Below are 72,089 nucleotides of genomic sequence, written 5' to 3'. Positions count from 1 at the left end.
CGATGACATCCGAGCCCTGATGGACAACGGAGAAACAGCGGCCCTCATCCTCCTAGACTTCTCCGCGGCATTCGACACTGTCTGCCACCACACCCTTGTGCAGCGCCTCAGCAACGTCGGAATCCAGGAGAAGGCACTGGAATGGATCATCTCCTTCCTCGACGGAAGAACACAGAGAGTCCGCCTACCACCGTACAAGTCAGAGGCCACCGAAGTCATCTGCGGCGTCCCTCAAGGATCCTCGCTGAGCCCCACCCTCTTCAACGTCTACATGAGCCCCCTCGCAGCCATCGCACACCAACACAACCTCAACATCATCTCCTACGCTGACGACACCCAGCTGATCCTCTCCCTGACCAACGACCCCGCCGCCGCCAGAGCCAACCTTCACGAAGGGATGAAAGACGTAGCCGAGTGGATGACGACCAGCCGCCTGAAACTGAACTCGGACAAGACGGAAGTCCTCATCCTGGGCTCCTAGCCCTCCGCCTGGGATGACACCTGGTGGCCCCCCGCCCTGGGCACCGCTCCCAAACCAACAGACCACGCACGCAACCTGGGCTTCATCCTGGACTCCTCCCTCTCCATGACCAGACAAGTCAACGCCGTCTCCTCGTCGTGCTTCAACATCCTGGGCATGCTACGGAAGATCTTCCGGTGGATCCCCACCGAGACCAGGAAGACGGTCACCCAGGCCCTCGTCACCAGCCGACTGGACTACGGCAACGCCCTCTACGCCGGAACCACCGCCAAGCTCCAGAAGAGACTCCAGCGGATCCAGAACACCTCAGCCAGACTCATCCTCGACATCCCACGACACAGCCACATCTCCGGACATCTGAGAGACCTGCATTGGCTCCCCATCAACAAGAGAATCACCTTCCGTCTCCTCACCCATGCACACAAAGCCCTACACGACCAAGGCCCGAGCTACCTCAACAACCGCATCAACTTCTACGCTCCCAAACGCCATCTCCGATCAACCAGTCACGCCCTCGCCGCCGTCCCCCGCATCCGAAGAATGACAACAGGAGGAAGGTCCTTCTCCTACTTGGCCGCCAAGACCTGGAACTCCCTCCCGACCGACCTGCGCCTGACCCAAGACCACCTCTCCTTCAGGAAGAAGCTCAAGACCTGGCTGTTCGAGCAGTAGCAGCACCCCCCCCCCCCCCCAAGCGCCTTGAGACCCTCCGGGTAAGTAGTGCGCTCTATAAATGTCTATGATTGATTGATTGACTATGATACCTGACCCTTTCACACTAATGGCTTAAGAAATGTGCCTTCAAAAACAATAAATGTTCTTCCTGATTGAACAAGATGTTTCATTCCCCCATGCCTGAAATGTCTTTCACAGTGTTAACATGGCAATGTGTGTGTCTTTTGCCCTCCCTGCCTCACAGATGCCCGATCATGTTTGGATGGCAAGTCTGCAGTAAAAAATATATTCACCCCAGAGGTCTGTCAAATAAGTACAATTGTATGCACCAAAGACATATAAACTGCTTTTTTTGTGTGAATTGCATTCAAAGTTAGGTAATGTGATGGCATTTCATCACAGGAATCTAAAGTATTCGGGCAACAGTTTGCCCCGGATGTGTTGGCCAGACTGGCCGTAGCGGGCACTGGGTGTTTCCCCGATGAGCCGGATGGGTGGGGGCCGGTTTTGCAGCTGTGGGCGCTAGTTTTGACACTGGGGGCCGGTTTTGCAGCAGTGCTGCAATATCAGCTTCCTGCAACAAAATAAAAGCGACATCGGCGCTCACACCTAGAGCTTCTCAGTGCCACAACCAACCCCATCACCACAGACATGAACCAATGGCTTAGATTGTCACACATTCCGCTGCTAAATGGCCTTGGCACACAATTGCTAACCTGGTCCATCTCAATTGAAATACCTCACCATTATGTGGTGCTTGTCTACTGATAATTGTTACTTTAATTTTAAGAAAGCAACTGTGATGCAATGTATTTGAAAATACATCTAAAATATTCCAGTGTGTTGAGCATTTGATGAAGGCCTGATTGAGGTTTAAGAGTTGCTGGGGAAAGCCAGCTGCTCGTCAAGCAGTTTGATAGTAGTTAAAGCAGTTATTCATTATGTTTTGGAACTCCATGGATGTATTCTGAACACTCAAAAATAACTGCAAGTATGTTGATTATTGCTCTTAAAGAAAGAGGTAGCATCATTTTCAAATCTTGATTATTTTCAGCTCTGTCATGAGAGCCATGAATACAAATCTTGTCTTTCACTGCTCATATGTGAGGGAGAAGAAACTGCTGCTCCTGTTTTCCAGTCTTTCCAAAGATCTTCCAAGGCCTGGCGGATGCAGTAAAAGGGTGAGCACTGATCTGCTAACTCCACTGTGCCTCCTGACACCTGAAGAGCATGCTAGAATATCAGATAATGAGCCGCCTGCTGGCCTGCCTCACAAGGCCTCCCTTGTGTCTCTGCAAGCCTGACAGATAGGGACATGCAGCCACATGCATCAATGTTTCCGTTTGCGAATTCTTAATTGCGAAAATTAAGGAATCGCAATTAAGAATTCGCAAACGGCTATGCATTAAGAAATCGCAGTTTTTTTGCAATTTCTTAATTTTCCTTAATTGCGATTCACAATTTGCGAATCGCAATTAAGGAATCCCTTTTCATTGATTCCTATGGACCTAGAGGCCCATAGGAATGAATGTGAAGGCATTCTCATTTTGCGATTTGCAATTAAGGAATCGCAAAATGAGAATGCAATTTCAAGGGTGCAGGGGGGGTCCAAAGGACCCCCCCTGCACCCCTGAAATGTACCTTTAAGTACTTTTTACACACACACATGCCCCAAGGGCATGTGTGTGTGTAAAATGAAACTTTCAAAAATGCACTTCATGTTAATTTACCACTTCCTATTTGCGATTTAGCAATTTAAAAAAATCATGCATTGTATTTAGGAAATCGCAAAATTGCGAATTCTTAAATGCATCCCAAAGAAATGAATTGCATTCGCAAACGGCCGAATTTTGCGATTCGCACCGTTTGCGAATGTAATTCAGTTTGATGCATGTGGGCAATGGTGACCACTCCAGCCACTGCCCACTAGGTGCTTTCTCTCTGTTCTCTCTCTCATAGTCATCGAGGCAGGGACGACTGGAATTTGCTGGGAGTCGACGGAAGGTCTCCAGGTGGGATGAGGGGTTTCTTTCTTCTTGTCTATTATGGCACATGAAACCACTCAGAGGATATTAACCATACTATCGATAGCTATCATTCTACAATTCTAAATGTTTTGTCTATATTGAACAGGAAGCCATTAGACAGAGCACAATATATAAACCTGGCTATGCAGGACTTTGATGCAAGAGCAGTAAAAAGAACGGGCTGTTTCTCACTGTTCTTACATTAGAGCTTTCCAAAACTTTCTAATGATTTCTGTTCTGATACACCAGGTTTCTCCAAAGTCAGTTCTTGAGGACCGGATCCATGCCAGATTTTTAGCATATCTCCATTTAGATGAATGTAACTATTTTAACAATCTGGCATGCATCCGGCCCTCTAGGACCGACTTGGGAGATTCCTGTGATACATTACCTAAGACTGACAGAAAATGTCTTTCTTTGATGGCAGTAAAGAGAATGATGACATGTGTGCAAGAACTTTTTTCCCACCATGGACGACACATTTCATTATTTGTATACATTTCTGAGTATCATAGAAAAACTCTGCATAAACGGGGCGGAGAGGGGGTTATGAGGAAAGAGGACTGAACCAGAATGTGAATGTCACTCCCAATACAGCAGTGGCTGAAAGGGCCCAACCCGTGGCCCCACACTGGGTATGCTTGCTGTGGGATGATCCACAATGTGAAGGAAACTTGCAACAAGCAATAGATGAAGTAGACTGACCCAAATCCCCTACTGATATTTTTCATTGTTACATCAGCTTTAGTAAGACAGCTAAACCTGTATTCTCTTCATTCTTCTTTCACCTTTTTCTGCCTTTCTCTCTCTCATGTTCTCGTTCAAAATCTGAACATGAAAATAAGTCCTGGGGCTGTATTATATGAGTGCCCCAGGGTGCAATGGGTGTTTGTGCCCGCTTTGCCTGCCCCTGGAACACTTTGGTATTACAGAAGGGGCCGCAGATGCTTGTGCGTCCCCTTCTGTAATACCCATAGCACTGGCACACCATGGACGACACATTTCGCCAGCGCTATATTCCGAGGGGGTCCCTCATTTGCAAGGGGGCCTGCCTAATGCAAATGAAGCAATCCCTTTGCCTCTGCTCCTGCGCCGTATTACAGACGCGGGCACAGAGGCAAGAAGCTCTCAGGAGGCGCACTGATGGTGTGCCATCTGAAAGGTGGCGCACTGTCAGTGCACCCCTAATGGTAGCCCTCTGCAGGTGGTAAAGGGGGTCCTGTGGACCCTCAGACATCCCCTTACAAGAGGGTGCAGTCACTCACTGCACCTGCCTGCAAGGGGATTTCTAATCCCCCTTCAAACTGCAGGTGGGTTGTTGCCTGCACTATGAAAACACGGAGTGGCTTTAAAGCAGCCGCTCCGTTTTTCACCCGAAGGTACTGCCCTGGGGGCAGCGCGAGTTCGGGCTGCCCTGGTGGCAGTGTATACATTATAATAGAGCAGATTTTCATTATTTGTGCTGGGCGCACCATTGCGCCCGGTGCAAACAATGAAAATGCGCTTTTTGTGTAATACGGCTCCTGGTCCGCAAACTGTGCAGGTATCCCCCAGCTGGTACTACCAGCACAAATTAAGTATTGCTAGTCCCATAGTTCATAGGGGAAATGAACACAAGGAATGGTCATAAAAGTTTGGATACATCTTTTCCACCATGGCGGATGGATGTATGATTTCATATTGAGAATGGGTTATTTTGAATATATATATATGCAGGACCGGCTCTAAGGCGGTGCGACTGGTGACACCGCACCGGTGCTGACTCTTCAAGGGGGCGCCTTGTTTGGAAGTATTTTATAGTTTTAAAAACACCTGTTGCTGCATTGCTGGCCTCCAGCAATTTTCATACAACAATGAAAATGTCAAGATAACTCCAGTAATTAATGTTCTTCCTGGAGAGAGAAGGGGCCCGATTCACAGAACTAACTTAAGACAAAATCCTAAACTTACCATCATTTCGGCATTAACAGAAGGCACTTACTCATTTTGGTATTTACAGAAGGCACTTAATCATTGATGAGTAAGTGGCTTCTGTGAATACCAAAATGAGTAAGTGCACTTAGGCACCTACTCATCAATGAGTAAGTGTCTTCTGTGAATACTAAAATGAGTAAGGGCCATATGTATCAAGCACTAATGCATTCGCAAACGTGTTTTGGAACGCATCAGTGCAAAATGGTATGTATGAAAGAAATCTGTGTGCAAAATAAGGAGTCGCAAAATTAGCGATTCCTTATTTTGCGATTGAATTTAAGGAATCGCAAATTTTGCGATTTCTTAAATGCAATGTAAGAAGCATTAAAAAAAATGCAAATTTGCCTTAAGGAATCACAAATTACCACCAACTTCAAGTTGGGGGTAATTTGTGAATTCCTTGAAAAATTCACTTTTTTGCATTTTTCAAAGTGCAATGTGAAGCACATACATGCCCTCAGGGCATGTATGTGCACCACATGTGCACCCATGCTAATTTATGGGGTGCAACAGGATGTCCTTTGGACACCCCTGCACCCTTGAAATTATTCTCAATTTGCGATTCTCAAATTGTGAATCACAAATTGAGAATAACTTCCCATACATTCCTATGGGCCTCCTGGCCCATAGAAATGAATGAGAAAGTATTCCTTAATTGCGATTCGCAATTTGCTAATCGCAATTAAGGAATACAAAGAAATCGCAAAAAAAATGCGATTTTGTACATACATCCCTATTTGCGATTCTCAAATAGCAAAAAATCGCTATTTGAGAATCGCAAATCAGGTTGTTGATACATATGGCGCTAAGTGCCTTCTGTGAATACCAAAATGAGTAAATGGTAGTAAGTTTAGGATTTTGTCTTAAGTTAGTTCTGTGAATCGGGCACAAGGAGTTTTGTCTAGTGAAATTTTTTACTCATTTTATGGTAGCACAGAGGGTTAGTATGCCTGCTTCAAAGAATGTGTACCATGCAGATCACAAAGTGCATATAGTTTAAATAGGTCAGTGCTTTTGTCAGAGAGATCCTTCTGTTACTTGCAGTGTAGATGTTAAAATCCTAACATGGAACAGTGAGCTAATAACTTTCAGCAAAGAGCTGCATGCAAACTGCAAGGTATACATTAGAGCATCATGATTTTTTCCTCCATCTTTAATTATTCTAATGTTTCAAAAAGTGTTCATTTCGGTAAAAAGAAAATCCTTATTATTAAATGTAATCCTGAACCATGGGGTTATGTTTCAAATTCTGAGTCTGTGCTTCTCCAGACCAATCACTCTTAAACTATACTGTCTATCAGTATGGATGACATGTGACTCACCCTGTAATCTTCTGGCTTATGTAACATTTCCTATACATTGATTTACACACATATGATCGATTGTCTCTGTGTAGTGTGTGTGTGAGGAAAGTGCTCTGACAACCTACACTGGTATAGGTGACGCTATATAACTAATTAAATACATCTGAGAGAGAGTGGCTATGGAGACTTGAGGGGGCACTGTTAAACGGTGGTAGTGAGGGAGTCTATGTGGGGCGCCAACAAACATTGTCGCAAAGTTTGCCACCAGCGCTAAAGCGACCCTGTATATATGTATATAAAGATAACTCTAACCACTAGTATACGCAGTAGACCTTTGTTCTCACTTCCATTCCTATGTGATTCTTAGAGTTTATTCATTTGTATCTCTTCCTTGAGTGACTTTACAACTTGTACATTTGCAATTTTTTCTATTTGTAGCTCTTCCTTGTGTGACTTTACAACTTTTACTTTTGCAAATTTTTTTCCTGTTTGTATCTTTTATGTAACTCAAGTAATCCTAAGTCCTTATGTATCGCAACTGGTTCTTTTGTAAAGCGCTCTGACACCCTCGGGTAATGTTAGCGCTATAGAAAATCGCATTAAAAAAAAAAAATAATACAAATAAAATAAATAAATATATAAAACATATATATTGCAAAGTACTTTGCAATAGAAGCGTTTCTTATCTGCAGTAAAACTTCAGTTTCTCCTAAACACCATGCGCGAATTGTGCTATCCTAACACCCGACGTGTAAAATTTGGCATGGGCCTGCTAAGCGAGAAGCAGGCGCTTCCCGACAGAGAGGGGTTTATGAGGCTGGACGCGGGGTGCCCTGGCTAAGGAGCCCTAACACGTCTGTGCCACTCCTCAGCCTGCTCTGAACGGCTGGCTTTGTGCACCAGCTCATATTTTATTTGAGCTTTTGGAATGCGAGGATGGAAAGAAAGTTTATACAGCAAAAGATTGAAAATGTATTACTCGCTCAACGACAGGACAGACTAAATAGCCCTATCTAGTTTTACTGCTCACCCATGTAAATCTGCCGAAGCAAGTCAGAATTTTATATGCAGGAGCTTAAGGGCCAACCTACAGAAAAAGAATGTGCGAAGCACACTTGCCAGAAGATCTCAGAATCTAGTAAACGTTATTCGTTCCATTCCTGCAGGATTCCACACCAGAGTGGGCAAAATATGAATTTGCGTTGTGTAAATGGAGATTACATTTCTAACAGTAGTGCTACAATGTGGGAACAAAATCACTCGGTGGGTTTTGCAACACATTGGCTTTGAAGTATAAAAATGTTTCACTCAAGTAGGTACAGGATTTGACAAACTTCAAAATATTTGAAAAATTGTACTAGGTCACAACATTTTATCAGGAAATACCAGAGAGCATGCTCTTCGTGTAATGTTTATACTCCACAGTTTTGTCGGCTGGCCTTGTTTGATTAAAAGCATGATCCTGTTTTAAATCTTTGGTGAAGGAATACATCTTTTGCTATGGACATGCCACAGGTGACATTTTAATAACCGTTCATGATAAGATGCTTATAGTTGGTCTTGCCTAAATATGCTAACAGTTATGCACAAAATTCTATCACATTTTCAGCTTTTCTTCTCTTTTCACTTGTGCCTGATTCACCTAATGTAGGAAAGGAAATGCCCCTGCCCTATCTGCATGTTTCATGGTACAGCAAACAGTTATAGTTGGGGAGCAGTGGACCCCTCCGGCCCTTTTGCCTTGGTGCCACTGCACCCACTGCACTATTGATAGCTCTGCCCATGCTGCTTTGCGATCTGTGCCCGGACTGGGAGCAAGGGAGGCTGTCATTTGTTTGTTTTGCATATAAAAAAATCCCCTGAGGAGCAAGTGTTTATAGAGTGAGCGCAAAACTCATGGGTGGAGGTTTCTTAACCTACTTCCAGCAGTCTGTCCTGTGAGCATCAGGCATCAGCAATAAAACTATTATAACAAATTAAAAAATAATAAAAAGAAGTAACAGTGAAGTTGTTTCTTCTATCCACATATAATGTTTCTATCTACAAACTTGGTCTGCTTTTGAAGAGAGATATGCAGTTACTATTTCTGGTCCTGTTAAAAGCATATTTTATGAGTATTTTAGGTTAGGCCACATTACAGGCCTCTCACACATACAGACAACCATGAAATGTATGGCAAATACATTAGAAAAACCATTATCTCAGCCTTTCACTCAACATATTAAGAACCAGCACTGTATAGGCCAGTAGTTCTGGTTTGTAGCTGAAAGTGCCTCTTCAGTGATAAAATGTTAGCCATCTTGGAGCAGTATAACAAGGATGCACTATACAAAATATCCTTATAAAATGTCTTGTCACCAAACATCCATCTGGATGCCATCTTGGAATGCTATTGAGCATAGTGTTTCATTGTTTTACTTATGCAAGATGGGCAATATAATGCTTATAAATGTGGCACTATTTAAAACATTGACACAATATGTCCATTACCATTCCAGGTTGGCTGCAGTTTGTAAGCCATGGCTGCAGTGGCGTAACAAAACTTGAGGGGGCCCCCCTGCAAAGTACATGCAGGGGGCCCCCAACGCTCAAGGATCAGCCAGTGCCGGATTGGTCCTCTGAAGCTTGGGGATTCCCCCACACCATGAAGGCTGCAAGGGCTTTTGTTATGCCACTGGCAGCTCTGGGGAATCAAACCCACTTGCGTTAAACACATTATCTGTCTATCTCAAGGGGATCCAGAGTTCAGCCCACGCACAAGGGCACTGCACTCCAGCATCAACCATGCAGGAGAAGCTGCATTAACAATGCATTGTAGCTCTGGTCACCCTCCTGGGATGAAAGTGGCTGCCGTGGGGACACTCTAATCTCAGCCTTGTTCTAGGACCTCCAACCCAGATCACATGTGATAAGTGGAAGGTTGACAGAGACTTGGGCCCACAATGGTTCCCCTTGCTAGATGATTCTTTTGATGTTTTTTTTACACCATCATCATACAGGTGGAAGCTCGTTGATCCACGCTGGGTTTCTTCAATCAGTAGCTCTTTTGACAGTCCTTCTAGTATGGGATAAATGAGCCTGATGAACGCATCATTGTAAATTTATGGTATGATTGCTAAATTTGTCTCCTCTGGTCCTGGTCACTACCCTCACTCTGCAGCTGGGAGCATGAACATGACTGAGGAGGTACAATATGCTCCCTCACATAATGTCATCCGCCTGCTACTGCATCCACTTCAGCCTGGTGGCTGAAGACCCTCTACCTTCACATCAATAGTGTGACGCATGTACATGCTTCTTGCATCCTACAGGTGTTGCATGAAATAGTGAGAACTTACCTTCATCCCATCAGCACTATGACCCCGAAAGGAACCCAGCTTGTTTACCCATGTACTATCAGAGACCCCCTAGCACTCACTGATGGAAGACCAGTCGATAAGGGTATCCTTGATCCTATAAAGGTTTTACTTATGAATTATGAGATTTTGGGTTCTCACTGCACCTAGTGTGCCATTGCATCTTTCTGAACTTTTGTTCTGGTGATCAGGCGCCATCTGAGGCCGGGTACTGGCTTCTCAATGGAGACAATGTGTGCTTAACATCTTGCCCTTAAACTGCAGAAACCCCCCTTTGGCATCTGTTTACATGGCATTGGGCAAAGGAAATGTCAGTATCCATCCGGAATCACTGTATGGGGATGAAAGGTTTGAATGCAAAAGTAGGGAAAACATAACTCTTCAGTCATTTATTCTGAAATGCCTATTTTGTATTTGGAAACGAAAAAGTTAGAAACAATATATAGACACATAATTTGAAAAATACCATTTCTAACCATACAATTTTTTTTTAGATACATACACAAACAAAGCTTTGAGACAACAAACTTCATCCCTTGGTCAGTTCACCTCTCATTTGCATTTGCTTCCTCCTAACACAACTTATAGCATGGGGAGCTAGGTCAGCTTTTTATCCGATCAATTGTGTATAAAAGGAAATGTGCTTAAGTGTTGGGACTGCCGTTCCAAAATTTTACTTCATCAGTGCTCTTTTCTTTCCATTCTGTATTTTTATCATTCTTGTGTATATAAAGTATGATTTCAAGTTGCAGTAGTTCAAAGCAAATCATACTTTTTTTTTAGCTATTAAGAATACTATTTCCCTGGGATTGCTTTAAAACCAAAAAGGGTTTCTGATCTATTTTAAGTAAACCTGCCTGCTAGGAAGCTCTTGTGTTTTATATGAAAATGATTTTCATTTTAAATGGCACATCGCCTCCACAGTTAAACAGCAGCCTTTCTTCAAAGCCTACCGCAACAGGGGGGAAAACAAGCATTGGCAATGTCAATAGGTCAGGCTTTAAAAGAATGTTGTATGCTATGTGAAACATTATAACTAAATAGCATGGGAGTGGATAAGTATTTGTGTGGAAACAAAGAACTGTAGAATAATACTGGTGTAGGTGGACAGGTCAGGTGACAGTTACACAGTCAAGCAAGGCCTAAACACCTATGTAGGCAAATGACTGTCCTCCTCCCATCTGTGCTGCTGCCCGAGAAAAGCACCATACATTTTCTAGTTCTCTAACAGACTTTAATAGCATTGCCACATCATATGTGTGCCTCTGAATGTTCAATCTCAGATAGCTGGACAATGAACAAAATGATTACAGCTGTGTGGAGGGCAAGCATTTTTTTTGTAGAAGTACACATCTTCTGCCCTATCAAAACATGCACTCTTGGCTCCCAAAATGTGAGCGGAATCCTAGTCCCTCTCTATGATGCTCACATAATTGTCTGGTGACAGCTGCTCTGTCAAGCTTGACCATATAAACCTTTCCGCATCATGCCATACAAGACCTATTGGCTTCTCCAATGTTTTTTAAACAAAGCACCTTACACTGGTCATTAATACAGGCATGCATGGCTAATGAGCTTAATTTTTAAAGGAGGGGTATCTCCGCGCTTGGTTCGCCATATGTGCATGAAGCAGAGCTTTTAGAGATGTACAAGAGATTATGCTGTCAGAAACAGGTGTGTCTTTAGTGTTTTCCTAAAGATAGGGTAGTTGGAGTTTTGTCTCAGGCTGAGGGGAAGTTTGTTCCAGAGGGTGGGGCCCATGTACGAGAGTGCTCGACCACCTTGCCTTGCCCTCCTAATTGGCGGAACTTTTAGCAGTAGTTGGTTGCTGGAGCGCAGGAGGCGTTCTGGGTTATAAATCTTGAGTTTTTCAGCCAGGTATTGAGGGCCTGAGCCAAAGAGGCTTTTATGTATAACGCAACAGATTTTCAACTTAACCCGTTGGCTAATGGACTGCCAGTGGAGTTTTTCCAGAAATGGGCGAGAATGTGTGTACTATAGGTAGATAGGGTGGCCACCATCATCTCTAATTGTCCCATAGTCTTCCAAAGAAATCTCTTTCTTGTAAAACGTGGGATAACATCTGTAGCTCCAATCACCACTCCGCTTGTCACTACACATCATGCTACTAAACACCCTTGCAAAGCAACCTATCAAGTAATGGTTTTTTTTTATGATGGTTTCGCAGTACCCATATTATAATCATAAATTTACCAATATGAAAAGTAGAATACTGTTGGTATTAAGTGGGATGTGCTCTAATCTTCTGCGGTCTTGTACCACATTGCTTCATTGGACAACCTGATGATTACACTGTGTATAGTGTGAAGCCTTAAGAAAGCCACAGACTTGCCAGTGTAGGGGGCAAAACATGACCGCTGGCATCTTAATGTTATTCAAATATGGCTTCTTATAATCTGCACAAATCAGAATATTGATTACTGAATAATCAACTAATACATCAGTCGTTACTCATTTATGGAGCACTTTATTTGAAAAACATTAAACAACATAAGTTGATTGGATGTTTTGACTAAACATTGTTCAAATTTCAGATACTAACTAAAAAGTATGGGCACTATGGGTTCCTAATTTTTATTGTGACCCTATTTAAAGTGTATACTATATCCTGTACAGATAGGGTTGCAACCTAAAGATCATACCAAATCAGTAAGTAATCTGAAAGCTACAGGGTAAGATAAAATGTCTTGAAAAATCCATGCTCTTTTGAGACGTACTTCCTAATGGTTCTGCTGCTATCACTGATGGACAAGCTGAGGAATTTAAATGTCTACTTCAGGAGGAAAAGTCTCAAGTTTATCATTCTCACTGTGCTGGTGGTTTCTGGTTCTCAGTCCCTTACAAGTCATCTAACAAAACAGAATAGCATTTCAGGAAGAAATATCCTTAATCAACACAACAGATCAATCACGGGACTCCCAGAGCAAATCTCCCTTATTCGTCCACTTAGTGGTTCAGATATTTTCTGTATTCTTTTTGTCCCTCATTTTAAATGGCAATTTACCCTTTCTCTCCACGTTTTACTTTTAAGTATTGATTTAGTTTTTACTTGTATGCATTTTTGTTTATATACTAGATTCCACTGCCCACTCTTCAGTTACAGGTGTTCGTGAAACATGTGCTAAATGCAGATGGCTATTTAAAAAAAATGAAAAAAGGACATTCATTTGCATGTTCTGATTTTAGTTGAAGTGGAAAACGGGATTTTATATAGCCTCCCGGCCGTGCTGTGTTTGACAGGTTCTGTGTTTCAGAAACTGGCTGAGTGCGACAATGGATCTGTGTTTTCAGGGAGCCTGGGGTGACTGTATTTTGGAAACAGTTTCCTTGAGACATGAGCGCAGCCAGAGTAAAACATTTATTACTACCTATTATCAAATTGTCTGTGCATTAAAGTAGAACAATAAGTTTCCACTCACTTCTAGTGGTTTCCGAGTCCGACTGGCTCCCTGAGGCCTGCAGCAGTGCAGCTTCGGTTCGGTGGCTGGCAGGGGTGGGCTGCAGAAGGCCACTGGCAACAATTAGTTAATTACGGCCTACATCTCACTGCCAGGGACCCACCGGCCACCTCACGTGCAGGGTGCGCTACACGTGACAATACTGGCCCAGCCTTTCCCCATCCTAGGCCTCACTCTGAGGCTGAAAAACACGCAGCTGCGTGCCATGAAACTTTCATCATGTACGTACGTGATGAAATAAGGCTCGGCGGCAGGAGTTACTTTTAAAAGTACCCTGTGTGATGCTGGAACTGGGGACACACAGGGGGGCTAACGGTAAGGCCTACGGGCATATTAATTGACACGCACACTGTGGTGATTAGTAGGGACCGGAAGCCACGAGCGACTTCGTCCCGTTTATTTAAAGCCTTCTGGCCACGCCTGGCCAGAAGGTGATACAATGTGTAGTTGTGTTTCCGGGTCTCAGCCGAGACCCGCGAAACACTAGACCGCTACATCCCTTACCAAGTTAGTGTTCAATTTTCTGTCCTTTATCACCACCTTGCAAAGTCACTATTCAAAATCAGCCAGCATCCGACTGGGTCTCGGATTCGGTCTCAGGTTGTGGAAGCTCCGTCCTCGGGTGAGGGGATATTCAAGCTCTCCCCTCCGGGACGGTGAGGGCGGGTTGGTGATGTCCTCAGTCTCTTGGGGCTCACACCTGGTATCAGGTGACATGGCAGTTTCGGACACTGGTTCATCACCGGTCTCTGGGCTTTCCCGTCTCGATGAAATCCGTTTGAACCACGAAATGTTTCTGGTTATTTCTTCCCCCGGCTTCTGTGCGGTTACCGCCGTCCCGTGTGTGGCCTTGACTGTCCAGGGTTCAACCTCATACGGGGTCTTGAACTTTCCTCCGGGCCGTCTTGATCTCACCAGCACTGCATCGCCTGGAGCTAGCATTCTGTCCTGCGCCCGCCGCTTGTGGCTGGCTCTTTCATTCGTTTTCCTCCTTCTTTCTTGAGATTCAGCTGGTGAGTAAGGTTCCGGGCTCCAATTCTCAGCTGTTGGTAACAGATCACGTCGCGTTCCTGCGAACATCAGCGACCACGGGGATCGTTGGGTAGTGCTGTGGGGAGTGCTTCTATATTCCCTCAGGAATGCCTGCAGCGCCGCCTCTGGATCTGATCCTTCTACCAGTGCAATTCTCAACGTCTTATTTACTGTCCGCATGAATCGTTCAGCTTCCCCATTGGCTTGGGGCCACTGGGGCGTGATCCTCCGGTGGGTAATTCCTAGTCCTGTAGAAACTCTTTGAACTCATGCCCTTGAAATGGAGGACCATCGTCCGTTTTGACGACTTCTGGGAGGCCGAACATTGCAAATATTTTGCTGAGTATAGGTTGTACATTTGTGAAGCTGGTGGATTGCGCAACTTCTACCACTGGGTACTTCGTGTAACTGTCGACCAGTACTACCGTCACTCTCCCATCCGGGAAGCTCCCAAAGTCAAGACTGACCCCTGACCATGGCGCTGGGGGTGGTTCTTCCGTTATGACGGTAGCTGGCGCTTCTGGAAGGCTGGTAAGTTGGCATGCTCGACAGTTCCTTACTAACACGTCTACTTTTTCATCCATGTTAGGAAACCACACCTTTTCCCTCATTCGGGCCTTCATCCTCTTAGTTCCCTGATGGCCTTCGTGAGCAAGTGATGTTGCTCGATCTTGAAGAGTCCGGGGATCACAACTCTCGTCCCTCGAAGTATCAGTCCATTGTTCGCTCTGCTGATTTCATTGTGTACTTTCCAAAATTGGGACAACCTCGTCCGATCTGCTTCGTCCCAGTCACTCACATTTCGCAGAAAGTTCTCCCACGACCCTGAGTCCATGGCCGCTTTAACTCGGGTGATGACAGCATCTTCTCCATATTGGACCACAATCTCTTCTGTTGCCAGGGCTCGGGGACACGAGAGTTGGGACACCATGTCCACATAGTCTTCAGTTCGTGCTTCTTGATCTAGGGATTCACTTATTCCTGCCTGAGGATGTCGCGACAGGAAATCCGCAGGATTCTTAGCTCCCGGTCTATATACTAGGTCCATTTGGTAGTGTTGAACCTGAATGGCCCATCTTTCAATTCTCGGCGGTGGATGTGGGGCAGTACCTTTGAACAGAGGCACTAGCGGCTGATGGTCCGTAACCATTCTAAAAGGCTTTCCAGTGATGTATAGGTGGAAATGATTACAGGCCCACTTCACAGCCAACGCTTCCCTCTCTATCTGTGAGTATCTGGCTTCCGTTGCTGTGAGCGCCTTACTGGCGAACGCCAAAGGCACCCATATTCCAGGTTCAGCTTCTTGCGTCAACAGCGCCCCTAGCCCCACCGGGCTTGCGTCAACCAGGATTTCCGTTTGGCGTGCCGTATCAAAGTAAGCCATTGTTGTGCTGTCCAGTAGGGCTTCTTTTATCTTGTTGAATGCTTCTTCTTCAGTCGCTGACCACCGCCATGGGTTCTCTTTTTATGTCAGGTTTCTGAGTGGCTCAGCTATTGTTGCCAATTGAGGTATAAATCGGGCACAATATTGAGCCATTCCCATAAAGCTTCTCACCTCTGACGCTGTGGTCGGTGCTGGAGCATTCTTGATGGCACTTGATTTCCTTGGGTCTACTTTGACTCCTTCTGTGCCGAACACGTATCCAAAGAATTCTATTGACTGCCTAAAGAATTGACATTTTTCTTTGTGCAGGGTGACTCCAAACTCCGCCAACCTTTTTAGTGTTGCTTTTAGTCTCTTGTGATGTTCCTCACTAGTTTTGGCATGTATGAGGATGTCATCACTGACGTTTAACACTCCACTCAGTCCTGATAGAATCTCTTTGATTGTGTTTTGAAAAATCTCAGCGGCCGAGGTGATGCCAAAGTTGAGCCTCTTGTACCTCCTTAGGCCTAGATGGGTGGAAAACGTCGTGATGTATCGACTCTCCTCCGCTAGTTTCAATTGATGGTATCCAGCATTTAGATCCAGCTTGGAAAACCATTGCGCCCCATTTAAGTCTGTAAGGATGTCATCCACTGTGGGAGTGAGATGCCGCTCCCTCTTGATCGCTTTATTCGGCATTCTCATGTCTATGCATATGCGGATCTTTCCAGGTTGTCGGGGCTTCTCCGCAATTACCATTGGCGACACCCACGGTGTCGGTCCTGTCACCTTTTCGATAACCCCTTGCTCTTCTAGTTTGACAAGTTCTTGTTCTACCGCTTTCCTCAGATGAAATGGTATTCTCCTATGCCTTAGGGCGATAGGTCGTATTGCTTTGTCTATATGTAGTTTGACCGGTGGTCTCTTGATGGTTCCCAAACCTTGAAACAGTGATGGAAAGAGTTGAAGGATCTCTTCCGTGTGAAACATTTTGACTGCACGTGCAAACGCAATCAGTTTTAAATCTTCCGCCGTGTGGCTACCGATGAGCAGATCGGCTTCTTTATCAATTACATGGAAGGTCGTCGTCAACTCCTGATCTTCGGCTCTCACCTGCACTGTCATCTTCCCCTTCACCGGCAATGGGGACTTACTGCCATAAGTTAGAATACGTGCCTTCGATGGTACCAGATGAGGTCGTGGTCTTAGTGCCTTGTAGTGCTGGATGCCCATGACATTGATCGTGGCACCGGTGTCTATGACTCCCGTCACCGTCGACTCATCAATTTGGATTTGGCACTTGGGTTGTAGCCTGCGCCGTCTCTTGAGTTCATTCACGAATGAGACATAGTAACATTCATCTTCGTCATCTGTTGACGAGTCATCCAGCCGGTTCGGGTGACAGGATGGTGTTCTGTTTCCCCTCGCCGAGGGTCCATCCCGTGTATCTTCTAGAGCCAACTGTCGAACTGCTTTGGTTGGTATTTTCCTTCCCTCTGGTCGTTGCCCTCGCGATGTTCCTCTTGCTCCTCCTCTGCATACGCTGGCAAAGTGATTGTTCCCTCCACATTTGTCACATGTTTTGCCTCGTGCAGGGCAACTGTCACGATTTTGCTCTTCGTATCCGCAGGATCCGCATTGCGGGCGTCTCTGCGTCCTGGTCTGCCATCTTCCTCTACTTCCTCGGTTGGCGCTTCATACCACGTCTATTCTTTCTATCTTGACTGCGACCTCAGAGTTTGCTGATGGATTGATGACTGATTCCATTGCTGCTGCTCGCGCATCTGACAGCTCGTGTGATCGAGCAAGCATTAGTATCTCATCTAGTGTTATCCGGGGTTGGATCAGTATTAATGTTCTTAGATGTTTGTTCTTGCACCCCTGAATCAATTGTGCCGTTACCTCTTTCTCTTGGTCATCATCCGGGCATGTGCTTATTAACTCCCTTAGTCGGGCATGAAACGCATCCATGGTTTCTCCTTCCCTTTGCCGGGATTGTCTGAATTTGAACCTTTCAAAGTGGGGGTTTAGTTGTGGGTCAAAATGCGCGTTCAGCGCTTGGACTGCGCCATCATAATCCGGTGCCGCTCCTGTGTTAGGCAGATGTAGGAACAATTTGTACAGTTCATCGCCTCCAAAGTGTAGCAATAGGGACCTTTTTACTTCATTGTCTTTTTCCCTCGTAGCCGTGAAGGAATTATTCAGGCGACTCAACCACACCCCCCAGCGTGGTGCTGCCGTGCTTGGGTCTGCTAATGCACTGAACGGAGGAATCGGATTGATTTGTGCATGTGGCGATGGTTGGATGACTGCACCTGGCCCTAGCTGTCCTGCTTGTTGGGCTGGGGCTGCTTGTTGTGCCGGGGCTGCGGCTTGTGGAGCCCCACCTACTGCCGCTGCACCTGGTTGCACTGACATGTCTGTGACGTAGCACACTTGACCCCCTTGATTTACGTGTAGTTGCTACCTCCTTTTGGGTGCTGTACTTGGAGCCCTTTCCTCGTTTGTGGCTTGAATGCATTGAGGTTACTGCTCCCACCTTGTAGCGTGGTTATGTATATCTTATCTTCTTATTTCTTTATATCTGCTTTTCTTGCAGTTGCCACTGCCAATGCTTGTTTTACACTGCTGCTCCCACAGCTATACACCTGCCCAGCCTCATCCGCTTCTCCCTGGGCTCTTCGTCCCGCTCAGGGAGCTTCGCCGCTTTTCCCCGCTTAGTGCGTAGCCTCGCTGCACGTCTGCAGAGCTGGGAGGGCCCGAACGTACTGCGCATGCGCGCGCAGCCAATCTCTGCTGATGGGCCTCGGCCAGGCCTCACGATACAACCAGGCCGCGTCTCTCCCCGCTGACTGCTCCTCCACACGAATCCGGTCCAGCACGCAGCACAGCCACGCTGCTTACCGGAAAGGTAGTGTCCTGCACAGCACCTCCAGCGGCACCACGTCGGACCCCACGCGGCGTCCAGATCGCACAGCGGCAGCAGACTGCTCCGCTTCCAGGGCTCATGCGCTTATTCACCACCTTCGTCGCCAGTGTGATGCTGGAACTGGGGACACACAGGGGGGTTAACGGTAAGGCCTACGGGCATATTAATTGACACACACACTGTGGTGGTTAGTAGGGACCGGAAGCCACGAGCGACTTCGTCCCGTTTATTTAAAGCCTTCTGGCCACGCCTGGCCAGAAGGTGATACAATGTGTAGTTGTGTTTCCGGGTCTCAGCCGAGACCCGCGAAACACTAGACCGCTACATCCTGCACTCGGCAAATGTACAGTGTGCCGAAGGGGCCCCTGGAGCTCGGGGCCCCCCGCAATGCATGGGCTGCGGGGCCTGTGTTACGCCCCTGCATGGCTGTGCGGGATGCAGCACACTGCAAATTAAATGAACGGCAAATCAGCAGCTAGGTAGCACTGTCTGTAGAGCTTTAGAAGGCTCTGAAAAGATAATCAGAATGAAAAAAAGAGAGGGAAAGAATTGAAAGGAGACAGTTAAAGAGGAGAAAATGCTAAATTAAGGACTGCCTCACTAATCCTATCACTGAAGCACAAATATGTTCAGGCAGATATGCACATGTGATCAGTCAATGCCAACACTAACCTTACAAGAGAAAATGGCTCAATGGGCAGATTCATTGCTTCATGCTGGTTGCTGTGCTGACTGGAATCAAAATGTGAATTACATTTGAAGATACCTGAGGTTAAAGGGGGCTGATCCAATGCCCCTCTTTTAATACATATGTGTATTTTTTATTACATGAGACTTGAGCAACCGCTAAAGATATTTCTAGCTCAGACCCAAAAAGCTCACTTTATCCCGATGACCTTAGGGATTTCTAGCCCGTTTCCTAGTTGTGCATTGAACTTGGGACTCCATGACTCTTTTCAGCAAAAAATGTAATGTTTACCTTTGATCAATTGATGTACAGATCTTTGTGGAAATGCTAAATACGGGGAAATATCACACATTCTGATTGCGAAAAGATTCTGTATTACCAGTATTACAAATGGATTTAACACTAGACTCCAAAGCTTCGGTTACAAGTGTGTCATTATGTTGTGATACCTATAGGGGTTGAAATTACAAAAGGTGCAAAGTTTAAGAATTTTAATAATTTCACCCCAGTGTGTTCCCTCGTTAAATATTGGCGAATCAGGCGTGGCAAAATTTAAAGATTCAAAAAGGCCTGGTAAGTATCAGGAATCAGGATTGTAAATATGCAGATTTTGGTATGGAAACTCTCTAATTATGGACGTAATTCCCCATTGTTTGGAGTAAATTTGTTATGGGTGGTATTTGTTGCCAACCAATAAATTCCAAAACCTGGTGTATGGGTTTTGTCGGGTGGGATTAATAGTGCGGCTCCTGCTGCGGCTTTCGTAACTGAGACCTGTGGTGTGCGCTCTAGTCTATGTGCGCATACGCGATGACGCGGTGACGCACTAGACTAGAGCGGAGAGGCGGCGCATGCGCAAGGCGGCATTTGAGATAGGCGCGAAAGACAAGAGCGGCAGTTGGTGACCGGAGCTTGGGACAGTTAGACGCTCGGCGCCCTTAGCTCTAGGATATCTATAATTTGTTGTATGAGAATAAACCTGTGATATCTAAATTCTGATTCAGTGTGCTCAGTGGGGAAACCAACATTACAGTGGCGACGAGGCTGGGACCTGGACACCACCCGGTGCAGGGACGACAGCAGACAACCCCACAGCCATCCTCATGAGTCAGTAAGGCTAATCACCGGCAAAGAAGAGCTAAAGGGCGTGGCAGCAGCGCAGCATCAAGGCAATAAGCTGAACACCAACCACACAAGTCAGGTCAGTGTGGCCCAAGACTCCAGGAGCCCCCAGGCAGCATCCTGGCAACCAAGGGAGACTCCCCAGAGCCAGAGGAAAGGGGGGAGAGTGCACAGTCTGCGCACAGTGCGAGAGGTACAACCCCAGGGAGCCCAAGGGGCCAAATTGACGCATCAGAGAGCGCAGGAGTGTCAGGTGAACCCACTCAAAGGAGGGCCCAGGAAGGAAGACCCAGAGTCGAGGAAAGAATGGCGAATCAGGCGTCAGCCCTGATGGCACCAGTTCCGTTCCTACCGAGACCAGGTGAACCCCAACTTAAATGGGAAGACTGGAAAGATTATTTCCTAAATTACATTGAGGCTCTGGGTGATGAAAGTGAAAGTGAATACACGCCGGAAAGAAAAAAGAGACTGTTGCTCCACAACTTAGGCCCAGAAGGGGTGAGGGTGTTTAAGAACCTGGTGCCCAAAGAGAGGGGTGCAGCGGAGACGGATGTGTTTGCAAATGCACTAGATGACCTGGACTGCCATTACCGCCCAGCGGTCTGCGTCTCGATAGACCGCTATAACTTCCAACAGCGGAAACAGGAGGCGGGAGAGTCCATTGATGATTACGTGGCAGCCCTTCGCCGACTAGCAATCACATGTAGGTATGGGAACCTGCAGGATGAGTACATTAAGGACCAAATTGTAATGCACACCACCAGCAGGTCGGTGCAAGACAAGCTATGGGCAATGAATGAGACAACCCTGAAAGAAGTGGTGGCGATGGTCAAAAAGGCCGAAATGTCGAAGAGAGGCGCAGACGCGGCGAAAAGGGAAAGTGGCCCAAGACAGATGGTCAACAAGATTGAGGAGGCACCACAATCCAGTAAACCCAAAAGCAATTACGGAGACCCGAGGAAAGATATGAGAGGAGCTGGAAAACAGGTGACTCGCTCTGGCCAGGGATCAAAATTCACATGCTACAGATGTGGCAGTGCAGCACACGCGGCCCAGGACAGGCGTTGTCCCGCGTTCCGCGCCAGGTGCTCGTTCTGTGGGTTGACTGGTCATTTCGAAAAAGTCTGCCGAAAGAAAGGGGCGAAGTCCACTGTTAAGTGCATCGATGCAGCAGCGGCCAACATAAGTGAGGAAGACGAAGTGGATGATGATGATCTAGTCCTGTGCATAGAGGATCAAGTTTTGGACGTGTCCGGCAAGCGAAGAGACAAGCCCCGCACCGACATGCTCATTGGGGGCGTCAAGGTACACGTGGCCGTGGATTCGGGATCCCCCTGGACCATTGTACAAAGGTCGATATGGGAAGAGGACTTCGTGCCGGCCATAGGTCCTGACTTGATGCCGCCGGACATCAGACCCATCTCGTATACTGAGAATACCATCCCCCTGGTTGGGTGCAGGGACCTGGAGTTCGAATTCCGAGGACGGTCAGCCACGTGCACCCTGTATGTAGCTGAAAAAGGCCCGTCGGTACTGGGATGGAGAGATGCAGGTGATCTCGGTATCATCCTCAACCCTGGGGGGAAAGAACAGATTCTGCTAACAGACGAATGGCCCCTCTCGAAGGAGGAGGATTGGAAGGCAGCATACCCCAAGGTATTTGAGGGCACGGTTGGAAAACTGGACAAATTCGTGCACAAGATGGTCATCAAGGAGGGAGCAGTACCAGTGGTGCATAAAGTACGGAACATACCGATGTCTACGAGTGAGGCGGTGCGCCAAGAACTAATGAGGCTGGAAGAGCAAGACATCATTGAACCAGTGGACAGTGCGGAATGGCTATCGCCCTTGGTGGTAGTCAAGAAGCCGAACGGCAAGGTCAGACTCTGCGTGGACCTAAGGGAGCTCAACAAAAGCCTTGTAGTGGAGAGATTCCCGCTCCCCAGAATAGATGAGATGCTGGCTAGGACTAAAGGGATCAACCACTTCTCCACCATAGACCTGACGTCTGCGTACTACCAGATAGAACTGCATCCATCGAGCAGGAAGTACACAGCCTTCATAACGCCCTTTGGATGCTACCAATTCAAGAGAATGCCGTTCGGTCTGGCATCCGCTGCGGCCGTGTTCCAGAAACTTATGCACAGGTTGTTTAAGGACATTTCGGGAGTGCAATACTTCCAAGATGACATACTAGTGATGGGCTCCGACAAAAGCGAACACGATAGGAAGCTACACCGAGTGCTGGGAGTGCTGCAAAGCAGGGGATTGACGGCGGAATGGAGCAAGTGTAGAATAGGGTCCCGCTCTGTGACCTACCTGGGGCACGAGATAGGGACGCATGGCATATCACCGAAGGAGCAAAATGTGAAAGCAATAAAAGATGCCAAGGCTCCAACTACCAAAGAGGAAGTGCGGTCATTCCTTGGAATGGCCGAGTATTACAGCCGGTTTGTCAGACATTTTGCCACCAGAACGCACCGGATGAGACAACTAATCAGGAACAATGCAAAATTCGAATGGGATGCGGAGGCCCAATCCGAATTCGAGTCCATTAAAGACTGTATCAGCCACGCCATTCCACTGCAAGGGTATGTCCCCACCGGCAAAACTGTGGTGACAACTGACGCAAGTGACAAGGGCCTGGGAGCTGTCTTGGCGCAAGAAAGGGAAGATGGTGCCAAGGAAACGATCTGTTTCGCATCCAGGGCGCTGTCCCCGACGGAACAAAGGTACAGCGTAATCGAAAAAGAGATGCTGGCGGTCACGTGGGCGCTGAGCAAGTTTCGTCAGTTCATATGGGGCACAAGATTCAGGCTTCAAACGGATCACAAGCCACTTATCAAGGTGTTGACGTCATCGGGTCATGACACGGCCACCCCGAGAATAGCGAAGATGACCTTGAAGTTGCTAGACTATACATATGATGTAGAATACCTTCCAGGAACACAGAACAAAGTAGCTGATTACCTCAGCCGGGCGGCGGCAATGGAGGAGGCGCCAGGTGAGGCCCAGGACACAGAGGAGATGGTAGCCAGCATGGAGGACCACGAAACGTCAATCAGTGCACAAGAATGGCAGGCAGCTTATGAGCTCGATGAGGAAAAGATGGAAGTAAGGAAACACCTTACCATGGGCTGGCCGGACAAGAAGAAGCTCAAGGAGGGTGTGCGACGATTTTATGAAATGAGGGAGGAACTATCCCTGAGTGACTCAGGAATATTCTTGTACAGAGGAGAGAAAGTGGTGCCCCCAGTGACACTGATACCAAGACTGCTGAGTTTGCTCCATGAGGGGCATTTGGGCATCGTAAAAACCAAGGCGCTGGTCAAACAGATGTATTGGTGGCCGGGAATGGATAATCACATAGAGAGGCAAGTGAGGGAGTGCGAACAGTGCCAGGGAGCGGATAAGGTGCTTCGGCCACTCAGACCAGCTCTAGGGAAGTTCGACACCCCACGAGGCCCGTGGGAAGAAGTGGCCATTGACATTCTGGGGCCTGTGCTGGACAGCAGAGGAGTGAATAAGTACATTTGTGTGATAATTGACAAGTACTCCAAATGGCCGGAAATAGACTTACAAGAGTCGATGGACACGGAGACGATCCTTAAGTTTCTAACCTCGGTGTTCCTCAGAGAAGGAATACCCAAATCCATTCTTAGTGACAATGGACCGCAATTTGTGTCAGACAAGTGGGGGAGATACATGAAGAGGAATGGGATCGAGGTGAAACACACGGCTGTGTACCATCCGGCTTGCAACGGCCAGGTCGAAAGGTTTAACAGGGTGCTCATGGGCTCCATCCAGGCGGCCATTTCGCAAGGAAAAGACTGGGAGGTGGAAGTGATGAACATGCTGTGGGCCTACCGGATAACGCCCTCGGTGGTGGGGTACAGTCCGTTCCAAGTGCTTAGGGGACGTCATCCCTTCACCCGGGACAATGTAGCATGGAGGGAGAAGACCATCACCAGCAAGTGGTCCCCGGCGGTGGTGCAACACAACCTGGAGAAGGCCCAGAGGATCTACGCAGCCCACTATGACAAGCGACGAAGCACAAAGGACACGGCATTGGAAAAAGGGGAGTGGGTTAGGATCAAACTTCCCACTCTGCAAAAGAAAGGCGAAAGTAAGTTCAGCCAGCCGCTACAGGTCAAGGAAGTGCGTGGTAGGGCGGCTCTCCTCAGCGATGGAAAGGTCTGGTCGCAAGACCGCATGGCCCGAGTCAACAAAATATTAGTATGGCCCAAGGTTGAGGTGGAAGAGAGTAGCATGAATGACCAGGAGGCCAGATCCTTCTCGGAGCAGGGCACGGATAACCATGAAGAAGGTGCAAAGGATGACAGTGAAACGGAAGCCTGGGGAGCCAGGATGTCCGAGGGCCGTGATGCACAGGCGAAAGCAGAACAGAGAGCAGATGCGAGAGAAGCTGGGGTGTCCCGAGGAGAGACAGAAGTATCAGAGAGCATGCCGGTAAGACACACCCGCAGCGGAAGGGCAGTTATTGTGCCCTCTCGTTATAGAGACTTTGATATGGAAGGACAATAGATGGGTGCTGCTCTCCCTGGGTGCCCCACCAAGACTATTCACAGTTGAAGGACATTCTACCTGGTGGGAGGGGGGAACACGTTACCTGTTTTCATTAAAGGAGGGAGATATGTGGTGTGCGCTCTAGTCTATGTGCGCATACGCGATGACGCGGTGACGCACTAGACTAGAGCGGAGAGGCGGCGCATGCGCAAGGCGGCATTTGAGATAGGCGCGAAAGACAAGAGCGGCAGTTGGTGACCGGAGCTTGGGACAGTTAGACGCTCGGCGCCCTTAGCTCTAGGATATCTATAATTTGTTGTATGAGAATAAACCTGTGATATCTAAATTCTGATTCAGTGTGCTCAGTGGGGAAACCAACATTACAAGACCTAAATGAGTTTAGAGGTAGCAGTAATTTAGTCAGTCAAGCAGGCAGAATGTAAACTAGCACATGTGCAGTAAGGTTTAGAGCAGTCAGTAACTGAGAGCAAATAAGAACTAATCATTGTCAAAGCCACTCATTTGGGCTTTTGCATAGTGAAAAGGTTTTCTTCACTTCAGAAACAAGTGGCAGATGGACAGACGCAGTGCAAATTATCTCACATACAGAGCAGATGCAGCAGGCAGGGCAGTGGTTCATTATTCCTTTGGATGCAAAATAGTAAAAAATAAAAATAGCAGGTGCAGAAGTGGAAATGGCATTCACACAGAGAAAAGGTGCAGCACAAGCCACTGCAAGCAAATGTCAATTACACCTTAAAGGTACAGCACACGCAGCAATGCAAACATCTCTAACACATTGAGAATAGGTAATTTGCCAGCAGGAATGCAAGACAACAGAGTATAACAAGCATTGGAAAGCCTATAGGTAATACCTCTAAAAGGAAAGCCTAATCACTATACCAATCCATTTTGCCAATTACATACAAGCGCATATATCAAGATTGATGCAGATGGATAGATGGCAATATTGCAATTTCTTTTTATTTCAGAAAAAACATTCCAAGATGGCCTCCCAGGTGCATGTATTAATTAGAATATAAAAGAAGCCAAAATAAGTGTGGGGGGACGCTGAAAAGGCTGCTGGAAGCCTACCTGGCACTCTATCCTGCCGTGAGGGGAACGGCCGCACCGGAGAGTGTACCGCTAATGCCGTGAGGGGAACGGCTGGACTACAGCTCCCAGGTGCCCCGGCGGCGCACACCTGACGCCGGAAACACCGCACCCGGAGGCGCTTGAAAAGGAAGGAGCGCCGATCGCTCAGTGGGGGACGCTGAAAAGGCTTCTGGAAACCTACCTGGCTCTCTATCCTGCCGTGAAGGGAACGGCCGCACCGGAGAGTGTCCCGCTAACGCCATGAGGGGAACGGCTGGACTACAGCTCCCAGGTGCCCCGGCCGGTGCACACCTGACGCCAGTAACACCGCGCCCGGAGGCGCTTGAAAAGGAAGGAGCGCCGAGCGCTCAGTGGGAGACGCTGAAAAGGCTGCTGAAAACCTACCTGGCACTCTATCCTGCCGTGAGGGGAACGGCCGCACCAGAGAGTGTCCCACTAACTCCGTGAGGGGAACGGCTGGACTACAGCTCCCAGGTGCCCCGGCGGCGCACACCTGACGCCGGTAACACCGCGCCCGGAGGCGCTTGAAAAGGAAGGAACGCCGCCCGCATCCGCGGGACGCGCCGGACGAAGCCCGGACTGAGGGCGGACAGTCTGTGACAGTCCGGGACAGATAGGTGCAGGGCAGGGCCATGGACCTTGGCTCTGGAACAAGCTGAGGTACCCTTAAACTATCCTGTTCTGTTACTGGTACTCGAGCCTGTATTTGTAATTTCCCAGCTGCTTTTTGCCGGTCCGTCCCTTGGACTGTGTTTGTATTGAATCATATTTTAACTGTGTATTGGAACTATATTCTGTTCCTGACTAAGGCTTTCGGAATTGTAATATTCTTTGTGTAGTATTTTAAGAGTGTTAAATATGTCTAAATGTAACAGTGTAAACACTCGTCCCTCCCTAGCTACTCTTGACAATTATCTTGTAAAGGTAGTAGATAAAATTAATAAAGATCGCCGACTTTCATTGGGGCGGGGGAGCCCCTCTGTTACCCTTTCTGACCCACCCCAGTCACCCATATCCTTGTCTACTTCTCTAACCGAAGTAAGCTGCAATCCGGAGTTCCCTGTGGCTACCCCTATGGAACCTGAGCCTAATGTGGCTATGCCCGAGTCTCCTCTTGATATAACAGTTTCTGACTCTCCGGCTCCAAGAGCCCAGAGGGTATTAAGATCTGGGAGGTATATCAGCAGGATAAATACACAAAAACGGGGGGGGAAGCACAGCAAGAAAAGACCAGAGCCATTATCTAACAGCGCCACAAGCGACTTAGAAGCTGTTATTAACAATCCCCAGGTTAAACTGGTCCCAGAACAGTTAGAGCTCTTGATCAGCATTATTGACGCAAAGTTGGATAAAATTATGAAACCGTTAATGGACAAACTTGATGTTATCTCGGGAGAGGTAACAAGGTTTGGAGGTCTTCTGAGTTCACACGCAGGGTCTAATGTTATCTCAGAAACCAGTACTAGGGTTAATGGTCCTGTGATAGAGATATCAGAGACTCCCAATGAGGGACCTTGTCCTGTTAACGTAGCTATACCTAACCCTGTGCCCACGGTGTGTTTAAGGACCCCTATTGCAGCAGTTTCTGCGGATAAGCCAGGGCCAGTAAAAGAGAAGTCAATGCGACATGGCTATCCGCAACCCGACTTACTACCTGACTGTGCCCCTTATGTGGCCCTCTGGGCCGGTCACCCCACGCACCGCGCTCACTCCTCCGTGTGTGAGCCCAGGCTGCCCCCGAGTGCCATCGCTGCCTGCAGCTGTGCTCCTGGCCCCCGACCGCCGCTGCTTGCGCTGCCTTGTATTGTATTGCCCTGTATGGTATTGTAATTTGTTCCTGTTTTCTCGCTCCGCTTTAGTGTGCTGTTTCTGCTCTGTATTTCTGTGATTGTATTCCCTCCCTGTGGTATTTAGTTATACTTAGTTTGTTGCCTTTGTCCCCTGTTGCCCCTCGTGGTGCTCAGCCCCTGCCGCGTTTCCCGCCACCTCCCCGCCGCTGCCCCCCTGCGTCCCACCCCCTTCCCTCGGCCGCCCTTCCCATTCGCCGCCCCGCTCCCGCCTCCCAGCTGCTCCTCCCTCGCTCCGCCCCCCACTCTCCACATATGGCAGAGTGGCAAACACGCAGCGTTGACGCGCAGCGGCCGCGCCAAAGGCAAACCCGTCTGCGCCCGTCCGGCGCGCTTGGGGCGCGCCCAGTGCCCGGACCCCTGGACCCCGCAGACACCAGCCCACCCCCCGGACCTACAACGCCACCGAAATCAACGCACTCAACACCGGCCGGATCCCTGGATGCTACCGAGCCACCCCGAGACGCACCCACGGACCCTTCAGCTGCCACTCCTGCAAGTTCACCTGCACCCGGACCTGCACTGCACCCGCACCCACCGTGTCGACCCCCAGCAGCAACCACCTGAAGTGCATCCTGCTCAACACCCGCTCCGTCCACAGACACGCCGTAGAGCTCTGGAACCTGCTCGACACCACATCCCCAGACGTCGCCTTCCTCACGGAAACCTGGATGAACGCCTCCTCAGCACCCGACATCGCCATCGCCATCCCGGACGGATACAAGATCACCCGGAAGGACCGCGGCAATCAGACCGGAGGAGGCATCGCCATCATCCGCAGGAACACCATCCGCATCACGACCTACACTGACGGCACCCTCACATCCGCCGAACACCTGCACTTCCAGATCCACACCGACCCCAAGACCACCCTCAGAGGCACCCTCATCTACAGACCCCCGGGACCACGCACACAATTCAGCGAAGACATCGCCGACTTCATCAGCCCGCACGCCCTCCCCTCCGCTGACTACATCCTCCTCGGGGACCTCAACTTCCACCTGGAGAACTACAACCACCGCAACACCACCACCCTGCTGGACAACCTCGCCAACCTCGGTCTCAAGCAGCTGGTGACCACCCCCACCCACTACGCCGGACACACACTCGACTGCGTCTTCTCATCCAGCACAGACATCGCCTTCAGCCACGCCACCGGTCTCCACTGGATGGACCACAGCTGCGTCCACTTCAGCTTCAGAAAGAACACGATCCACCACCACCAGCAACAGGCTGCACGCAGAAGCTGGAACAAGATCACAGCCGACCAGCTCGCCGCATCCCTGAGCCGGGACCCCCCCGCCAGCTCAGCGAACCCCAGCCAGGCCGCCATCAACCTCACGAAGTGGATCAGCAACTGCGCAGAAGACCTCGCCCCTCTGAGGACCCCGCCTAGCAGACCCGGCAGTAAGAAAGCACCATGGTTCACCGACGAACTCAAGAGCTCCAAGAAGAACTGCCGAACCCTCGAGAGAGCCTGGCGCAGAGACCCAACACCAGACAACATGACCACCCTCAAGCTCGCCACCCGAAAACACCACCAACTGATCCACACCACCAAGAAAACCGCATTCAAGGAACGACTGGACAACAACGCACACAGCAGCAAGGAACTCTTCAACATCGTCAAAGAGCTCTCCAACCCCAACGCCGGAAACAACGACATCACCCCATCTCAAGACCTCTGCAACTCACTCGCCTCCTACTTCCACAACAAGATCACAGACATACACAACAGCTTCATCACTCAGCCAACGCACCCCACGACCGCACCGCCACCCCCCACCGCCACCCTCCGTGCCTGGACCCCGATCAACACCGAAGAAACCCGACGCACGATGAACTCCATCCACTCCGGATCTCCAACTGACCCCTGCCCTCACCACGTCTTCAACAAGGCCGACGCCGTCATCGCACCCCACCTACGAGACATCATCAATGCCTCCTTCGACATCGCTACCTTCCCGGAGAGCTGGAAGCACGCCGAACTCAGCGCTCTACTGAAGAAACCATCAGCAGACCCCACCGAACTCAAAAACTACCGCCCCATCTCGCTCCTCCCGTTCCCGGCCAAAGTCTTCGAGAAGACCGTCAACAAGCAGCTGGCCGCCTTCCTCGAGACGAACGGATCCCTCGACCTCTCCCAGTCCGGCTTCCAGGCCAACCACAGCACCGAGACCGCCCTCATCGCAGCCACCGATGACATCCGAGCCCTGCTCGACAACGGGGAAACTGCGGCCCTCATCCTCCTGGACCTCTCCGCGGCATTCAACACTGTCTGCCACCGCACCCTAGTGCAGCGCCTCAGCTACGTCGGAATCCAAGAGAAGGCACTGGAATGGATCATCTCCTTCCTCGCCGGAAGAACACAGAGAGTCCGCCTCCCCCGTTCAAATCAGAAGCCACCGAAGTCCTCTGCGGCGTTCCTCAAGGCTCCTCGCTCAGCCCCACCCTCTTCAATGTCTACATGAGCCCCCTTGCGGCCATCGCACGCCAACACAACCTCAACATCATCTCCTACGCCGACGACACCCAGCTGATCCTCTCCCTCACCAACGACCCCGCCACCGCCAGAGCCAACCTGCACGAAGGAATGACAGCCGTAGCCGAGTGGATGATGAACAGCCGCCTGAAACTGAACTCAGACAAGACGGAAGTCCTCATCCTGGGCTCCTCGCCCTCCGCCTGGGACGACTCCTGGTGGCCCCCCGCCCTGGGCAGCGCACCCAAACCAACGGACCACGCACGCAACCTGGGCTTCATCCTGGACTCCCCCCTCTCCATGACCAGACACGTCAACGCCGTCTCCTCGTCGTGCTTCAACATCCTGCGCATGCTACGTAAGATCTTCCGGTGGATCCCCACCGAGACCAGGAAGACGGTCACCAGGCCCTCGTCACCAGCCGACTGGACTACGGCAACACCCTCAACGCCGGAACCACAGCGAAACTCCAGAAGAGACTCCAGCGGATCCAGAATGCCTCAGCAAGACTCATCCTCGACATCCCCCGACACAGCCACATCTCCGGACACCTGAGAGACCTGCACTGGCTCCCGGTCAACAAAAGAATCACCTTCCGGCTCCTCACCCATGCACACAAAGCCCTGCACAACCAAGGTCCAAGATACCTCAACAGCCGCCTCAACTTCACACTCCCACACGCCAGCTTCGATCGACCAGCCACGCCCTCGCCGCCGTCCCCCGCATCCGAAGAGCCACCACAGGAGGAAGGTCCTTCTCCTACCTGGCCGCCAAGACTTGGAACTCCCTCCCGACCCATCTCCGCCTGACCCAAGACCACCTCGCATTCAGGAAGCAGCTCAAGACCTGGCTGTTCGAGCAGTAGCGGACCCCCCCCTCCCAAAGCGCCTTGAGACCCTCCGGGTGAGTAGTGCGCTATCTAAATGTACTGATTGATTGATTGACTAATGTTCCACCAGTCAGGGAGTCAGGATTATTTGGCAATTTGGAAACTCAAGAATCCCTAAAGAACAAAACCGTGGGTTGGCTCAATCGAGAGTGTGGTTTCCCTGTAGCTTTGTCTGACCAGATCTTAACTACTACTAGAACCAACTGGATAGGGAAATCACATAAAAATATTAGTTATATTAGTGGCGATTGTGTAATAGTTAATTCTAAAAATCCCCATCTAGCCACTACTTCTCTGATTAGAGCTACCTCCCACCCACCGAATGATCAGGGGATCTCATTAAGGCCTCTGGGGTTCTTTTATAGACATTTATTTGCTCAGCAAATTAACGATTTTGGGGGAAGAAGAGGTAGTGCCTCTAGTATGTCTAGGGGTTTTGAGTTGGCAACATCTAACCGTTACCAACCTCTGAGTGATTTAAACTCCAATGATTGACTGAACTTTGACCAGCCTCCTTCTCAACCTGTAGTAAAAAGTGTACCCCATGGTGGAGAATTAGTAGTAGTAGGAAATGATTTAGGGTCTACTACTATTGTAAGTAAGCTACATGTTAATCGTATGATTCACAGTGCCTTGGTTGATTCTGATGGGCATATCGAGGGTTTACCTACAGTAGATAGGTTAAGTTCAACTTATATAGATCCCAATGCTGCACAGGACAACCATCAATCCAACTATTATTACTGTAGATACTGTGCATACACCTACCGGGCTTTCGAGCTGCGTTATTGCCAGTTGGAATGTTGCGAGTCTAAAGTCTAAGGAGGATTGTCTGGGAGGGATGGAATTTGTTGACCTCTTTGATATTATTTGCCTCCAGGAAACCTGGTGTAAAAATGTTTCCAGTTATAATGGTTTTGCGTCTTACCATCTGCCCGCTACGGCATCAACCTCTGGTAGAGCTAAGGGCGGGCTTTTGGTTTTGATTTCTGTTAAAATACCTATAATCGTTAAAAAATATGTTATCATGGGGGCTCACTCTCAAATGTTATGGTTGTCACAGGAGGAGGGAAGAAATATTCTTTTAATCAATTTCTACAATAACATTTTCGATGGTACCAGGCATTTGGTGAATAATGCACTAGAGAGTGCTCTGGTTGACATTATAGATGGCTCAAATGTTACTTTTGAATTTTTTTTGGCAGGGGATTTTAATATTGCAGTCTGTCCCCTCTCCCTCCAAGGTATATGTGGGGTTACTAACCATGTTGGGGATGCAGATCTCCATTTTCCCCATAACTTGTACAGTGAATCCTTGAACAATTTGTTGGCACTACTTGATATGGAAATATTGGAGAATATGAGGAATGATTTAGATGAATGTATCCCCACTTTTGATTTTATATGTATGTCTTCTAACCTTGTCCCTTGGAGTTTGGCCCCCATGGTCGTGGATATAATGCTTAGCGACCATAACTGTTTAACCATTGAGGCCACACTCTGGAAAGAAAAACCTGTACCTGATCCAGGTGTTATTGTTAACATTGAACCTCATAGACCTAATGGTACTAGGTTAAGATGGAAGGGGGATAAGGCTGAAATGACGTCAGGTTTTATTATAAGTAGTTGCCTGTCAGAAATCACTGTGATCCTCGAGCAAGTTAATGTCACTGTTGAACTGATCGGATATTTTATTAAAATTAATTCCATCATTGACAATAAGTTTACCAAAAAAGCTGGCCCCAAGCCCAATCAATCAAGGGGATGGTTTGACCATGCTTGGACTATTGCACTAAAAGAGCTTAAAGAGGCTCTGGCAGTCAAACCCAGAGATAGGAATCAGGTGTCCCAGCTTAGAATTAACTATAAGATAATTTTAAAGCGAAGAAAGACAGAGCTTCAGCTTAAGGCATGGGATAAATTGAATGAGGCGGCAGAGTTAAAAAATTGCACACTATTTTGGGCCACTGTTAATTGCCCGTTTCTCAAAGATGAGAAGGTTCCAGAATTAACTTCTATGATTAGTATGGAATCATGGATTGCCAACTTCTCTATTATTTTTGATTCAGACAAAGCCTTGGGTAATTGTATGGATGGGTGGCCCATTGTACCTCTGGACATTACTATTATAGAGGTACTGGACAGCATTAGAGGTAGCAAAAGGGGAAAGGCTCAGGGACCTGATGGGGTCCCCATGGATGTTTATAAAACAGCCCCGGATGTATGGAGCCCACTGCTGGTTAAAGTTTTTAATGCAGCAGTATGTTATGGGATACCTACGACCTGGGAGGAATCAATTATTATCCCCATATTTAAGAAAGGTGACCGGGGGGATGTGAAAAATGATCGTCCAATTTCTTTGTTGGACTCCTCGGTGAAAATTTTGAGCCGGGTACTTCTGGCTAGATTGGAAGAATGGGCTGAAACTAACGGGATCTTAGCTAACTGCCAGTTTGGGTTTAGGAAAGTACCTGGAACAATTGAGCAGTGCTTAAATCTCGAACTTCTGATCGGAAAATATACCCAGGCAAAGAAGGGCTCTATTTATCTCTGTTTCGCAGATTTGAGTAGCGCTTTTGATATGGTGGACCACGCTATTCTCTGGACAAAACTGATCGAAATGGGGGCACCTGAGGGTATCATTTTCTTTTTGACCCGCCTTTATGCCAAACTACGTACCAGCGTTAGATATGGCAGAAACGGGGAGTGTTCCACCAAATTTAATATCGGGAGGGGTATAAGGCAGGGGTGTGTTTTAGCCCCCTTGCTTTTTACACTCTTCATAAATGAAGTAGACTCGGTTTTACAGACATTAGCGGCAGATGTCCCGAGAGTTAATGATTTTAATGTTCCTGTATTACTCTACGCGGACGATGCCGTGCTGCTGGCAAGGACTCCGATTGGCCTTTAACGTTTGATGGACAGGTTTTCGCAATTTATTAAGGATAGAAAACTTGTGATTAATAAAAGCAAAACCTATGTCATGGAGTGTGGGCCTGGCCCGAGTAAGCCTCAGTCTTATTATATAGAAGGTCAAAGGGGTCCAAAAAGTTGATAACTTTTGCTATCTCTGGAGTACTTTCTCTAAGAATTGCAGTTGGGCCAGCAAGCATAAGAATGTTAAGATTAAGATGCTGAGGAGTGCCAACGGGGTGTTCACTTTTGCCACCAAACTAGGGAACAAACGGATTAAAGACATGCTTAAGATCTTTCAGTCCAGATGTCTTGCGGTTGCAATTTATGGGGCTGGGGTTTGGGGTCAGGCCCCTGCTGGAGCCTTCAGGTGGAGGAGAACGCCTTTTTAAAAAGATTATTGTGTCTGCCTAAATCTACTTCTAATGATTTAGTTGATAGAGAACTCGGAATCCAATACTTCAGTGATTTGATTATTTTGAGACCTCTATTGTTGTGGCGCTCCATATGGCGGAAAGAGGAGACACCTCTAACTAGAGATATTATTAATGATTGTCTCACTGTGGATTACCATTTAAAGATTCCCTGGATTAAATATATTATTGACAACTTCCAGGAATTCTATGGTCTTAATATTCTTACTGACCGATATGGCGCTGTAGACTTCTCTAAGTCTGATAAGAAGAATATTTTTTTGAACTGTAAATCAGAGAGGAGGACCTGTAAGGAAGGCAAGTTATCCACCTGTGTCTTCTACAACAGTATGAATGAAATTGGGGGCTATCAACAATATCTGACCCAAGTGACCAGAGTTTCCCATCTGTTTGTTTTAACTAGGTTAAGGATGGGGATTGTGCATAATTTAGTTGCTTTCCCTTCCGTGAACAAGCACCCCGTTGGCCCCTGTCCGTGTGACAATATCTCTGCACAAAGCACTATGCACTTTCTTCTGCTGTGTCAATTGTATGGAAATTATCGTAAAACCTTTTTAAAACTGATTTTCGTCAAGTTTGGTGTAAGGACAGTCCATGATTCTATGAAATTGCTTTTTAACCTGCACCATCCTGACGTCTGTTTTTTTACTGCTACCTTTTTGCTTAAAGCAATTAGCATTAGGAAAAGTATGAGTTTTTAAATATTTATTCTGTCCCCGCCTGTATATTATATTTTGTTTTTAACAACGACTGTTAATTGCTTATGTAAATTGTACTTAACTGTGACCTGTTTTTACTACTATGTGTGCTTTTATGGACATTCTTTTATGTTCCGAATAAAGCCTTATGAAATGAAGTGTGTTGGAAGCACAGAAAAAGCAAACAAGCAGCAGCCCAACAATATTTTGCGGCTGATGAGCTCTCGTAAAAATAAGCACATTAATTTTAAAAACGAAACCTGGGAGAACAATTGGGAATGGGGTGGGGGGCATCGAATAGTAGGGGTATTAAAAAGAGAGCACATGGTTTAGACCGAGGAAAAAGCAGTGAGGAAAAGCAAATAAACAAATGCACTCCTATGGAGGTCTGAACACAAAAACATGTTCCCTCAGTTTATGCAGTGGAAGGATACATTCATCCCATGATATCACTGTGAAATCAAAATCACCCTGAATGGGGCAAACACAAGAATAGGGAGGAATGCCATTGAATCAAGCGCAGATGACTAAGATAGACAGCAAGCCATCCAGTCATGAGAAAGGGGCTGAGCTGACATAAAACCCACTTTAAGTCTTTGTTGTGTATTGGAAACAATAGGGCTGCCTACGGACAGTAAATGTTGCCTGTAGCCGAGACCCAGAAACCACCACCCTCCATGCACACAAATGGAATGTGTACAGCAGAGCCAAGAGCAGAGCAAAATTTCCATTTCCTCACAAGTAGAAAACAAATAAAGAATTTGTAGTAGCAGTGCATTCTTCCCTGAAGGAAAAAAGAGAGTAAAGCAACAGCAATGTAATCATCACTCACAAACAAAACTTTCAGTGCAGACTTGAGCAGTTCTAACTTCACAGATATACAGAGAACAGAACCTATTGCATTGCAAATGCTTGTTGTATTCCTTAGGGCTGAACTAGTATTTATTGTGTGTGCTACACCTATTATTTTTGTTGGTGAAGTATGACTGCTGCCTGGTGGCAGCAGTCATACTTCACCAACAAAAAAAATAGGTGTAGCAAACACAATAAATACTAGTGCAGCCCTAACGAATACAACAAGCATTTGCAATGCAATAGGTCTCGAGAGTTTGAGCTGTTGGCATTGTAAATGACAATGCCTTTTATTTACGTGTTGGTTTTTAAAACATAAATAAAAGGCATTGCCATTTACAATCCCAATAGCTTAAACTCTCGTAAATGCGTGACCTATTGCATTGCAAATGCTTGTTATATCTTGTTGGGTTTTTTGGCTAGATATTAGGAGAAAGCATGTCGACATTGTATGCATTTGTTTGCAAGTAAGGAGCAGAAGCAAAAATGATTAAAACAACTAATCATTTTAAATTCAGGCATATAATAATAAACAACATGAAAAATTCTGCATGCCACTAATTTTTGCCCTAAAATATTCTGTCGGTGGACAAAGTTCTCAGAATTTTTGTTCTGCATCCTATTTTGTGTAGATAGCACATAATGGTGCCCGTGATGTTCAAGTTGAGAATACAAAGTGGTGGATGGTAGATGTGTTGGTCTGGGTTACTGTGTATGCTGACCTATGATGGTGAGTGTGCTGCATATGACAATGGGTTTGTTGGCATGTAAAGTGGATTATGTGAAAGTATAATGGTAGGTGTGATATTGATTGTTGATCGTTGTTTTGACATATGGTAATTGATTTGCCAGCTATGCCAACTGTTGTGTGGAAGTATAATGGTTACTGTATGGCTGAATGCTGTTGTACGATACTAAATGCGTTTTGTATGACACTGTTAGTTATATTGACATCTGATACATTTTGTGTTGCTCTGTGATACTGTGTGTGTGGCCCTATGATGTTCTTTGTGCTGGTGAATGATAGTGAATATAATGGTGCGTGATACTTTTTATGTGGACATTTGCTGATGGGTGTTATTGTGTACCTCTGTGGGTGTTGGCGTATGATCTGGATCGTGTTTAAATATCATGTTAGATGTGTTGTTGGTCATCTTGCATGTGTGGAGACGGATACGTTTGTAAGAGATTGTTTGGAAGTGGATGTGATGGTGTGGGTTGTTTGAAAATATGATGGTAGGTGTGTTGGTGTATGTAGTTGGTGTGTTGAAGTCTAGTTGTGACTGTGTTGACATATGATGGTGGTTTTGTGGATTCATAATATAATTTAACAAAACTAAATCAAGGGTTGGTCACTGCACGTAGTGTTTTAGGTGAGGCATGCTCGATAGGTGGGCATAAATACACACAACTCAGTATACAAAGCATATTACTTGTGTCAGATCAGAGACTCAATTCTTGACTAATATACTTTGAGCTAGAATCAGTATGAACTACTTTAAAAGACAAAGGTAAAGATTAAGTATAGTCTATAAGATAACAACAGGTATGAAAATGGCCATATCGGGGTGTAGGTTGGCTATGTCTGGATCGAGGGATGGTGCGTCCTGATTTCTTAAACCTATGCTGCTCTCAGCATTCCCAAACAAGCATTGGCATAGCCAATAGGTCTTGCCTTTGGGAACTTATAAGTGTTTAGCCTTGCAACAGTTGATGTTGCACGAAGGATATTGTGCTGGATAACTAAACACTTATAAGGTCCCAAAGGTGAGACCTATTGGCTATGCCAATGCTTGTTTGGTTTGGAGTGGAATTATGTTGGCTGTATTGGAATTGTTAGTTGTGAAAATTGTGTGGGATGGAATTGTGTCGTGTGTAGTGTATTATTTTTATAGCGGACGTATGTAGCATGGTGAATAGATAGGGGTGAAAGATGCACAGAATAGATAGAAAGGGCGATGGAGACGGCTAGGTAGTTTGTGCATGAACTGGTGAATGAATGCCAGACAGAGGAGCAGAAAGAATGTGTGAGAAAGCGAGAAAGGAGAGGAGAGCAGGGCACAGACACATAGGGCATAGGTTTGAGGGACATAAATGTTTGAAAGGCATGGTAAAGAAACTGTGCTCGAACACCTGAAGCTAACCAATATGAGAGAGGTGGGAAGAGTGCGTGGGAAAGTGAAAGAGAGGAGTGAGAAAGTGTACGAGAGAAAGAGAGAGAGAGATGAGTCAGAAGGGCAACCAGGGGAGCAAGACTTAGACTAGTGCACAGCGCAAGAAGGTACAGGAAGGTACGATGTGTGAGCAGTCTGTGTAAAGAGGAGACATGGAATGTGAGGGAGGAATGAGATGGGGCAGTGGATTGCAAGAAGGGGGGTAGTGGGAGTGTGAGGGCGAGATGAGAAGGGCAGTGTGTGTGGAGGAGAGACAATATGTTTGGTGGAAGTGCGAGGTAGAGATGGGTTATATTGGAATTGTTTGTTGTGAAATTGTATGGCGTGGAGTTGTGTATGGCAAAATGTGGTATGGTGTGTTTTTGAATTATGTGCATCGTAATTAATGGTATTAACTGTTGTTGAAATTAAGTAGAGTGTAATTGTGTGTTATGGAGTTAATTATGTGGAAAGTTATTGTGTGTTGTGGAGTGGCATGTTGTGTATTTGAATTATGTGGTGTGCTGATAAATTTTCTCGAGTATCTTTCTGAATTGATGGGGCAACAAAAAATCTCAACAAACCAGACATTGAGGTACGCCAATGTCAATGCATTCAGATGAGGCGTAATAGATTCTCCTGTAGCCCCCACTCTTCCTATTCCAGAGGGGGCCCTTTTGCCCTTAACATGTGTTTGCTGTATACAGTGTGACAAACAGACAGTGTCCCATTAACAATCTGATGTTCAGTGCACAGAGCGCTGACTTGCTGAACTTCTCAATGCTTGAACGCTTAATAAAACAAGCACACAAGATTTCTGGTGCGCATAAAAAATGAGCGCATGCAGAGTGCAAGAAGCAAAGGAAAACAGGAACAAAATGTGAATTTATAGGCAGTAGTCTCCAGTGCAGGCCTTCGGTTACGAGTTTAGGTGACTGATTTTAATAGACAGTTAGCAGACTTAAAGATCCACAGCAAGAACCACGAAGGTGATTTTAAGACACGTGTACCAGGTAGGCTTTTGATGCAGAATACCTCATTCACAAAATACGTGCATCAACGCCTAGTCAGGTGTGCTAAGAGCTATACAAGTAGAATTACCAAACAAGAATATAAGTGCTAGGTAGACGCATACACTGAACTGAACTGAACCCTTGCATGACGGGGCATGGTGTGGGGGGGAGGGTGGTGTTGATGCCCATACTCCGTCTGATTAGGTCGGATGAGCAGGAAATTACAGGCCAAGTAATGACGGCCAGAGTTGGAAGTCCAGGGGCTGCAGGGGAGACACGAGTGCCAGCATTCTAGGCCATGAGCACACACCCTCTTCTTTGTGCCTTCTAGACCGTGAGGACGACCATACAAATGTGACAAAAGGCACTACAATGAAGATAGGATTGTTCACTGTTGAAACAAACAATCTCATGGACATGCACAAATAAAATAGGCACGGGCTGGGTGTGGGCAGAAGAAACGGGAACGGATGGGAGACAGAAGAAACAGCCACTAGGGCACATGGAGGGAGATGAACACGGACATGTTGGCTGAGGGAGGAGAAGTAACGGGCAGGGGCACAGGGGTGGGAGATAAAACAAGGGGGAAGTTAAGGCAAAACAATCGAGGGAAATGGTTTTTGCAACTAAGAAGAAAGTAGGTCCAAAACAAAGTCTATAAGAGGGAACATCATATTCTTCTGCTCAATTGTAACACTGGGTGAGAGTCGCCAAATTCTGAAATTTTATACACATGGGACAAATTAAAGCCATACTTGCACACACCAACAACGGCATGGCCACGCCAAACTGCCTCCTGAAAATCAAGACACCAGCCTCAGCCGCTGATTAGACTGTGGGAAAACCAAGCACTCAGGGCTGGGCACCGCACAGTTCTTTTCAATGAAAAGACAGTGCACACCATTAAATATATGATAACAATCAAATTCAGGTGTGCGTGCCATTAAATAAACAAGGGCTGAGCACCATGCAGTTCTCTTCACGATAAAGCAATGTGCACCCTTAAACAAATGGAAGCAGTTTCATGTGTGCGCAAATAAAACAAGCAAAAGCGCGCGCAGCAGCAAGGGGAGAGAGGAGGGGGCCTGCGCGATTCCCTTGCAGGAGCGAGCAACAAGGTGCGATAATTGATAACATATGTCACCAGCTGCTCGCTCCCGCAAGGGAATCGCCAAACGTGCACGCGTTGCCATTGAAGGCAATGAAACGCGTGCACGTTTTTGGCTGAAAAGCCAAAGCGATTGCTAGAGGTCTTTAGCCTATGCAGCGGCGAGATCTAAAAAGAAACAGTACAGCATATGCAGCAGAAATGTGAGCTTTCCTCGCACATCCATAAAGCATTCAATACAAGAGTTCCTCTCACGTATACACAGAACAGGAGGTTGCAACACGAGGTTTACTCACAGGAAAAGTAGATACAGCACATTGAGGTCGCACATAAAGTATAGTAGCCAATCCAATTTCACACATATGTTAGGTGATGTGAATAATGTTCCTATAAATATACAAAGCTAAGTTATATATTTGCTTTGATTTGTAGAGCAGGTTAGGAATGGAAAGCATCGGTTTAGTCAGGGCTTTAAGTGAGATGAAAAAACTGGGGGATCTCTCAAAGGGGCGTGGTCAATATAGTTAAGGGCGTGGCTTAAAACACATAAACTAAAAATCTGTGCTTAGCATTGTGTGGTGCCCGACTTGAATTTTCCTGTTTCTGTCATGATACAACAAGTAACATCATACCTACAACAAGTCAGGACTATTGGCTTTGTCAACGGTTGTTAGTTGCATAAAATAAATAAGCAGCAACTATGGGCCTGATTACGATAGCGGTGAACCCACCACGGACAGGCTGTCAGTGGCGGGTTCACCACCATCGTGGGGCCATTTACTGCCCGCCAGATTATGATGGTGGGCGGTGTGCTGGATGGCGAAAAGCTCGACCGCTACTGGTCCGACAGTAGCAATTGTTCCGTTCAGACCGCCCCCAACCCCAGACTGGCCTAGCAGGCACCGCCCGCCTGATTGGGATGCAGGATCCCGGCCAGCCTTTCCATGGTGGTTTAACCACTATGGAAAGACTGGCAGGATGTATTTTGGGGGCAGTTTGTGTATGCACTTGGGGGGCACCTATGGTGCCCCCCACATTTCCCTGCACCACGTGGCAGGTACCACATGGTCATGGTGTATGTCACGTAGTGCAGGGAAATGTTAAAGGTGAATTTTTAACATTGTGGGAGTGCTGCAGCTAGCAGCTCCAGCTGCAATGTTAAATATTGCAGATGTGACCACCGTGGTGGCAGTTGCATCGTAATTCAATGTGTGGGACAGCAGCCTTATAGTCAGGTGGTCCCCATCCCCGGAGACGATGACGAACAGACTGAAGGCTGTCCGCCATCGTAATGGCCCCCTATGGCTTGTATATAATGTTGAAAAAGCTTCCAATTAAAGTCCTGGTGACACCACAACAATGTTGCTGCTTTTGAGTTTCAAAAAGAGAAGAAAAATCCAGAGAGAAAATGACTCTCTTTAAAGGATTTCCCTTCCCCATCAACACTCACCTGGCATGACATCATGCCGTAACTTCTCCTCTAGTGAGAAGTGAGCAGTGTGAGCAAGTGCACATAGATGTGCCTGCTGTCACTGCAGTCTGGAAAAAAACGGACCGCATGTGCCAGGGCACAAAACAGAGCCCGATAGGGACCCGTTTCGAGGCTCCCTTTAAAAAACTGCCGGTGCTCAACACCGGTGAGACCTGGCCCACTTAAAGCCCTGGGTTTAGTTATGCCCTCAAGCCCTAAGTAGAAGCAATGCACTGTAGGTTAACTCGAAGCTCTATTTAATGAGCTGTTTTAAAACTTTGGGAATATGAGTTGACAAAGAGGCATGATTGAGACTTAGTTTCAATTAAATATTGAGCAAATACATTTGGATTTACTTAAGGCTATTGAGGGCTTTGAAGCTTTTGCTCAATTCCACTTGCTTCTAGGTTTAAGAGAGTGAGAGGTCCACAATCGAGAAGGATCATTTTCACCTATAGACACACAGCGCATTGTGCATGCAAACATTTTGTTTATTTTTATGCTACTGCAATAATTGCGACTTTTCATTGCCTTTTTGTAACTCATGGGTAATAAATAACAGGAGTTTAACAAAGCAGATTTACTAATCACTTGTATTTTGTAGCAAATTTAGAAGCACTTGCCAATCCTTACTAACAGCCAATTGCAACAGAAGCTGGGATTTAGCAGATGTATGTCTGCAGTCTTTGTAATTACCCCTTTAGTAAATGCGCCTGTAGTATATTGAAGTCTATCACCCTACTCTCCACAGCTTCTCCCACCATGATAAGCTAGTCACTAGCACCCAGAGAATACAAAGGATACACACACATACACGCACACATGCACGCACATACACACACTTAGAGGTGCAACGACAGTAGCTTCATTTCATTCTAAAAAAAAGGGACAAAGGTTTGATACAATTAAAATGGCCATTGTATTCAGGTATTATGTTTTCAGATGGGCATCATTCTTCAAAAACACTATCCTCTTTGTTGCTAGCAGGGTTCCAATTGCTGAAGTGTGTTTAATATGCTTAGTGTCTTTAAGGCTGGCTGTAGTGCCCAATCCTGTCTACAGAGGCAGAGCTGAGCAAAAGAATAAACACACTTGGTGTAACACAGGTCCCTACAAGGCAATTTAAAAAAAGAAAGTTGTAAAAATTGTTGCAGATGTTTTTGAAGTAATTTCCAATCATTAAGAAAACTTTATCTTGTGGCGATTTGGGTTCAGGTCCCCACAGTGCATTCAAGTCCCCATGGTGTGAGTGTGTTATCAACTCAAATCCCCACAAGGATAGTAAAACAAACACACACACACACACACACACACACACACACACGTCCATCTATGGGCAAAGGGTATTGATCACAAAGATGTGTAAGCAATTGGCAAATTACCCCATATTTAAATCTTACAAACCATACACCAAACGCTCCGTGAATAAAACATTCCCACCTAACTGAGAACGCAATAGCAAATCATCAGAAGCTGTACTAGGAACTGAAACGTGACGATAATCCCCGGGCCATGTGGAAAGTCACTTGACAACTGAAAGTGCAATGAGGACACACCAGTTGCATAATGCACACTATGCAGATATCAATAGCTCAAGTTAAACTGACCTACGCTGATGTAACCAAACATAAATTAACCTAATCCAACCTAGTATGACATGACTTATACAATGACCTAGAAAAATGAAAATTAAGTTAAATGGAAGGGATAGTCTAGTTCTTATGGGGCTCAAGCAGTATTACCCTGGTGATTGCACAGGTCAAATCAAACCTGTTCTCACATGCCTGAGCGCCCCATACAGTCACAACATGCATGGCTGTTTAGTAATGAGCAAAAAATAAAGGTAAGCTTATACTGCATTAATTGAACACATTACGATGTAATTGCTCTGACATTGGCTGGACTGCATTCCACACTAGAAAAATCCTATTAGCTTGGGTGGGGAAAGGGAGACCTAGTTATATTTAATTGGATAATTAATGGTGAAGATAGCAGAGCTCTGTGCTGGCTACACCTCTGTTTCAAGGGCCTGTCTGAAAATCGCAGCCCCGTAGAAGCATTTACGCCGCAGTTATTAATATATACAAATGTTATATTGACCCGGAATGTGAAGAAATCACACAAAATGGCGAAAAAATATTTCTTTTACACACTTGTCATAATTAAGTGGATATTTGACAGATACAATCAGTGTTGACAGGTTGCTCCTATTCCCATTAGAGAATTTTAACCGACAAAAACCGAATTCCACATATGAACAGAATCATTCTTGCTACTCCAGTATCCAGGAAAACATCTGCTGAATTCCTAGCATTTGGGTTTCTCTGTATCAGAAAAATAGACTCAAGGTTCACAGAAATATATTTCACTAAATGTATCTATAACAACATTACTATATTTCCACCGTACTGCGTGCTGTAGTTTTGAATGGATGTTGAACCCATAGCTATGCCTGTGCCATACAGAATGCAGTAAGTTGATTTTATAAAACTTACTGTAGGCTCCTAGAGAAAAGGTTCTAATGGGAAATAGCAAAATGTTATTGTATTCCTGTTCAACCAAAACGTATTTGTTTGGCTTTATTTTTTGTGGTGAGTTTTTGATAAATGAACTCGGACGACAATGCACATTGGCAGTTTGTTGAGCTGTACATTTTTGTCAAAGGGAGTTCCTCAACACCAGTGGTTTTGTAAGTGTCTCTCTAGGGAGAGAATGTACATACATGTGCAAATACGTGCCCAACATTTTTTGTTTTTCTATGAAATTGTGCACTTTCATGAAGCACGACATAAACTTTGGTCATTTCAGGACACTGTTGCAAATGAAGGAACATGCCCTCTTAAGAATGTGCGTGGACTGGATCTGATGGCTGATCCTGGATATTAAAAAGTCTACCTGCAACTTATGGAGTATGGAAGGCCATAGGGTTAAATAAAAGACGAGCCACGTGTATCAGGAACACCCCATAAGCCATTGACATATCACCCTCCCTTAACAGAAATTCCACTTAATTTCCTGCTGGCGAGCTCTCAACTCCCCCGAGCTGTACATTCCACATCCCAAATATTGCCGGTGCTAAAGCTCTCTCTTGACTAAGACAACATCCTTTGCAGCACTATCCAAGGACACAACAGTAATCTACTCAAAGCATCTAAAATACACACATCATAAAATACCAACAGGCACACCATCACAAATAGAAATAAAACACATCTTGCCCTTTAACAACGAAAAAAACACCATACAACCAAGGCAAAACAGTATATCTATCAACCAACCCTCATGAAGTTTCACAAACTGTTGGTATGGAGAAGTCCCACGCATGTAATGGACATGTTCTCCTGCCCTGGATGCCCCAGCTGTGATGATATCTGGATCCTTACTAACAATTTCTATTCATTGGTTAGCAAGGATCATGCACGTGCACCATGAGCTAGGCCTGTCTCACCCATTGCGGTCTTGCTTAGACTAGGATGGGCACCCAAAGCCTACCCTCATGTGGTGGGAAGCTACTGCCTTCACTCGGAGTTAAGAAGCCTGAGCGCGGTGGTTGCTCTATACTGTGTCTAAAATGATTATGAGCAGAATAGCGAACAAGCCTTTTTATTATTTACATTTCATTCCAGCACTCGTAGATAGAGCATGTCCCTGCAGTCTCTTTCGTTGATGTGTGGCTGCTTTTATCGCGGCGCGTACCAGCTGCCTGTTGCTGCTGTTTCACTTCTTTTCCTTTTTAAGCATTGAATAGAATTGGAATTCTAATCTGAAAATGTTTTTAACTTTTTAATCCTAAACTGTTTGAATACTTGTTCCTCTCGAGCTCTCTAATCTTGTATTGTATAGTGATTGCGGTTACACATCTGTCAGAGAAGGGCCGTCAGGGCCAGTTAGCATTCTAGTTGTTCTCTCCTAACTTACAATAAATAGCTTGATGCTTCGAGACCATGCAGTGGGCGTGCCATTGGCACGCCAAAGGCAAGCCCATCTGCGCCCATCTGCACCCATCAGCGTCCTGGAGGCGGCCGGCACTGGCCATGTTGCCAGTAAGATCCCTGCTCTTAGTCCTCACCTATGCTACAGTAGTAATAGGCTCCGGTAACTGAGCGAGGGCGTGAGCTGCCGCTCCACCCTGCTCCCCTACCCGGATCCTGTCACAGTGGTTTGCCCCTGGTGTAGCTGGGTGGCCTCATTGCTGAGAAAGGTCTCTAATGCAATCAGAGGGGCCCGGGTAATTCCGGCCATTGTAAAGTAGGGCGGTCCCATGAGCCTGGCAAACTACGAGGCCTGCTCCTCAACACCCTGTCTATGAGGAAACACACTCTCAATATCTACAATTTGTTAGAGGACATAAGTCCGGACTTTATGTTTTTAACTGAGACATGGCTTAACAATGCCTCTAATATCACTTCAGCTATCCCTAAGGGTTATCAGCTGGTCAGAAAAGACCTCCCCAGCAGTACGGGCGGGGGCACAGCTATCATTTTTAAAAATCATCATTCATGTACTTTTCTCCCTGACGATGATGCTGTCGAAGTTGAAACTTTCGGGTGCCATCTGGTGGTATCTCCTCACCAATCGCTGGCGGGAATTCTAGTATATAGACCCCCTGGCCCCACCGGTTTGTTCCATAAGTCTATTAGCAATGCAGTCTCCCCCTTGGCGATGAAAAACAAACACTGTCTAGTGTTGGGCGACTACCATATCCATTTCAACAAACCTGATGTTCCGGACGCCACTAGGCTAAGGAAATCTTCGGATATTTTCAAGTTGACTCCCTTTATCCACTCCCCTACCCACGAGAAGGGACACATTTTGGACGAGGTTTTTTCCACAGTAAACATTGTAACTGGCCCCCTCTCCGGGTTGTGTGGTTGGATTATTGCCTCCTTGAGTTTACAATTAAACGAGAGTCCATTCATGCTAATTCCCATGGGAAGCCCTGTATGGGCAGTTTTAGACCCTTCCACCTCATTACTCCAGAGGCTCTGAGTATGGCTCTCGAAAAATATCCTATTACCCTGAGGGGCAATCTCAAGGATGACGTTGCCTGCTCCGACAACTGGCTCCAGCTCCGAGCAGCAGAGCTTGCCCCCCCTTCCTCTCGTTCAGTTAAGTCTGCGCGTGTCTCTGCTCCTTAGTTTACATCTGCCCTCAAGAAAAGCAAGATCGCCTGCAAGCGCCTAGAGAGAGCGTAGTGTAAAAAAAAGTATATCAATGATAAATTAGCTTGCAAACAAGATCTCAATTCCCATCATAAATGTATTCTGAGGAGAAAACATTTTTTTCTCCTCGAAAATCAAGGCGGCAAATAAAAAAAGGAAGTAGATTTTTAAAATAGTGAGACAATAGTCCTCCCGCAGAGCGGCGGCAAGGACCTTCACCCCTTCTGAGATATGGGCGGTACAAATAGCCTCGTTCTTTTGTTCTTTTTTTAAATCAGAAATATTCAGGACACCTTCTTCCCTCACCTCCATGCTCTAGTACCGGTCATTGAGCCCATCTCCCCTCTCCCTCGGACCAGGGTCTCATCCTTTACTGAGTCCCCCCCCTCCCATTGGCTACTTCATCTGAAATTATGAAAACTTTGAAGTCGGGGGCTCCCTCTGACCCATGCCCAGCTACCACCCTAGCATCAATAGCTGTGACCGTCAACCCAATTATAAATCGGATTTTGAATGTCTCTCTGCAGCTCGGGTTGGTCCCTGCTAGGTGGAAGAAGGCGCTAATACTCCCCCTCCTGAAAAAGACGACTTTGGACCCGGAGATAGCCTCAAATTATAGATCCATATCTCTTCTACCATTTCTCTCCAAAACGTTGGAAAAATATGTCAATTCGGTCGCCACCACCTTCGTGAAAACTAGCCACCTACTGCATCAGAGCCAATCCGGGTTCAAGTAAAATTTCAGTACTGAAATGGAGCTCCAAGAAATCTCGGAGGACGTCCTTGACAGGGGCGGCAAAGCCGTACTGATACTATTGGATTTATAGTCAGTCTTCGATACCATCCCTCACGACTGACTCCTGTTGAGGCTCCAGGAATCCGGTTTCAGGGGGACGGCACTCAAGTAGCTTGCCTCTTTCTTGACTGACCACCTACAAACAGTCTTGGCTGTGCCTTTCTTGGCTTCCATTCCCCCCCTTAAAGGTCGGAGACCCGCAGGGTTCTATTCTCAGCCCCACATTGTTTAAAATTTACATGTCTCCCCTAGCGAATCTGGCCGAGTTCCATGGAGCAAAAATAGTGTTGTATGCTGACGACACACAGCTATTCTTTGCCTGTGATAAGGACACCGATATCAGAGGCGAAGTGATCAACTCTTGTTTATCTGAGGTGTTTGCCTGGCTCCAGCTAAATCAACTGAAATGTAATTCCGAAAAATCTGAAATTACATTTTTTGGTCTGCTCCCCAACAATTTGTGGTGCAACTGGTGGCCACAGGACATGCATCCGCCTTCAACCTCGGTTAGGGTGAAAATGGACAACACCCTAAATATGAAATCACAGTTTCAAGCGGTAGCCGGACAATGCTTCGGTCTTTTGAAAATGCTAAAACAGTTTTTATCCTTACTTCTGGTCTCCACAGGAAAACAGAAGCCCAGGCCCAGATCGGGTCTAGGTTGGGCCATGTTAACATCCTGTACCTAGGACTACTGGAATACTTACTTACCCGCCTACAGGTGCTCATAAAACGCTGCAACCAGGGTGATACTCTCTTACTCAGCCCGAGGACGCGGATGTCTCCCCCCTGAAATCTCTTCACTGGCTCCCGATCTGCAAGAGGATCCATTTGAAAGCTCTTGTCTTGGCCTTTAATGCCCTACATGACACTGGAGACCCCTATATTAGAAAAAGAGTCCAGTTCTACCATCCTCGGCGCCCTGCGCTCTTCGTCGTTGTCGCTAGCACGCACCCCTGTGTTCCTCCGCTCTCGGTTAGGAGGCCGATCTATTTAGGTGCAAGTTGCCAAACTCTGGAACTGTATGCCGCCAACTCTAAGACAGATGCACAATCGTCTCTCCTTCAGGAAGTCCCTAAAAACGTGGTTGTTCCTGCAATAGCCCCCGCGCTGTCTTACTTAACCAGCTCTGCCACACACACCTAGTGCCAGGACAGTCTTCTGAGTAGCTGCACGCTCTACAAATACCCTGGTAACATAACATAACATAACATAACCTCCACCCACCCCTTCCTGCTCCCTGGTGCACAGCAATTGCATGATCATTATTTTGACTCATTCCACCACAGAGGCGCCATTTTGGTTTGACTCACTCTAGTGGTCTGAAGGTTGGGTGAGAGGTGTTCACATGAATGATTTCATTGAAATACTGGCCGCAGGTACCCTTTATTTTAATTTTAATTTCAACCTCGTAGAGAGTGTACATCCATCCTGTCTCTTTCGTTGACCTTTGCCATTGTTTTCTACCCACCCTGTCCACCTCCCACCCCCTTCCTGTTCTCTGGTGTTTCTAACCCCCCTTAACTCCACCTCCTCCCACCACATTCATGCTTTTTTGAATGAATATTGCTCAACTGCTCACCAATCTAAAGCTTTAAACAAAATCTTATTAATAAACACGTAGGTGAAACCTAATGCATTTACCAATACTTGTTACTTGTGTCACAGCCGTGGGGACTACTGGCAGACTTGTGATCTACTGCTGTGTGCTTAACCCTTAAATCCTCAAACTCCATTAGGATGAACTTATCACTGCACAGTGTGCCTGGGTCTGTGTGCTGAGATGTATAGGTACCTTTGATTGCTGCCATAAATGGCGTGTCTGGACAACCAATAACAAAGTGTTGTTCCCTGAGATGAATTTCTCTATAATCATTAAGATATATAAATGATAGTACGTACCTGCCCAAAATGAGTGATGTATGAATGTGAATTAATTGGGAGGATATTTTGGTATCTAGGAAAAGTATTAAAGTTGACTTACCTTTATGGATTTATATCGGTTAGTGATATGTACAAATGAGCAATGTGTCCAACAGACTTATAGCCTGTCTTTTAGCATGTATAGTAAGTTCTCTTTTATTTAATGTTTATGGATTTATTATTTATTTCTAGAGCCAACAATACTGTTTTTGATCTAAAATTGTCCTGAAGAAGGTGGTGTCAATCAGTCTAAGTCCACTGAAACACCACCTCGACAACTGTTTTGTATTGTATTGTTTCATATGCTTTTTTTATATGTATGTTTTTAAACTGGAGACCTATAGTGGGATTTAATATTTGTGCATGATTGTCTAACACTACTGTAGCAGATAATAAAATTTCACTGTGGTCACTCTGTCTATAAAGGAATAATAAAAGTATAGTAAACCATAATTGAAGTGTAGGTAAAGGGCTGCGATACATGTGCATATCAATTCAACAAAACACTGTTTGAGGTCTCTTTTGAAAGAAAGAAGAAATCTTTTCAAATTGTGTATGAATTGTGATGCTCTTCAATATATTTTTAATGTATTATACGAAAACATTTTTTTAGTATAGAAGGAGATATCTTTGCTAAAGATAAGGCTTATAATTTGGAAACATTGTATGTGAGTGTGTGAATATCCTGAAGGGAAGGCAGTAAACTAAGAATAATAATGACACAGGGAACAACACTGTGTTATTGGTTGTCTTAACCCAATTCCCTTTTTGGTCAAAGGGTTGCTCTCACACTTGTTCTTCGAGTGTCTGTGTGTGTGTGCAGGAATATATGTGTGCTTGTGAATGGCACAATACATGGATGCCTCTGGTTTCCATTTGTGTAGACCTAGTGTCTTTTGGAGAAGTATGTGAAGGTGGAGGAACCCCAGTCAAATGTGTGCATTGCTGCATTCCTGAGAGCTGGGTGGGACAAACACTGGAGCAGGGAAGAGCCAGCTTGTGTGCGTAGTTTGTGACCCCCGTATGTCGGGGCCTCAGTGAAGATTGAGGGTCTTACCCTGAAGCATTGCTTTAATTAGAAGAGGTTCCCTATGCAGAGCTATGACCTCAAGGTGCTGTTGCCAAGAGTGCCACTGTGTGTGACCCCCGGTATGCCAGGAAGGGGCCATAGTGAAGTGAGAGGGCCAGCGCCCTTGAGCAGCACGCAGCTAGGAAGAAGAAGCATGTTGTGAACCATGGAGAAGGGAAACAACTCATCCACAAATTCAGGATTAACCAGGACCTGCTGCTGCTTGGAGATGCCTGCCCCCTCAATCACAGCATCCCGTTATCTGCTTACCACCAGGCCGCAGATGCACGCTTGGAATATCCTGACCACCACTCCATAGAGAGTTCGGGTAAGACTCAATATATGGCATTAGGGCCTTGGGGGAACTTGCTCTCACTGATGTGCTATAGCACAGAGACACATTGAGGCTGTAGTTGTGGCATGAACTCCACATTACACATTTTCTGCAGAGTTCCGTTTGGAGATTCCACCATGAGTGAACTGGGCCCTTTGACTTGTTCAAAGCCATTGTGGAACTTCTAAGACTTGAACTCACTAGCAGGGCTTGGCTTGGAGATCGCCTCATGTAAATGGGGAATAACTATGGCCCTTACATTGGGAATTGGGACTCGTTAGCATGCCTGCTTTATGAAGATTGTGCATATTATTTGTTGTGAGACGTTTTGTACTTTGTGCTCGTAGATGAATATTCTTTTTTGCATAAAAGCAAGTAATTCAATTCAATAAAGTCTTTATTTCGATTATTCATCATAAAAGACATCGTTTATGAGTACTCTTGCTTTGATGGAGTTAGATTTATGGAGCACCATGAATTTTGTTTTCCCCACATTTACCACAAGCTCATGTTCACGTTAGAACACCTCAAAACGAGAGAGAGCAGCCTGTAACCCCTGTCTCGTCTTAGATATTATCAGGGTGTCGTCCGCGAACATGAGCAAGGGTATTTTCATGCCAGCTAACAATGGTGCATCCATTGGATGGTTTGAAAAGTACTGGACTACTCCGTTTATAAATAAAGAAAACAGTGTAGGTGCCAGCACACACCCCTGTTGAACCCCTTTGGACACCAAAAACCTCTCAGTAGTCTTGCCCGGTTTGCCCCATCGAACCTGTGCATAAGTTGATTTGTGCAGTTTTACCAAAATAGCCACCAATATTGGAGGCATCCCCATTTTCAATAACGCATTCCACAGTTTCACACAAGGAACAAGATGAAATGTGGATTTTAAATCCACAAAAGCCGCAAAGAGTGTGCCCCCGCCTATGACTACCACCTTCCAGAATAGTAAAAGAAACCTAAAGACCTGATCAAGAGTGCTTGTGTGCGACCGAAACCCTGCTTGTAATGGTATTAAAATATCGGATTCAGTCATCCAAGCCTGTATTCTACCAAGCACTAATCTAGCTACAATCTTCTGGACTGAATCTATCAGACTTATCAGTCTGTAGTTCCCCAGTTCAGAGCGGTCACCCTTCTTATAAATCGGCAATATTTCCGCTCCAGACCAGGTTTCTGGAAGTGGGACACCATGCACTATCGCATTTGCTAGAAGCTTTAAATATGGTACCCAAAGTTGTTTCTCCTGTATAAAAAAGTCTGCGGGGATACAATCGAGCCCCGGGGCCCTTCCTCTCAGGACTAATTTTAACACAGACTCTACCTCCGCGCTAGTAAAGCTCAGCGGTTCATTAGTTATATAAAACTGAGGGATCTCGTAATTGCTATTTGTAGACTTAAACTGTGCCTCAAAATGCGCTACCCATTTGTCTGGATCAACATGATTAGTCAGTGCCTGGGTCTGATTGCCGGTGCCCCATTTGACTAGATTCTAGAATTGGGTCATGTTCCTCCCTTTACATGCCATTAACAAGTCCTGCCATCGTTCGTCATCCCACTCTTTCTTCGCCTGCTTCTGTATTGCCTTGTAGTTAGCTCTAGACTTTTTAATATCTCCCTGTACCCTTGCTCTAATAGCCTTCACTTGGGATTTATAGGCCTTTGTACATGCACTATTGTACCATGAACCTGTCTTCGAAATTCTGTTCTTCCTGGGGATACAACTTTTAACGAAGAACTTTTTCAGGTTCTTAAAAAGTTCTTCGTGGACTAGAGGTAAGATGGAATTTACTACCTCCTGTGACTCACAGGCAGAGAATTTAGACAATGACCCCAATACCATATCCCTCATCTGGGCTAGTTCACCCTCATTGCTGGCGATCCTTGCGCACAGAACTCTTCTCAGGTCATTGGTAACAGTGACCTCTTTGGTGATAAACTCGCCCTCCCTAGTTTTTGCACAGCAAAAGCTTGTATCATTAATTTTCAAAACTAGCGGGTTATGGTCACTTTCAGGGCTCCTCTGAACCTCCATATCTAAAATAGATGGACAAAATTCTACTTTAATAAGAATGTAGTCTATGCGGCTACTACTTATTCCATTATCAAAGATATTAGCACGCAACCTGTCTGAAAGCGTCCTCCCATTAGCTGCCCTCATTCCCCTTTCTAGACAGAGGCCCTGCAGTTTTAGGGCGGCCTCGGTTCATTTTCTTATAGGTCATAGTTCTAATTGGGGGATAACCCATAGCACATCCTCATCTTCACCAAGCCTTCCAACTTCTAAATCCAGGGGATCAAAACTACAATTGAAGTCTCCCGCAATAATCAGATTACCAGTGACTCCAACATTATCCAGATACTTATCAAGAACTGTGACTACACTAGATCCCCTACCACCCAGCAGCCCCCATGAGTAGACATTAAAAACCGTTATATCGAGGCCTGTTGGTGATCTAACATGTATGGCCATGATATCCGGGCTATCTATTAATAACTCATCCACCCTTATACCCTCATACTGTCTAACCCAGCAGGTCAGCTCGCCAACCGGTCTACCCCTCATGCCTCCTTTTGCAACCTTTGAAAAATGTAGGTAGCCCAGGTGGAAGACTCTATCTGTTGACTACGTCTCCTCGAACAATTATACATCAATTCCGTCTATATATGATGTCCATTCCGTAGACTTTATTTTTTTATGATATTCCCGCAATATTCCGGGAGGCTAAGGTCATACGTGATTTCTGGGGGCTAATACCAGCATCCTCTAAGCTGATAGTATCCACCGTATCATTGATTCTATCATTTATTATTAAGCCTTCTCTCGGTAGAGTATGTATAGAGTGGGCACTTACTTCTGATCTTGGTGGAATTATAGTCACTATTCCACTATTACTAAGATCTCTTAGAGATTCATCCACTATACCTATGTGCCTTGTGCCATCAACCTGTTTATCACATGGGGGTGCATCCTGTTGAACCAACGGAGCTACAGTGGAAACTCCCCGGTTACCTCCCACATTCTCTATGTCAATGGGATCCTCTGAATCAATCCATAAAGCTGATTTGGAAGATCCCAGTCAATCAATATCTTCTAAAGATGAGAGAATATGAAAGCGATTGCTTATTTGGACTGGGTTGTCAGACCAATTTTGTACCCTATTCGGAACCCCCTGCTCATTGAGCCTAGTCGGATTCCATGGTTTGTAGAAATAACCCAAAGGGAGTATTTTTATGTCATCTACCACAGAGGATGAATAGCCAGCCGTTTCCAATATGTGGTGTACCAATAATGGTGATCTAAAACTAAGTACAACACAATCACCTACCAAGGACTTGTGTGATTGTACAATCCATTTGATTCTGCGAACCATTTTAAATTCTATGAACAGTTGATCTCTAATACCTGTCTTATTTTTGACCATCGACCAATGTTCCCGAGAGCCTGGTGGAAGCATGGGGACAATTGCAAGTACCACTGTATACAGTGCGGCCTCTGGTGGAAGATAAAGTCTAGAATGAAGATTCATATCACCTACTATGCTTGATTCCATCAGCTTGCTCCTGCTACCTTTGTCCCCACGCTGCAGCTTCGACGTAGTAGAAGTGCCATTACTAATACTTGTTGTGGGATTACAATCGGTGCTTGTGGTTCCTAAAACTGGTGCAGAACTGTGGCAGACATTGACCGGGATTCCCTGTTGCACATCCTTATTGGCCCCCATTAGACTATTAGATGCCCCCCCATTCCCATGTGCGGTCGAATGAACTGGATTCATTTGATTTTACAGGTACTATGTTTGATCTTTTTTAATCTTTCATCGACTGAATCCAGTATTTTTAATATGGGGTCTATTATTACTGCTATTGACTCTCTTAAAAATAAACATAATTCCTCAGAGTTAAACTGATTGCTTGAATGGGCTGTGTCATTACTATCAGCAGCCTGCTCTGTAGGAGTGCCTATATGCCTTGTTATTGTTTTAGTAACAGGTTTTACAACCGGATTAGGGCCTTCTGCCTTCCCAATAGTAGCTACACGACTTGCTTCTTTGCAAGGGGCCGGAATATTGTGCTTGGCTGCACCTCGATCTTTCCTTCTTTTAGGGGGTGGTTCCACGCCTATTACCCCAGTGGCTTTCTTACCCCTAGTTTTAACCATAGTAGGGCTTAGTGGACTACCCTGATTTTGAGATGTTCCTGGAGTCAGGGACACTATCTCATTGCTTGTACTATGGGGTGAGGTTCTATGGCTACCAGCATCAGATATATTTCCTACCAATGGTTGGGATGACTGTACTGTGGGCACACAGCTGCCCTGTGCAAGCGCTGGATCCAGTGAGAGCCTACGCTCCGTTATCTGGATTTCGTGCATCAACACAGATTCCGCTCTACTTAAGAAAGCATCAAGAGTGCCCACAACCCCTTCGCCCATCTTTCTTTTGCTCATAATTTAAATGAACCCTGGGCTACCCAGATACACAAATAGTACACTGGCAGTTTAACTAACAAAGAGAACAAATATAAATTGGGAAATGAAAAGCTTACAGGGTAATAGAGCAATTGACAATAGTGTGGCCCAGCCCGGCCTCCGAGTGATTTTTCAAGGGTGGCGATCTCAGTGCAATTCCCACGAGAGCACACTGCCTCCTGGGGATTGAAGTCCCGGGCAAGTATTTGACCGGACAATTATATATTGAGAGTTTGCTGGATGCATTTTGAATTGTGAGTCTGTGTTCACCCTACATCCACCACTTCCGCGAGAAGCCTTGGACTGCTCGACCTGAGCTACAACTTGGAATCAAGAGCTAAAGGGGTGTTTGGCTCAGTTGCTTAGAGTCCGTGTTAGGGTGGACCTCTGCACATCAGAAGTTAAAGGCCGTGACCACCACGGTTTGGACCATTAGCTTGCCTAGTGGCTTATTGAACGGGGTTCTGACATTAACTCCACCTGAATATTTTTTTCTCTCTGCCTCAAATTTGTCAAACTCTTGATAGTCAGCAGCCGACATCTCATCAACCAATCCTTCATCCAGATCATGCACATCTATCCTTCCATTCTGAAAAATGCAGGTCTGCTACACCCAAAACACCACAAATTGCATTTAAACCAGAGGCCTTCATCAAACCATTGTAAACCTTCTACCAATAATCAAAAAGAATTAACACGTGCCTCACACTCCAACGTTACTACCACACATCTTCACAGTGCTATGCTTTACTTTTGTAACTTTAGCGGCATTAACATATTTACAATACTTATCAATAGCCGCTGCCGACTTAGCACACTCTCCCAAGCTCCTACAAGGTTGCATATTTGTTTTTTACCATTTTTCTAGAACTTGGAATGCAGTTGCTTTACACTGACTCTTTAATCATCATTAGTCTTTAAAACCTGTGCCTCTTTTTTCAATCACCATCTTTGGCATTCTCCATGTACATACCTTTTAAAAAGGTGTCCTGTGTGTCAAATTCTCTCCAACGATCTGCATCCAAATCTATACCTGACTACCAAAAGATGCTCTTCAATACCTTCTTCAGAGCAGACATGTCACCACTCACAAATGTTCCTCTGAACTCCATCTAGTGCTACACATTGCCCTTCTCCGGTCCTCTCTCATAGTTTAGAACATAAACAGGCTCTAACTTCTGTACACGTCAAACCTCTTCCAATGCACAAAATCTCTACAATTAGTTTGCAGTCAGTCATATTTACTGCGATCACATATATGTTTCCCAACAAAACGGCTGGACGTTTGGACCGCATACAATAGAGGTACATGCAACAGAATATTTAGCATTTTTAGAACTATTGTGCTGATTTCTCAAAATACTTTATAAACTTGCTTTAGTAATCACGTGCCAAGAATGCAAGCAATTTCTCAGCAGAATCAGTAGGTGCACCACACATCACATTAACCTGTGCTTGTTTGAGCACAATACATTGGTTTGACATGGTACGCCCATTGTAATACAGAGTGATTCAAACAGTCAAGGCTCTGGAGGCGGGTAACCATTTAATGCAGTTCGCAAATCAAGAATCGAAAACATAGTCTCCCCGTGCAATATTCATATCAAATCATTGATCTTATATAATAGATGAATACCTACTAGGATCTACGCACAGACACACGCTGTCATCTCATTTCTTGACCAAAATCAGAGACATCCACACCGAACACGTCACCACTTTTGGTACAATTATTCCGGTATAGTTCAATAATCTTTTTTCAAATTAATTGGAATGTGCCGCAATTTTCTACCAACTGGCTTCACCACGTTTTTTACCAATTGTAATGTATGTGAGCTTTCAATTTTCTAGAGTGCCTAAAACACTTCCAGATTAAAATGCAATGAATGCAATTTTCAGTTTTCATCAGCAACCAGCAAGATCTGTTTTCTGGCACTTGGATCCAAATTTTATCTCATGTACTTCTGGTCATGGTACCATGAACCACACATGTCCTTGTGTGTATTATTGCCACTGTAGTAGAGTGTAACTTGCAGCCATACACCTTAACTTCTTTATCAATGGCTGTGCGCCCATTAAAGAGTGGCTATCCATTTCTTCATAGATAGAGGTATAAACTATTTTTATTCATTCTCCATGTTCAGATTTCACTTATTTTATAAACAAACTACACACATTATTTTCCCATCTATTCTTCTCTTAATTCACAGTCTTCACCCTTGTGGCAGAATCGTTTATGGCATCATCCATAGAAATAACATAAGCCAGAGTAAAATCCATAGTCTTTCCTCTAAATGGGATGTAATAAAGATTAAAGTTGTGGCATGCACTATTATCTGATCCTTCGGCATTTTATAAACTGAACTACCAAAATGACATGGGGCACTCAGCATCCACTAAGGCGTTACAACATTGCAATTGTGCAACACTCTTCTGCACACATATATCAATCAATCAATCAATCAAAATGAATTTGTAAAGCGCTTCTTATCACCCATGAGGGGGGGGGGGTGCTGCTGCTGCTGAGATAAATTAGTCGAACAGCCAGGTCTTCAGGTCCTTCTTGAACTCCTGCAGGGTGGGGTATGTGCGGAGGAGGAATTTATTCCAGGATCTGGTTGCCAGGTGTGAGAAGGCGTGACTGCCACTCCTGCCTCTGTGGATGCTGGGTGTGTGGGCCAGGCAGAGGGATGAAGAGCGAAGTTTACGGGTGGATTGGTGGAAGTTAACTCTGTGGTTGAGGTAGGCTGGACCCTTGTTGTGAAGGCTTTTGTAGGCATGTGTGAGCAGTTTGAACTGGGACAGTTTGCTGACGGGGAGCTAGTGCCTGCTCCAGGCGAGGTCAGGTCGCCCCCACCCACCGCTGCTCCTGCCCGCTGATTACCAGTGCGCTGCCTGCTGCCTGAGTTTTTTTCCGCCTGTATCCCCTTTGCCTGTTGGTTTCTCTGTTGGTTTTCTGCCTCCTGTATTCACCTTCCCCTTTTGCCTTCTGTACCCCTATTTCCCCCCCTTCTGCTGCTCTCCCCCTACCTGTTAGCTCTCCTCTCCAGCCGCCGGACGACCCAGCCGCCACTGAGCCGCCCTCGGCCCTCCTTCCCGCCACTGACCTCCAGCCGACTCCGCCCCCCCCTGCCCACTGGCTGCCCCGCTCCCGCCACCCAGCTGACCCGCCCTCCCGGCGCATTACTTAAGGGGTCAGAGTGCAGGGGCAGGGAGCGACCGCTGAGCCTGCTCCAGGCGAGGTCGCCCCCACCCACCGCTGCTCCTGCCCGCTGATTACCAGTGCGCTGCCTGCTGACTGCGTTGCCTTCTGTGTTTCCCCCCCCTCCTGCTGCCTCCGTTTTTTCCGCCTGTATCCCCTTTGCCTGTTGGTTTTTCTGTTGGTTTTCTGCCTCCTGTATTCACCTTCCCCTTTTGCCTTCTGTACCCCTATTTCCCCCCCTTCTGCTGCACTCCCCCTACCTGTTAGCTCACCTCTCCAGCCGCCGGACGACCCAGCCGCCGCTGAGCCGCCCTCGGCCCTCCTTCCCGCCACTGACCTCCAGCTGACTCCGCCCCCCCTGCCCACTGGCCGCCCCGCTCCCGCCACCCAGCTGACCCGCCCTCCTGGCGCATTACTTATGACGCCCCCTGAGCGACCGCGCAGCGGACGCGCGCAGCGGGAGCACCGATTGAGCGCCGAAGGTGCGCCAAAGGTAAGCCCGTCTGCGCCCGTCCGCGCCTGGATCGAGTACAGCGCCAGGACCCCTGGCCCCCGCAGGCACCAGCCCACCCGCCGGACCTACAACTCCACCGAACTCCACGCACTCAACACCGGCCGAATCCCGGGATGCTACCGAGCCACCCCGAGACGCACCCACGGACCCTTCAGCTGCCACTCCTGCAAGTACACCTGCAACCGGACCGGCACTACACCAGCACCGACTAAGCCGAACACCAGCAGCAACCACCTCAAGTGCATCCTGCTCAACACCCGCTCCGTCCACGGACACGCCGTCGAACTCTGGAACCTCCTCGACACCACATCTCCAGACGTTGCCTTCCTCACGGAAACCTGGATGAACGCCTCCTCAGCGCCCGACATCACCATCGCCATCCCGGAGGGCTACAAGATCACCCAGAGGGACCGCACCAACCAGACGGGAGGAGGCATCGCCATAATCCACAGGAACACCATCCGCATCACGACCAACACCGACGACACCCTCACGACCGCCGAACACCTGCACTTCCAGATCCACACCGACCCCAAGACCACCCTCAGAGGCACCCTCATCTACAGACCCCCGGGACCATGCACACAATTCAGCGAAGACGTCGCCGACTTCATCTGCCCGCACACCCTACCCTCCGCTGACTACATCCTCCTCGGGGACCTCAACTTCCACCTGGAGAACAACAACGACCGCAACACCACCACCCTGCTGGACAACCTCGCCAACCTCGGTCTCAAGCAGCTGGTGACCACCCCCACCCACTACGCCGGACACACACTCGAAAGAGCTCTCCAACCCCAACGCCGGAAACAACGACATCACCCCATCTCAAGACCTCTGCAACTCCCTCGCCTCCTACTTCCACAACAAGATCGCTGACATACACAACAGATTCTGCACTCAACCAACGCTCCCCACGACCGCATCAACGCCCCCCACCACCACCCTCCGCGCCTGGACCCCGATCAGCACCGAAGACACCATCCGCTCGATGAACGCCATCCACTCCGGATCTCCTACCGACCCCTGCCCTCACCACGTCTTCAACAAGGCCGACGCTGTCATCGCACCCCACCTGCGGGACATCATCAACACCTCCTTCGACACCGCCACCTTCCCGGAGAACTGGAAGCACGCCGAACTCAGCGCTCTACTGAAAAAACCAACAGCAGACCCCACCAAACTCAAAAACTACCGCCCCATCTCGCTCCTCCCGTTTCCAGCCAAAGTCATCGAGAAGACCGTCAACAAGCAACTGGCCGCCTTCCTCGAGACGAATGGATCCCTCGACCTCTCACAGTCTGGCTTCAGGGCCAACCACAGCACCAAGACCGCCCTCATCGCAGCCACCGATGACATCCGAGCCCTGCTCGACAACGGAGAAACAGCGGCCCTCATCCTCCTAGACCTCTCCGCGGCATTCGACACTGTCTGCCACCGCACCCTAGTGCAGCGCCTCAGCAACATCGGAATCCAGGAGAAGGCACTGGAGTGGATCATCTCCTTCCTAGCTGGAAGGACACAGAGAGTCCGCCTACCCCCGTTCAGATCAGAGGCCACCGAAGTCATCTGCGGCGTTCCTCAGGGCTCCTCGCTCAGCCCCACCCTCTTCCATGTCTACATGAGCCCCCTTGCGGCCATCGCACGCCAACACAACCTCAACATCATCTCCTACGCCGACGACACCCAGCTGATCCTCTCCCTCACCAACGACCCTGCCACCACCAGAGCCAACCTACACGAAGGGATGAAAGACGTAGCCGAGTGGATGATGACCAGCTCCCTGAAACTGAACTCAGACAAGACGGAAGTCCTCATCCTGGGCTCCTCGCCCTCCGCCTGGGACAACTCCTGGTGGCCCCCCGCCCTGGGCACCGCACCCAAACCGACAGACCACGCACGCAACCTGGGCTTCATCCTGGACTCCTCCCTCTCCATGACCAGACAAGTCAACGCCGTCTCCTCGTCCTGCTTCAATATCCTGCGCATGCTACGTAAGATCTTCCGGTGGATCCCCACCGAGACCAGGAAGACGGTCACCCAGGCCCTCGTCACCAGCCGACTGGACTACGGCAACGCCCTCTACGCCGGAACCACCGCCAAGCTCCAGAAGAGACTCCAGCGAATCCAGAACGCCTCAGCGAGACTCATCCTCGACATCCCCCGACACAGCCACATCTCCAGACACCTGAGAGACCTGCACTGGCTGCCGGTCAACAAGAGAATCTCCTTCCGGCTCCTCACCCACGCACACAAAGCCCTACACAACCAAGGCCCGAGATACCTCAACAGCCGCCTCAACTTCTATGCTCCCACACGCCAGCTCCGATCAACCAGCCACGCCCTCGCCGCCGTCCTCCGCATCCGAAGAGCCACAACAGGAGGAAGGTCCTTCTCCTACCTGGCCGCCAAGACCTGGAACTCCCTCCGACCCACCTCCGCCTGACCCAAGACCACCTCACCTTCAGGAAGCAGCTCAAGACCTGGATGTTCGAGCAGTAGCGGACCCCCCCTCCCAAAGCGCCTTGAGACCCGCCGGGTGAGTAGTGCGCTATACAAATGCTATGATTGATTGATTGATTATCACTTTCCGGTGGGGGAAGTTTAGGTATGCCTCAGGAGCTCGAGGATGAGCCTGGCTGCTGTGTTCTAGATTGTCTGGAATATGTTTAGTAGTTAAGCAGAGATTACCACATAGAGGGATTTCATGTGGACTAGGCGGCTGGTGATGAGGGCCTGGGTGATTGTGCATCTTATGTCGACAGGGAGCCATTTGAAGAATTTTCTGAGTAAGCGCAGGGTTAGAAAGCAGGTGGATGAGACAGCCTTAATCTGCTTCCTCATTGAGAGCTTGCTGTCGAATATTATTCTGAGGTTTCTTGCGTGCTCTGTGAGTGTGGGTGCAGGGCCGAGCTCCATTGGCCACCAGGAGTCGTGCCACAAGGAGTTGCTGCTCCGAAGATAAGAATGACTGTTTTGTCTGTGTTTCATTTGAGGCATCTGCTCTGCATCCAGCTTGTGACACTGGTCATGTACCTGTGGAAGTTAAATTTGATGTTACTTGGGTCTGAGGACAGTGAGCAGATGAGCTGAGTGTTATTCGTGTAGGAGATTATGTTCATGCCGGGGGATCTGACCAGGGTAGCCAAAGGTGCCATGTAAGTATTGAAGAGGGTCAGACGTAGAGAGGATCATTGAGGGACGCTGCAGATGATGTTTTTTGGCCCCGAGGTGAAGGGTAGGGTGGGAGGCGGATGATTTGTGTTCGTCCGGAGGGGAAGGACGAGACCCATTTGAGGGCTTGTCCTTGGATCCCAATGTGATGGAGACTGTGTTGGAAGGTGTGGTGGGATACAGTCAGGATGCAGTGTTGGATTCAGTATCGGACACTGCGGAAAGATCGAGGTGGATCAGGGCAGCGATCTCTCCTCTGTCTAGGAGAGCCCTGGTGCTGTGATTTTTAGCTAAATCCGGATTGTTAGGGTCTAGGAGGTTTGTTCTTCACCAGGATGAGCAGTGAGTTGCTTTCTCTAGCACCTTGGCTGGGAAAGGCAGTGGGAAGAGGTCTTTGGGGTCTGGACTAGGTTTTTTGAGAAGCGGTTTAACTTTTGCACGTTTACCTTCTTCTAGTCTGAGGTGCTGTGCAATATATTAAATATAATGGGGAGAAGCAACATGAGACAGGTACAGGGAAGCAGAAACAGGAAAGGGGAAAAGCAGAACAAGGGAAGTACTTGGAGGATGGAGGGAGCACCAGATGTGTGCACCAACACTGAGAGGGATGGGTGGGAGGGGAAAATAGAAATAGTGTCTAGTATCTCAATCACAGCACAAGCAACAGACATGCACTAATTAAGTTCAATCAATCTGTGCTTGGTCCATGCTCCACAGAAAGGAAAATAAGTTTGGCCAATTTGGAGGCAGGAAAGAAGAGTGACAAATGGTAAGCAATGAGTGGGCTCAAAGCCCTATATTGTAAACAATAACATCTCACAGGCGAGAGTGCAAGCAGGTCTTGTACTTTCGCAGCCTCCACTTAAACACTATACATATCTAGTGAAGCACTAATTATTTCTCAAACCACATCTCTGCTTTCTCACATTCAAGGTGCTGCAACAATATGGCGAAATGTTCCCAAAATCGCCTGTACTTTTGAACTGAGATAAACTACATTATACTTACTTAATTATCTACTTATACTATAACTTTTCTCTAACATTTTCTCAGCATAAAACTCATCCAAATATGGAACAAAATCCTCCCTCTATCTATTCTACTGAATAGAAAGCTCCACTTTACATTACAGATGTTTTAGTGCAGTAAGTAGTTGCTATATTGTAAGAGGAGAAACACTATCCAATGCAAAACAGGAATATTTCTTACCAGGGGTGGGTGAAACAATCGGAATTGCACTCTGTGGAATTTCATGAAATTACATATAAACTCAACTAGATTCTGTGTAGTTTTGCCAACGGGTGGGAAATATGCACATTGAGCAGCAATTTAGCACCAGTAGTGCGTGCAGTGCTGAAAAATCTGCGTGAGTCACAGCATGCAGGGCAGAAGAGTTTGCTGCCATTCAAGTTGATTTTGCTGCAGCTCGAGTAAAAAATATAGTCAAGCACCAGCAAATCTACTTAAAAAGCAGCCCTCTGACCACAACCACCTGTGACCGGCAGCATTAGAAAATCTCACTAGGGGATTCTAAATCTCAGTCACATTCACCAGCTCACAATACTGGAGCCTTGCAGGAAATAAATTCCACCATGCAGAGATTGGCAGAATTTTGTAGTAACTCTGCTTAACAAGAGTAACGCAGAGTAGCCAAATTCCACCAATTTCGCAGGTGGAATGAAATGTTTCTCCTACTCCTACTTGTTACCCCTCTGTCATCACCTTTTAGTGATTGGAAACTTGGGCCAACAGCAGAATCCATTGCTGTGTCATGATACCAGCATTCCGTAAATACTGTTGATCTGTACTTTTTGACAGTGTATGGTTTAATAAAGAAGCAATTCAGGATGACAGATGAGATAAGTATATTGGACTTAGCTTCCAAGCCACAGGTTGGTCAACAATCCTTAACAGAATATCCCTGTAATTGCTAGCTTGAGAACTCTCAACTGTGCTCTCCTTCAAATTTTATATTGCACATCACACACATATTACAAGTACCAAGGTGCCACAATGAATAAGGCATTATGTATGACAGCACTACACAAGGACACAGCAAAAACACCGCACACCCCCACATGCAGACATACACAACTTCGCATTTGCTAACAGGAAGAAACCTTTCCATAACCAGTAACATCACATCAAAACAAGCATTAACAATGCAATGGTTTCGCCTTTGGAAAAGTTAGAGTTATTGGCATTGTAAATGACAAAATTTGTATTTATGTGTTGGTTTTGAAAACAGATAAATAAATGGCATTGTCATTTACATTGCCATTAGCTTAATCTCTCGCAAATGTGAGACCTATTGCATTTGCACCCACACATACACACAGAGCCACACACACACACACAAAGGCACACACACACACACAGAGCCAGCCGCACACACAGAGCCAGCCGCACACACACACACACACACACACACACAGAGCCAGCCACACACACACACAGAGCTAGCCGCGCACACACACACAGCCAGCCGCACACACACACACAGCCAGCCGCACACACACACACAGCCAGCCGCGCACACACACACAGCCAGCCGCACACACACACAGCCAGCCGCACACACACACACACACACAGCCAGCTGCACACACACACAGCCAGCCGCACACACACACAGCCAGCCAGCCGCACACACACACACACACAGAGCCAGCCGCACACACACACACAGAGCCAGCCACACACACACACCCACACAGAGCCAGCCGCACACACACACACACACAGAGCCAGCCACACACACACACACAGAGCCAGCCGCACACACACACACACACACACAGAGCCAGCCAAGGCTGCAAAGAAGATAAAAAGTAACTGGGTAATATAAAGGAGGTACAGGAATATGAGTAGTAGAGATTGAAAAGGTGTGTGGCACATGAAGAGGTCTGGCAACAGGTTATGAGGTAAAAAGACTGAGTGGGTGTTAAGGAATGGGTGGGATCTGCAGAGTGGGAATGAAAGTTGTCAGGGGTGGAAGAAAGGAGCCCTGGCTGGGGTTCAGAATGAAGGGAAGAATTGCAAGCGACACAGAAGGCAAGGAGCAGCATTAGCACTCTATGTGACCTCACACTGGACAACCGGACAGAAACCACAAGATTTCCAGCCCACAGATTTACATATTCTGCGCACAAATGCACCCATCACTGGAGAGACTAAATTGCATGCATCCTAGCATCAGAGCGCAGACAGCAATGGGGAGGGGCAAATGGAGCAAAGAGGCGGGAGATATTACCTGTAGCAATGGAGGAGGGGGCACAACTGGGTGCCCTGGGCCATTACCTAGAGCAAAATGCTTGATCTCAAAGAAAGTCCTGTGCACCAATTAAGCATTAAGGCTAGTTTAATATGATTTAAAAAAATCAGCTTAGTCCGTTCCTCCTACCTCCTGGCTCCAACCTCAGGTCTGCACCCCTTCACCTGTTGCCTCTCCGACCTCTGCAGTCTGCAACCTCTGTGAAAGCTCCAGGCAGTTTCCCAGTAGCTTCACTCCAGGAGGTTTCAATGCGCCGTTTGTACTTCAATTGCCGGTACCTCACCAGCACCTCCAGCGGTTAGGATGCCGGTCCAAAGAAAGAACAGCCAGTGGTGAGATTCGGACACAACGCTGCGTATCAACGCATCAGCTGGACATCAAAGGGCATCAAGGGGGCCACCATTAGGCACTCCGTAAACCAACACGGAGCTCCATGATTTCCGTGACGTGATCACTCAAGCAATGAGCGCCAAAACTCCATTGCAGGGGGCAGGGCTGCGCCACTTGTGGCTACCCGTAGCCATCCCCAGCATGCAACCCGCAAACCGCTATTGCGCTATTCCGCTATTAGCGTAACAGAGAGCACAGAACTATCGCACTGCTGAGAAGCAGCACCTTGGACACAATGAACAAGATGACGGGATTTTGACACTATAGCGGAGCTGCTGTTCAGGCGCTGTCAGACAATAGCCTGCACTGCTCCCTAATACTAAATTTGTTGGAGGTACCCACTAGGGGTGCCGGATGGCGCGGCTATGCGATGACAGCGGCAATAGCGGTGAAGGTAGGACTGCTACCAAGTGCTGTGGCCGCTGCCCACAAGCAGCAGAAACATTCGGTATAGGGCAGGTACACGAGCACTACCGGCGAATTAACTTGAGGGCTGCCGGCAGCCTGAAGTAATACCATCCAGTGCGGCCGACCAACGGTTATCCGGAGGCCGCTGCAGTGATTAAACACTTACCGGGGAGAGGCTTCAGAGTGCGCTGACCACAAGACCCCCAGCGCTTAGTTGTGTAAGATGACAGGGGCTTGATGCAGGATGGGCCCGCTACCCCAGCGTGGCTGATGAGCTTAGTGAGTACACAGGGAGCGGGCCTGCAACGTGGGAGGAGATGGATGACTGCTTAGCATTCTGCTGCCCAGGCGAGACTTTGAGAGCCAATGTAAATGTGAGGCAGCGTTGGGGAAGAAATCTGCTGCATGCGGTTGCGTGGCTGTATGGAGGCCCAGGGCCTATGATAACATCTCTGTGGGGGCCATCTTGAGAATGGTTTGACTGTGGCTGCAAGTACAACAAGCACCTATGGGCACACGGACAGCTGGAGGGGGGGCGGGAACGGACAGCGGGTGGGGGGGGCGGGAACGGACAGCGGGAGGGGGCGGGAACAGGCACACGGACAGCAGGAGGGGGGGCAGGAACGGGCACATGGACAGCGGGAGGGGGGGCGAGAACGGACAGAGGGACATCGCGCAACCCACCCCTGAAAACCACACTTCCAAAATGGCAAAAACAAAGCTTGGAAAAAAAATAAATAAACTACCGCCCACCGCCGCATGACGTAGGAAATGGGGCAGGATGAGAAAAAGATCGCCGGAACGCCCACGAATCGCCTCGGACCGTGACGGACAGATCTCACTTCCAATGGCTAGCCTCCATTTATGGAGATAGCCAATGGAAGTGAGAGGCGGGACTTTTGTCCATACTAGTAAACAAAAGTTTTCGCCTTGCGTGAAAGTCTGCTGCGCAGCTTTCGGCGAGGCGAAACCTAAAAACAATTACCTTGAGGAGTGGTTGAAGAGATATCTTCTTGCTGTCAATCATATGATGAATCTGCTGCAGTGAAAGAACAGCATTCAGGAGCATCTAGGGTCGATGATGGTTGTCTCATAAGGGGAAGAAGCTGGAAATGACAACTGAATATGGTACTAAGTCAAAGGAAGGACTGAAACTCTAGGTGGGTTAGTAAGTATTTTTGCCATTTCAGGTTACATAAAGAAATATTCCTGTGTGACAGTTGAGGCTAGTTTACTTAATGTCATGTCACTGCCATTGGCAGACCCTTCACTGAAATTCCCTGTAGCCACCAGATTGAAAACTCTGTCCTGCACCATGTTCTAAATCCCACAGTTCTAATATTGTAGGTACTAAAGTTCTCCAATGAATAAGGCAGAATACATCACAGCACTACCTAATGACACAACACTAACAAACACCCAATCACATGACATCACACACATCACCACATGGAAACACACATACTTTCACAAATAATGGTTGCAAAAATTGGGTTGTTGATTGTTGGGGGTACAGCAACCGCAAACCTTGTCAGGGTGAGGTACAAGCCAACCTAAATTAACCTTATCTCAGAACTCTGGTAGCTTGGCAAAGAACAGTCAGTCTTAATATAGAGGAAATGTGTAAAGTAATTGTCCAACACTTCAAACAGTAATAAAATGACAAAACACATAAAAAGGATCTGACACCAAGTTAGAAAAGTTGAACTTCTTTTAATAAAGTTAAGAAGACCAAAATGACAAAAACCCAATCAGTAGAACCGGTGATATGGCATTTTAAAGATTTATGTTCCAATAGCAGCAAAAAGCACAAAGTGCCAACTGTGGATATCTGGTCCTGCCGGACCGGGACAAAGTCATAAGTTCATGCTGACAGCGATAAAGCACTGGCCAGCTACGTGGACCCCGTTAGGCCCATTGAACAAAGTACCGTTAATCCTGGTTTGCAGTGCATTGCGAGGATCCGTGTTGAAGCTGTGTCATGCAGCCGAAGCAATGCTTTGGTTCCAAGATGCGGTGAGGCTGCGATGTGAGGGCCTGCATCTTCATCGAAGATCCCGTCAATGGGGCTTGTGATGCAAAGCCCAGCATTGAAGATGCAGTACGCAGTTTGAGCAATGCATCGGTTCCGAGGAACTGTGATGTTGCCATGCAGAGTCCTTTATCATTGTTGAGGCTGCTGTTGACTGTTGACGAGAGGTGCAAGGGGCTGCACCAAGGATGCGGCGTGCAGCAGCACTACCAATGGGGATGCGAAGGCGATGTGTGTCTGTGCGACAGTTCTCGTCCGCACAGTAGCGGCGATTCATCTGCTCTGCTTGGGATTGCACCATGCAGCAGAGGAGATGCATCAGTTCTGCTGGGTCCACAGACTGGCAGAGCACATTAATCCCACTTCAAAAGGGTCAAAGACGATGCTGGCACCACTTGGCAGGGTAGACTCACAGATGGCAGTGTGCAGGCGCAGGTGCAAGGTTGTTGGAATGCCTGTTGTGTCCCTGAGGCTTGAGAACAGGCGGCCAGCCAACAAGCACTTGGAGTCACTCCAGGTTCTGGGTTCAAGAGATCCAGGTCCAGTCTTTTTCACCCAGGCAACAGAGCAGCAGGCCAGCACAGCAGGGCAGCAGTCCTTCAGAGCAGCAGTGCAGCAGAGTGGCAGTACTTTCTGCAGCACTGCAGTCCTTCTTCCTTGCAGAGTATCCACAGGTCCAGAAGGGTTCTGAAGAGTTGGTGTCTGAGGTCCAATATTTATACCCAGTTCTGCTTTGGAAGTAGGAGAAGCTTCTAGAGGCTTGCCTTTGAAGTGCACAAATGCTCTGCCTTGCATTCCCTGGCTGCAGACTAACTACAGGGGGGTATGCAGTCCTTTGTGTGGAGGCAGGACACAGCCTGTTCAGTTGCAAGTGGGGCTGTGCCCAGCTCCTCCCATTTCATCCTGCCAGTGACGGCCCATCCAGGCACACCTATGTTCCTTATTGTGAGTCCCTCTATAGGAGGAATGCTCAAAGCCCCACTGTCAACCACACCCAGTCATGTAACCCAGAGACAGGCTTCAAAAACTGAATATCTAAGGTAGGAAAATGCCAACTTTCGAAAAGTGGTATTTTTAAAATTGTAATTTAAAATCCAACTTCACCATAAGTGAGGATTTTTCATTACAATTTTGAAGACACCACACATGAATGAGTTACCCATTCCCATTTGGAAGTTACAGCTTATTAAATGTAAGAATTGACTGCTTGAATAAACATTCTGTGGACCATGTTTCAATGTTATGCAAGGCCTTCAAGGTGTACATTTGGGGCACTTGTGTTGTGAAGAGTTCCTTTGTACTCAAACTGATTTGCACTTGTCTTTCTCACCTTCAAAGAAAGCTATGGCAATCAGAAACTAGTTACACAGCCACAAGGACTGCAGCACTTTTGCCCCAGCTCCAAGAGACATTGCTAGAATACAGAAAAGAGGCAGCCCAAGAGGTTCTGTACCTTGGACAGGGCGCACAAGTATAAACATTTGGGGAGGGAGACAGGCCGGGCAAAACCCTTGCCTGGATTGCTTTAAGTGAAAGTTTGTTAAGTCAAGTCACCAATCTTAACTGTGGTATTGTGGTTGTCACAACTGACCCAGTCCCTATCCTGAAAGAACTCAGGAAAGACTATGAACACCTGTATAGTCCTAAAGTCCGTAGAGCTGGCCCAGAGCTGGCAGAATATTTGGATGAGTGGCCCTGGTATGGATAAATGATAAGGCCTGCTAATTACTAAATTCCCCTATAACACTAGAAGGCTTTAACCAAGCAGGCATGAGCCTCCCTAGCGGCAAGGCTCCAGGGGGTGATGGACTGCCAACAAAATTTTATAAAACGTATATAGCTACACCTGCTCTGAGAACCCTTGATATGTACAACGAGGCAATTGGGAATTGGTGGATCACACCTACCACCATGGAGGCAGGTATTATGGTAATACTGAAGCCTCACAAGGGCCCTACCAAATGCTCCTCTTATAGACCCTAATCCTTACTTAATACTGATATGTAGATCACACTCCTACTTGATGCAGAGAAAGCATTGATTCACAGGAGTGGTTATTTATTGTGGAAACACTTCACAGAATCGGACTGGGAAACTACTTCCTGTTATCAAATAAATTGTTATATAATAGCTAATAGCGAGAATCCAGGTAAATAGATCTCACCTTCAGTTATTCAATATTGGCATAGGCACACCCCAGGGCTGCCCCCTCTTTCCACTAATTTTTGCGCTTGTGAAGGAACTATGCTCACATCGCAGACTGTGCCTCGGAAATAGTTTGCTGATAATGTCACTCTACGCAGACTACGTGATACTTTATGTCCAGCGACCAGATGACAATCTCTCTCCCATTATCTGAATGTAATCCAGTTTGGCAGGTATTCAGGGTTGCAGATCAACTGGACCAAATCTGAAATGTTTCAACCTACTGAGTTTAGTATGCCATTGGTTCTGGATTATACCCTACAGTGGAGCCCAGAGGCTGTGCATTATTTGAGAGTGTTGCTCTCCAGTGATTATGATGATCTCATAAGGCACTATTTTGGAACAGCACTTGAAAAGACAAAGACAAGCTGGAACTGGCTGCTGCTTTCTCTGATAGGGAGAATCTCCCTGACTAAAATGGTAATCTTAAAAAGAATGTTGTACCTTCTCACAAATATCCCATTGACGCTTCCACTTCACCTCTTTCAGCAAATCTGGCAGGTCCTTCTGCAGCTTATTTGGCGTGGTTTGGCTTGGATGGCAGCCTAGTGTACGCTGGGATGTGTTGACCGGGCGGTTACACTGGTGTAGTCTGGCATTAAGGGATTTTCATATATACTGTCTGCTTGTAGACGCCAATTACATAAAATATTTGTCCGCATCCCAAGGCATGCAGATGCATGTCCATGTGGACCACGCTATTGCTAGGACCCCTAGCGCCTCTTAGGGAAACAGAGAAGTCTGTTATGGCCATACTGAAGCCCATGGGATTGATGACATTGGGAGAGTTCTTTGAATATGGTGTCTTTATCTTGCGCCAGAACTTTTGTGCCCAACCCGGAGCAACACCGCTGGTGCCCTTTTATTACCTCTGGCTGCGACAGGTAGGTAGAGCAGGTATACCTGGGTTCTCTACGAAACCGCCTGAGATGCCACTTCTTACGTCTTATTTAGGTCATGCTGATATGGGACATTATAATAGCTTTCTATATGTGACTTACATGACTGACGTGGCAAACACGCTTTCTGTGGCTAGATAAAAATGGAAAGACTTGTTGATAAAACCTGGGCATATTGCTGCGCACAAGTGAAGATGACTTCACTCCACTGTAGACACAAGCTGATACAATTTAAATACCTGCATCAGTACTATCATACTCCACAGCGTACAGCTACATTCGGTGGGGGGATTGCGT

The sequence above is a fragment of the Lissotriton helveticus genome, chromosome 5_1 (assembly GCF_964261635.1).
Source record: "Lissotriton helveticus chromosome 5_1, aLisHel1.1, whole genome shotgun sequence".
In the NCBI taxonomy this organism is placed as follows: Eukaryota; Metazoa; Chordata; class Amphibia; order Caudata; family Salamandridae; genus Lissotriton; species Lissotriton helveticus.
This window is presented reverse-complemented; position numbering follows the sequence as displayed.